The sequence below is a fragment of the Diaphorina citri genome, unplaced genomic scaffold (assembly GCF_000475195.1).
Source record: "Diaphorina citri unplaced genomic scaffold, Diaci psyllid genome assembly version 1.1 scaffold176, whole genome shotgun sequence".
In the NCBI taxonomy this organism is placed as follows: Eukaryota; Metazoa; Arthropoda; class Insecta; order Hemiptera; family Psyllidae; genus Diaphorina; species Diaphorina citri.
In genome coordinates, this window is record NW_007377613.1 from 48635 (window position 1) to 119092 (window position 70458).

Below are 70458 nucleotides of genomic sequence, written 5' to 3' on the forward strand. Positions count from 1 at the left end.
CTGAACACTTTCAGTAGGGTAAAATAACCTACCCTATATGTAGATTCATATTAAAGAAAGAAAACGACGATTATCGTGCTACCAAAGTCGTGACATTGGATTCTGGGAGACCCGGTACACTTTAGGTCAAACTGTGAGAATTGAAACGTTTTTATTTCACTCCCTCCTCCTCCTCGCCTCTCTAGATATTCTCAACTCATTATGTCGTTCGTTAACGACTCAGGATCCGTTAGTGTTATTGTTAACGATCAGAATGGTCATTATTGTGACCGGGTAAACTTGAATCTTGATCCCATTGTGACATGTTTTTTACTTTCCTTGTCTTATAGGAAGGAAAGCAATGTATTCGGGTCAAATTTTCCATGGTCAGTTTTTAGTGCCAAAATACGTTTTGGGGTCCTCAGAGCCTTAATCCCGAGGTTCAGCCATTTTAGACCGCTTTTGGTGGTTTTGAGCTTTACTGACTGAACGGTTAGCGATATTGCATAAGTTACAATAGAAGAACACCCAAATAAGCATGATCATTTAATGGGATAAGGAAAGTCGTGTGATGTTCACACAAGATTTTTTGTTAATGACACGCCCGAAGGTAGATTCAGAGTTTTGGGTTCTGAACTTTGTGAATTCGAGCGTCCTGATTATGAATACCGACTTCAATAATGATGAAAGTGTAAATGTATATGCTCAAAAATAAGGAAAGTAAAAAGGTGTTAATTTGATCGTGACTATATAGGATCTCTTGGTTGTTTTGCTAAAGGAGAAATCCGAGCAATCTCTTCAAGAAAGATTCTTGCCAGGTCAGAAATACACCAGGTTCTATTCTCAACTCATTATGTCGTTCGTTAACGACTCAGGATCCGTTAGTGTTATTGTTAACGATCAGAATGGTCATTATTGTGACCGGGTAAACTTGAATCTTGATCCCCTTGTGACATGTTTTTTACTTTCCTTGTCCTATAGGAAGGAAAGTAATGTATTCGGGTCAAATTTTCCATGGTCAGTTTTTAGTGCCAAAATACGTTTTGGGGCCCTCAGAGCCTTAATCCAAAGGTTCAGCCATTTTAGACCGCTTTTTGGTGGTTTTGAGCTTTACTGACTGAACGGTTAGCGATATTGCATAAGTTACAATAGAAGAACACCCAAAATAAGCATGATCATTTAATAGGATAAGGAAAGTTGTGTGATGTTCACACTAGATTTTTTGTTAATGACACGCCCGAAGGTAGATTCAGAGTTTTGGGTTCTGAACTTTGTGAATTCGAGCGTCCTCATTATGAATACCGGTTCTTGGTGTATGATTTACTATATCGCCCCGGGCCTAGCGTATGCTGATTTATGATTTTTATAATGAATTATCTTGCACGTCTATGCACCAAAGCTCGTTTTAGAAATCATCCAACTTGGTCCAAGTAACCAATATCTAGTCTCATTTATGGCTTTGATAGTGCATACCTAATAATCCTCGGGATATATCTCCACGATATAATATACAAATGCAGTTTAGGTAATGGGATTTTTTTGGATAATCTGAATCCTTCATTACCATAAAAATTATAATAAAAATAAATAAATTGAAAAGTAGATATATAGGTAATGAAATTGATGTTCTCATTATTTTGGACTAATAAAAGAGATTAGATTATTTTTTGGGTCGGTATTCTTGGATTCAGATGGTGGACCAACTTTTTTCTCCGTTTTCACGGATCCCATGGATTCATCCATAGGCTTCGTAGATTCGTAAAGCTCAACACAACTTTTGGGGCTGCTAGCCGGTTGCCGGTTAGCCCCTACACTAAGCCTTAGAGTGGGGTTTTTTTTGTGTTCGGATTTAAACTGTTTCGACGATTAGTCCTAAACTCGCACGGTTTATCCATCTCAAGTGACACATTACTAGTCGGGACCATAGTCAGATTTTTAAAACTCGGTTCAAGTTTAACTCTTGGAAATTTTGAAATCAACCAATAGAATTTGTTTAATCTAAGAGTTAAACCGAATTCAAACTGTGATTATGCCTCGACTATAAACCACTATCACACACAAATCATAATCCGGTGCATTCCTTAGCTTTATCACTTGAGAGAAGGCTTGTGAGATTCAGAAGGTGGTATCGCTTTTCATCTCAGCATCGGTAACACCTACACTCGAATAGGTTCCACAAGTTTACAATATTTCCAACTAAAGATACCAGTTCTTAGAGAAAAAAAGTACAAGTAAGTACACGGGTACTTAGATAACCTATGCCGATAAGTACATATTTATTTTAATTTCTGTCAGTAGATATCTCACCTTTCTCACTAATCTGGTTTTAAGTTTGTTATTATTTCAAAATGATCCCGAATGGAACAAATCAATGGAATCACCCACAAGTGAAACAGTGGATACACCTGAACGATTTTCAACTCGGTAGCTCGCTTGATTTCAACGGTGTCATGGTGCAGGCGTTATAGATCAGAAGATAACATCACGTAGTTAATTTATTTACATTCCGAGTTCTGTTGATCCAGCATGATTCAAGTGTGAACAAGTTTTTTTGTTTTCGAGATGAGAAATTCAAGCCGTGATGTTTGCATGAGAAAACGGAAGTGGCATCTCACCATGTAGAGAGGATACGAGAGAAACAGATAGGTACACTAAAAAGAAAAATAGACGTGTTAGAGCTCACTTCGCTCGAACACCCAGATCACCCAGTATTCGGGGTTATGCGTTAATCTTGTGAAGTGTAAATTTCGGTTTGGTTCTTAATTCTCAGGTCAGCATCAGGAGGAATCTGGAGTCAGAAGTCTGAGATCCAAAGGTCTGGGAGGGCAGAGATTTATGAAAAACGGTGGAATGAGTGATTCTAATGCGTAATTTCAAATGAACAGGGATTTTTTTTCTTTTTTTTTACATTTTGATTGAGGAGACTGTAATACCAGAGATTTTTTCGTCCCAAAATCGAAAAGGATAGGAAAAAGCCAGCTGTTCCGAGAACGAACCTTATCTGTTTAGGATAAAGTCCGCCCCGGGCGGAAATCAAACTCCGGGCGGAAAAATGCCGTCACTTGTCACTATTCTATTTAATTGAACGCTACTAAAGTCCTCTTGAAAATGTCTTGGAATTTGGATTTCTCGCTGTCGAATGGGAATTGAACCCAGGATCTCCAGATTGTAAGCCACTGACACCCGTTCGTTTACGGAAATTGTTGATAGGCAAGATATCGACCCGAAATCCGAATATTACTCAAATGGCAAAGTATATCCGCACGGCTTGAATGAAGATTTTAATAGGAAGAAGATAATTGCCCAAACTGCCCGAGGCAATAATTTTTATCCGAATCCATGATATGACCAGGTGTTCCGGTAAACTTCGTGACTTCGTGTTGAAGGCAGCATCTTCTGAACTTGTTTACTTGCTGAATTATTGTGATATTCGAAGAGGTTTTTTAATGGTAGGTTAAGATACCTAATAGGAGTAGGCATCTCCTTTTTTCACCAAGAGGAAACAGCGAATTAGATGATTTATTTTGACAAACTACCTATACCTAATTACCTACCTTAACATAGGTACTTTGAAGTTTCTTTTTTACGTAGGTCTATGTGCCTTATTGTGGCCTCATTCTGCCTTCAAAATCGCCTGATCATCTTTTTATTCAATTACTCGTATTATTTTTTCTCTTTGACAAACTACCTATACCTACCTCTATATATGTAGGTACTTTGAAGTTTCTTTTTTACGTAGGTCTATGTGCCTTATTGTGGCCTCACGCCTCATTCTGCCTTCAAAATCGCCTGATCATCTTTTTATTCAAATACTCGTATTATTTTTTCTCTTCTTCTTTTTACTTTTTCTGTTCCCTTTTTCGGGATTTGAACCCGATTTTAGTGTGTTTGGAGAGAAGAATACAAAATTAACACAAAGGAATTATTATTAAAGTTCATTTTCCAAAATTGAAATATTTTGAATCGTTTTCAAGTTATATTTGCTTCAGATTTCATTATAACATTTTCATGGGCATAGAAACACTATAAAATTCATATAAAAAATTTAATAACAAAACAAAATCTCTGTACAAAAAGAAAAAGATAGATTTCTGATTGAAACAAAATAATTACAAGTTGAGGGTACAATAATGACTGTACAAAATGGATTTTGTTAGGAGTTTTGTGAGAGTGGATTTTGTAGAACCCAAAGATCTTGTGGAGTGGAAGACACTTTTGAAGCAAATGCACAGTGACTTTTGCCTTGCTCAGATAATTAAATGAATACCTACTTTAAAGTAGACATCTTGGATCTGATTGCTCAAGTGCCGAAAAAGTCCGCTATGGAAATACATTGAACAATGAAAGTACAAGAGTAGAGAGAACCAATCAATAAAATTTATTTATTGAAGGATTGCTCAAGTTATGGGCTGTCAAAACAACAGCATAAATTTCTAACAAAATGGTGTACATTCTAGAATAAATAGTTAGAACCCTAATCATCGTCATCCTCCTTCGACTTTTTCTTCACTTTCCCCTCAAGCTGTATGGTTTTGGTGACATCTTCCACACAAGATTCAATGCTTGGTTCTGATTGGTCACGACTATAGTCATGTCCTGCTATTCTGGACAAGGTCATGATGTATGAGCATGCTATCCTCAATACGGATAGCTTTGACAGTTTCTGATTGGTGGAATAGGCGGGTACGGTTTTTCGCAAAGTCTCAAACGCCGCACTTATCGTATGAACCCGCGTCCTCTCCCTAGCATTCGCTTCAATACGTCTTTCCCTTGTCATATTCTTGTAGTTCCTATTGTAGTTCTGACTAGAGGATTTACTTTTATAACTATCATTTAGCAAATTGGTTTCATCTGAATCATTCGTACAGCTAGAGGCCGTACTGTCATTACTTACACAAGCATTTAACATTTTCAGATCATCTAGTCGTTCGTGCCTTTTGGGTACTCGACTTAGAGGTTCTCCTAATTTGTTACTAGTTGATTTCTCACTGAAAGTTTTATTGTTAAACGATTTCCCGTTGGAAAGAGAATTTCTAGTTGTGTCTTTTGGTTTTGTCTTGGTTACTAAAGTATCACTGTGTTCTTGTTTCATGAATCCATTGGACCGCACCTCATCTCGCCTCAGAATACTGTCGGCTTTCTTCAAGGGTGGTTTCATCTGAATCATTTGTACAGCTAGAGGCCGTACTGTCATTACTTACACAAGCATTTAAAATTTTCAGATCATCTAATCGTTCGTGCCTTTTGGGTACTCGACTTAGAGGTTCTCCTAATTTGTTACTAGTTGATTTCTCACTGAAAGTTTTATTGCTAAACAATCATTTTCAGATCATCTAATCGTTCGTGCCTTTTCGGTACTCGACTTAGAGGTTCTCCTAATTTGTTACTAGTTGATTTCTCACTGAAAGTTTTATTGCTAAACAATTTCCCGTTGGAAAGAGAATTTCTAGTTGTGTCTTTTGGTTTTGTCTTAGTTACTAAAGTATCACTGTGTTCTTGTTTCATGAATCCATTGGACCGCACCTCATCTCGCCTCAGAATACTGTCGGCTTTCTTCAAGTGAATTTCTAGTTGTGTCTTTTGGTTTTGTCCTAGTTACTAAAGTATCACTGTGTTCTTGTTTCATAAATCCATTGGACCGCACCTCATCTCGCCTCAGAATACTGTCGGCTTTCTTCAAGTCAATAGATGATGGGGGTTCTAACTTAATTCTAACATCGTCTTCTAACTTAATACTATTGCTCAGTGCGTTCAGTTTACTATCTACAAAAGGTTTGGTATACATTAGAGGTGTGGGAATTAACAAGTTGGATGGAATCAATGGTATTGTATCTACAGCAGGATCCTTATGTACTATGAGTGGTTTGAATGGGGCTGGTTGTATACTGGATCGTCCCAGCAGATGATTGTTTATACTGATGGGGTTTCTAATTTGATGTATAGGATGAGACAGTAACGGATTTGTTCTGAGCATGGAAAAGGGATAGGTACTATTGATGAAATTGAAATTGGTATCAACTTTAGGTTTAATGTCCTCAGGAATACTATTGGTTGGTTTGCTTTTGAAGGGGAACACTTTTTTCCTAAAGTCCAAAGGCAGAGAAGTACCTACAGCTAAAGAATCAAACCGATACGAAGATATCAAGGGAGCCAGAACTTTGTGGGCTTTTCAAGAAATTTAAATGTTGATTTTATTAGTAGGCATTTTTGTTAGAAATTAATTATAATTTAGCGTTTTCTATTCTAGTCTAAACCTACAACATTCTCTTCTAGTCTCTATTCCCCCTACAATGCAACAACCACTCTCTACACAAAAACCTGAGCCTCCTCTCCGTCACTGAAAACCCGAACTCAAGTTAACACGTATGAAAATCAATTGGCCAGGCTTCTTCTGACTTCTAAATATCAACGTACCATCTCCGCATATAAACAAAGTGACGTACAATGCAACAACCACTCTCTACACAAAAACCTCAGCCACCTCCCCGTCACTAAAAACCCGAACTCAAGTTAACACGTATGAAAATCAATTGGCCAGGCTTCTTCTGACTTCTAAATATCAACGTACCGTCTCCGCATATAAACAAAGTGACGGAAGTCATCCATGTACTAACACCTTACCTATGTACCTACTTCATATACCTCTATGTAACCTGGTGGAATCTCCATAGTCATTCTCAACATCATTATTTCAAATGTCAATAGTCAATATGTTGAGGAAATGGTCCATGACTGCTACTGTTGATATAGTGTGAGTTTGATATGTATAGTCTTGTCGGCACTCTTTGCTCTTGTGGCAATAATTGAACAAATAAAGTCGAACCATAACATTAATTGAATGGTAGGGACATTCAGACGTAGAAGTTTTCAATATTTAGTCCTATTTCTCAAAGGATAGATCAATTTCAAAACTTCTAAAACATTTGTTTGTCCTTTCCTTCCAATAAATACGACAATATGACAGTTATCTTTGATGTTATAGCTGTACTATGCTAGAAATTTCCCAAAAGGAAAACAATAGGACGCGTAGGAAGAGGAAACGGTGATACCTCTACCGTCAAAGCATTTCCGCCTACATGCAGATTTTCAGACTTTCTTTGAAGTCACTCATCCAGTCGCAAAGAAACTCTCTCAAGTCAAAATTGATCTTAAAAATAGTACCCTAATTGTTTTCAACACAAAGCGGTGCAATATTGAACTGTCAAGCTAATGGGACTTTGCATCCTACTTCTAAGATTCAAAGAAAATCACCATACCATATATCTACATAGGAAAGGCACTGTTATGCACTAATTAAACGCCGTCTTCATGCATCACAAAAGAAAGCATCAAACAATAGAGTTCATAGTGTGGGAGGATTTGGAACTTCACTCTGAACTTGTGAAGTTGTTCAATTGATCGGAAAATTTCAATCGCTTCCGATTTTTCAAGTCAAGAGATGATGGGGGTTCTAACTTAATTCTAACATCGTCTTCTAACTTAATACTATTGCTCAGTGCGTTCAGTTTACTATCTACAAAAGGTACAGTGGCGCAGTTTGAAGCACATTTTAGGAAAGGAGCTGATTAGATGCATATGCATCCTCCTTAGGGAGAAGATTGAAGACTAATACCAATCTCGAGTGGAAGGTAGTCGTCATTTGATGGGGTGCTGGTAGTGTACAAACAATTTTCCATGCTCTCACCGGGTCTATACCTGATGTGTACCAAAGGGATTCAACTAGAACTACCTACTAGAAGTCATTTGACGAGTGAGATAACGTAAATTCAAAACTCAAACAACGAGAGGATTTCTTACTTTTAGTTTTACGAAGTTCTGTGTGGGGTGGTACGTAATTACGTATTGCCTCAGGGATCAACGGTACCTTCACAGATTATCTTCCACTCAAGACTAGTTAAGCATTATTCTCCTCCTAAAGGAAAAGGCATCTTTTTAAAACAGCCAGCACCCTATATGTCGCCACTGGATATCAGTTGATACAGTTTGAAGCACATCTTAGGAAAGGAGCTGATTAGATGCATATGCATCCTCCTTAGGAAGAAGATTGAAGAGTAATACCAATCTCGAGTGGAAGGTAGTCGTCATTTGATGGAGTGCTGGTAGTGTACAAACAATTTCACATGCTCTCACCGGGTCTATACCTGATGTGTACCTACTAGAACTACTAGAAGTCATTTGACGAGTGAGATAACGTAAATTCAAAGCTCAAACAACGAGAGGATTTCTTACTTTTAGTTTTACGGAGTTCTGTGTTGGGTGGTACGTAATTACGTATTGCCTCAGGGATCAACGGTACCTTCACAGATTACCTTCCACTCAAGACATAGTTAAGCATTATTCTCCTCCTAAAGGAAAAGGCATCTTTTTAAAACAGCCAGCACCCTATATGTCGCCACTGGATATCAGTTGATATTGAATATATTGTACTCTTGTTATTACATGGGACAGTGAGACTTGGAGTTGTGATTCATCGAATTTAATGAAGAGCACATGCACGATGCATGGTGCATAAGTCCTGTGTGATGTCATAGCAAGTAATGATGATGGGGTCAAAATCAGTGCATTCCCCGTTATGTTAGAGATTGTTGAACTTGTGAAAAATCCATGTGCTGATACTGCTAGAGGAACTGAATTACATTTAAATTGATTATACCTAGTAGACACTTAAGTAGAATATTTTGTCATATTATTTTACAAAATTTAATAGGTACCTACTTGGGTAAAACTTGTAGATCAGTGAACTACAAAAGTTACTACGAAAGGTCCTCACAGAACCCCTAAAGACTCGATCGGGCCAGAAGGAATATTTTGTCATATTATTTTACAAAATTAAATACTTGGGTAAAACTTGTACATCAGTGAACTACAACAGTTACTACGAAAGGTCCTCACAGAACCCCTAAAGACTCGATCGGGCCAGAAACCTTTATTAAAGTCTTAAACGTGATTGCCGAATTTCATCAAAATTGTAAAGCTATTGTTCGAAGTTTCGAACTTGGAAATTGAACTATTGAACTTTCACCTCTTATAGACATACCTATGCTATGGAACAACGTAAAACAACAAGAAAAGTATATTTGATCAAATAACAACTGATCCATTGTTCAACATCCATCGATCAATACCTCCGCCCGTGATTCATCGGTAATTTGGTTCAGTTTACAAGTTTGAATGATATAATTCGCCCTCGTAGAAGCAATCAACACCATGTATCAACATAATCAACATACCTTGAAACGTGAATTCCATCAAAATTGTAAAGCTATTGTTCGAAGTTTCGAACTTGGAAATTGAACTATTGAACTTTCACCTCTTATAGACATATGGTATGGAACAACGTAAAACAACAAGAAAAGTATGCTTGATCAAATAACAACTGATCCATTGTTCAACATCCATCGATCAATACCTCCGCCCGTGATTCATTGATAATTTGGTTCAGTTTACAAGTTTGAATGATATAATTCGCCCTCGTAGAAGCAATCAACACCATGTATCAACATAATCAACATACCTTTCCTTTGAATGGTGAGTCTGTAATCAAGAATCTTGGAACCTCTATGAATCTCAAGCTCGTCAGAAGTATCAAGTTATTTCATGATGATATGTTTGATCATCACGATGCTATGAATGAGAATTCACATCTCGGATTGTTTATTCAGAATGGTAACACGTCTAATCTGCCTGAGAGAATCTTGGAACCTCTATGAATCTCAAGCTCGTCAGAAGTATCAAGTTATTTCATAATGATATGTTTGATCATCACGATGCTATGAATGAGAATTCACATCTCGGATTGTTTATTCAGAATGGTAACACGTCTAATCTGCCTGAGCTTAAACATCATCTAAGGCGCCATAGATCCGGATTATAATATCTGATTTGAACTTGGACGTGATCCTAATGATTGGTGTTATGATTTTGAATCAGATCTTGGTTTTCATTCAAAAACAATTGTTTTGATTTGTAAGATTGGAGGCGATCATCTAAGGCGCCATAGATCCGGATTATAATATCTGATTTGAACTTGAACGTGATCCTAATGATTGGTGTTATGATTTTGAATCAGATCTTGGTTTTCATTCAAAAACAATTGTTTTGATTTGTAAGATTGGAGGCCTCGGAGTTCCGTAAAAGTTTCTGTTCCTGATTCTCATGAAAAGGTAACTTGGTGTAATGTAGTCGCTTGGCGTGGGGTGTAATGTTATCTCACTTTTATTATGTTTCAAATGTTGCTATTTTGGCATTGTAATATTTGTAATGCTTTAAAAAGTTATAGACAATATGTGCCGAACTTATACGTTATTCCCAACTTACATACAGAACCTGCAATTTTGGAAAACGGGATCTGAGCATTTTGCATTCCAGCTTAGTCCCACAATCAAATCGGAATTATCATACAATAACAAATAGGCAGGTACAAGGTACATGCCAATTTGACCAAATCATGCATCACGTTATGTGTGAGTTTGCCGCCTTCATTCCAGCAGGCTGACAGCTGCCGGTTGCTCCTAAATCCCCAAGACACTTGTTCCTATATCACCCTGGAGGCATTATCCTTTTACACCCAACAGGTTCAAACCGTTTAAAATGCAGAACTTTAACTTGTGCCTAATTGATTAGGTTGGAAAAAATGTGAGAGCAGCAGATGCAAGCATAAATTTGGGAATGAAATTCCCAGCTGATGCTATCAGTCAGTATCAGTGAAGCTCAGCCGAAACCCAAATACATAAATATTCGACTAACCGATTAGATATACGGGGTGATGGTTGAGCTTATAACTTCTTCCGTCTCGTCGATTGTTTGCATTTGGAAGCAATGCTCTGAAATTAATGGAAGTTGCATTGCCTCTTTGAATTGTCAATCTCAATTTCTGAAAATTAGAGAACCTTGAACTCTTTGTCAAGAGTTCAAATTATTTATGACAAAGTTCACATATGTGACCAAAATCTGGTTTTTCCGTCACCTCTAGTTTTCCGTTGAGATTAGAATCAACAAGGTACATTATTGTCTAGAAACTGGAAAGCTATTCGGTGAAGTAGACAGTAAACATTCTCGCCACGATGGGTAGTTTCAACACCACAGAAACTTCTTTGGTCCATCCAGTACGACATGATAAATTCTACACAGACAGGTATAGGTACATTATTGTCTAGAAACTGGAAAGCTATTCGATGAAGTAGACAGTAGGCATTCTCGCCACGATGGGTAGTTTCAACACCACAGAAACTTCTTTGGTCCATCCAGTACGACATGATAAATTCTACACAGACAGGTATCACCAGTATTAGCATATTATCAGTGGGTATCATTTTTTATACAGATGATTTTAGCTGCTGGCACAGACAGCTGATCCTGCAACGCGTTAAATAAGTTCATAATACATAGACATTATCCACAGGTTCATACGAACATACAATTTAAATGAACATATAATTTCGGCTATTATTCGGCTCACCTCTAATTAGTGATTCGGACCCTGCAGTTATAGCAGACTGGTGGGCAAGTCACTGACTGCCCAATTTTGCCACACGAGCTGGGCACGATCAACAAATTTGTCGGTAAATAGGGTTTGTCACAAAATTCTCATTAGAAAGTTTGGATTATCCATGCTGTGAAATGATCAATGCTTTTTGCTGTAAACTGACTACTGTCGAATCGTCAAATAGCACAAGTATCGCCTGTATTTCTGCAAAATCATCTCAGTAAATTATTTACCAACACCACGTCTGACGTTCTGAGGAAACACCATCGTCATGAAAGATTTAGATGTCGAACATATCTTCAGTGCCTAGGCAGAAATCTAAATCTAAAAATCTGGTGTGAACATCACACGACTTTCTATTACATTTGAGTACCGAACCCGCAACTTCTCAACTGTAAGTCAGAGAGTGCTAAATTGCTAAAAGTAACAGACGGACCATAGCTTAGGTACATATTTATTTTAATTTCTGTCAGTAGATATCTCACCTTTCTCACTAATCTGGTTTTAAGTTTGTTATTATTTCAAAATGATCCCCCCAAGAACTGAAAATTGAATTGAAAAACTGTCATTCTGAGCTGGAAGTAGTATAGCCGTATCAGAACCAGTTTTCATAGATACCACACGAATAACTTAAGTCATTGTTGTCGAGATTTAAATTCAGTACCTACCCGTGGATGTATGGATTTTGAAATTGACGTGGGAGAAGGGGGGGTCTCAGTATTTTAATGAAGTTGTTCAGCTTTCAAAGTTTGTTCAATAATTATGCAGTCGGTGAATTTTAAATTCTGATCACATCAGTTATTCCCTTCCCTGTACTCTCTCTTCCCTACCCTGCCTTGGTTTTCTGATCTTATCCCCTTTTGAAGTTATGTACTCATCTCTCAATCTTGTGTTGTTACTGTGGTGGTGCGGTGGTTGTGGTGGTGGTGTGTTACTGTACTGGTGATCCATGAGGGAGTGAGTATTCTGAAATGGCGTTGGTATTGCTTTGCATCTGACTGCGGGATGGGCATGCTATAATTTCCTATTTCATTTGCGGAATTTCATTTCCTATCACAAGAGACTTGTGGGTAAAAATAACGGAGGTAGAAGGAAACATATTTCAGGGGGTTACCTTACAACCCGGAAATATTGGGGGGATTTCATGATGAGCCCTATTGTTGAGAGTTCTAATTGTGGCTCCTATTCAATGGGGGAAATAAAAACGAAATCCGTTTGGATTATCAATTCAATTTATCTGAGGGGCTGATAGGAATGACAGGTGCTTTGGAATGAAATATGATGCTCCCCCCCCCATTCCCTATGCCACCTAAACCTCAAGTAAGCCCTTGTGTGTGTGTGTCCGATTGTATGATTTGGGAAATAATTTCATAATTTTGTAATGAATAAGTTTGCTTAGATTTTCAAAGTTTGGCGCTTCGGAAATATGTACCTCTATCGGATATGAATCATTTTTGGCGCAAGTTTTAGCTATTTCACGTGTCTGCCAATGGAACACCTCACTTTATAAAATAGAATGAATGGGACTTGACCTTATGTGAGATGCGAGCGTCATAATTTTCGCGGAATTTTATTGTTATGTACAATTAGTCGTGAGGTAATGTTGTAAATTTAACCTAGCCGTGAGGTATGTTTTCCATAGGTCCAAAGCACAAGTTATATCAGGGGTTAACAAGAGGTTATCATGTGGCAAGAATATAACAGTACGGGGCCTTCGAAAAGTTTAGAATTTTAAATAAAGCACGCCGGCCTAGTTAGCTTGGAGAGAAGTGCATCTGGCTCGTAAGCGGTAGGTCGCGGGTTCGATTGCCGTCCGGGCCGGATTTTACTCTAAACAGGTAAGGTTTGGTCTCGGAACGGCTGGATTTCTCCTATCCTATATGTTTCTTCTCTCTTCGCATTCAGGGTGATAGGACCTTAGCAGTTACAGTTCCCTCTGTCAAACCTCTAAAATAAAGCACATTAAGATACAAATTTCCACGTCACCGCTGACAACAGTTAAATTTACTGTGAAAATCGCTCGGATGTTAAACAGAAAGGCACTTTTCACTTAACTGGCCCGCCCCCTCAACGATTATGTGTTGTTGTATAAATCTCCTTCTTTTGAAAGCTCAAGTGATATCTAAGTGTATCAGTAACAGCGGTACCACGGTACGGGGGTTCAAACCCGGACACCTGCTCAATAAATAAATGAGTTATTAATTTTATAGCAGTGTTATTATTTTTTTGGAAATAGTATTTAACTAACAGTAGGTACGTCGTGCATTGGAACCATTAAATTAACCCCTAACGAAATACCCTGAACTTGCTGTGTTTCATTGTGTATCTCAAATCCCCGACCTTTGCACTGTAGCGCCTCTGCTGAAAGCTGAAGCTATTGACGGTCTTGCTCTAACTCTACTCAACTTGCACCTCTGCCGTCATAACTTGAAACTAGATGTAGATACGTCTCTTCTTCTGTGTAGACTTGTGGAGGTTGTGCGTACGACGTATTCCATTGTGTTTCTCAAATCCCCGACCTTTGCACTGTAGCGCCTCTGCTGAAAGCTGAAGCTATTGACGGTCTTGCTCTAACTCTGCTCAACTTGCACCTCTGCCGTCATAACTTGAAACTAGATGTGGATACGTCTCTTCTTCTGTGTAGACTTGTGGAGGTTGTTCGTACGAGGTATTTGACAATATTTGTAGGTATGAATCATTGTGCTGAAGCTAGCTGAGAACAAGCCATGGCTGAGGAATAATCGAATCTTCGGACGTGGAATGATTGTAAAATATGTCGAGAATCGTGAGGTAATTATGTGGAAAAATATTGGTGCTTTTGAGTGTTTCTTTTTGTGCGAATAAAATGAAAGAAATTTTGCTTGACCTATAACACAAACTTGTTTGTAAAATATGTCGAGAATCGTGAGGTAATCATGTGGAAAAATATTGGTGCTTTTGAGTGTTTCTTTTTGTGCGAATAAAATGAAAGAAATTTTGCTTGACCTATAACACAAACTTGTTGACTTTTATTGATATAAATTTGCACCTTCCAGACTACTAGTTATTGATACATTCAAAGAAAGGGAAAAAAATCTCCAGGAGGGGAATGGTCGTGACTTCACGGTCAATTATGACAAACAGTGGTTTTTATTTCCATTGTACAAAACCGAACGACTTCTTGACCACTGGTTGAAAATGTAAACAAAATGAGAACTTCATGCCTACCGGTGTTTCTCTGTAATCTGTACCCGTACCGTCTGTGAGACCGTGCAATCCGGGGATTATTAAGACATTGGGTCACGTCTCTAGACTGCTCTAGAGTTTTGTTCTGAAATTAAGTAAATGTGACTAAAATAACTCATTCGAAATATTTTTGAAGAGGTTTGACATAGGGAACTGTAACAACTTTGGTCTTATCTTCCCGAAAGCGAAAAGAGGATAGGACAGGACAGGATTGGAGAAAGTCAACCTTTCCAAGTTTATTCGAAAGATGAAATTAAAGGTGGCGTTCCGATCCTAGCTGCCGGGCAGCGCGACCCGGCAGCGCTGCCGAGCTGTGCGGCCGCTGCCTAAGTATGAATATTTGAATGTTACTTAATTCCTGGAAATGAACTGTGTCTCCAGTTCTCGGACGCAATTGTAGTCGGACCAAACGAAATAGCAAAACTTGCTGATCGGAAAATAGTTCAGAAATCTTATTGAACGATCGGATCCGGTGTCACATTTCGTCGCTTTGAAGTCTTGACATTCGCGCTTCTCCCGCCTCCCGGCACGTTTGATTTCTGTGAATCTTGTTAATTATGCAGAATTGAGAAGCACAGTGGTTGTTTACATTACACTTTTACATTTTAAAGAATTTATTACAAGATATCTATCTACATATTTATTATCATGGGACATTTCATTAGCATGAACCGAGCCAAGTCAACTGATGCCTCCTCTTTTCTACTACCGCCAATTTAGACAATGTCTTGCTTCCGAAGTTCTTTGTTTGAATACTTTTTTTACGAATTTGCATCAGAGACAATTTTTCCTCTCCCAACAAGACAGTCCTGGCAATTTTGTCTCTCAAATGTTTGTTCTCTCTTCAAGGTCACAGAAAAGTGAACGCTCTGATACATTTGTATACAGGGTGGACACTTGGAATGATAAATGTTTGACTTGTGACATTTTTCACTTGCCAAGATATACAGTATCATTCATACCTAGGTAGTTTCCGTGTCCGTGAGAGAGACATTGGTACTTACCTACTTACCTACGGTGTTGGAAGGATTGCGGGGTTTGAAACCTAAAACCCCTTGGTTGTCCAGAATCAATATCTGGACTCCTTCCATATTACATGTGATGTGAATTTACTATAATTTATGGATAATTTTGAAAGTGAAAATATTGTCCTTATGTGTAAATTGTTGTTATTAATGACCTAGATATTAGGATGATACTGATACTCTGTGTACCTGACACAGTATCAGTTTTTGCTCTGGTCATTCCTTAACTTCAATAATGATAATAATAATAATATGGCCCCAGAGGCACCCAATTTTGGGCAAGGGCATTTATTTACAGTAAACTGCAAAAGATACAAAATTTGTTTTGGTCGGTCAGCTAATATAAAGTAATAATTAATAATAATTGTTCTAATAGCTAAAATCGATAAATTGAAATAAGTAAATGAATTGGATAATTGAAATTACAATTAAATTGAGTTCTACAATTATTTTCTAAGTAGGTATGTAAACAAATTAAAGTTGTCCTTTACGATAGTAAGTAGGTACCTAATATTTAAACCTTATACCCAAGTTCTGAGTTAGTAATTCTCTTCCGAAGCGCCAAAGGTGATGAATTTTCGATGCCTACTCGTACAACTTTGAAAATCTAAGCAAACTTATTCATTAGAAAATTATGAGATTATTTCCCAACTCATACAATCGGACACACACACACACACACAAGGGCTTACTTGAGGTTTAGGTGGCATAGGGAATGGGGGGGGAGCATCATATTTCATTCCAAAGCACCTGTCATTCCTATCAGCCCCTCAGATAAATTGAATTGATAATCCAAACGGATTTCGTTTTTACTTCCCCCATTGAATATATAGGAGCCACAATTAGAACTCTCAACAATAGGGCTCATCATGAAATCCCCCCAATATTTCCGGGTTGTAGGTAACCCCCTGAAATATGTTTCCTTCTACCTGCGTTATTTTTACCCACAAGTCTCTTGCGATAGGAAATGAAATTCCACAAATGCGCTACGAAACTTGATCAGACTCGTAATTTCACATCTTTTGCATTTTATTCTGTCTTAGCCATAGGCCATAGGTGTTAGCAGAGTTATGTACCTTCGTTTACACTAGAAAACATTCCCTCGATAAAATGTGATAAAATACCGGGTGTCTCAGCAAACTCTTGACGATCCACCCTCTCGATATGCTTGATTTATCCCGATTTTATTGGAGACTTTAATAAAGGATAGACCCTTAAGTAAAAGTTCTCTGTTTTTTACAAATGCTCATCTACCCTTAGATATGTGTAAAGCCTCTTGGATGGGTAAACTCTCGAATTTTTCACTACTTAAACGTTCTTTCTTTTTAAGTTTTTTCACAAATCATCTTTCTTTGGGTATGGTATAGCCTCTAGCTGAATCTTTCCATAAATCATCATCTTTGCTATAGTAAGTAGTAAATATCAGCTTCTTGGATGAATAAACTCTCAAATTCTTCACGGATGACCCTTGGTACTCAACGTATCCAGATTCCAGAATCGTTTATTCAGCATTCAATAAATACACATTCACAAGTCGTAAAATATAATTATACAACACAAGAGTACATAGCTACATAGTACATGCTGATGGTAATAATAATAATGATGATACCATCCTGTCGTTATTATACAGAGCTCAGGAATCCTGACCAGCGTAATTACCTATATCGAGAAAATCTAGATCTAACAATACAACTTGTTTAGTTTGCTACAATGGTAGAGTTGTTCCGAGGAGCATGGATACCACCCACAAGCAGGGGAACCAGCAGAGGTACAACTATCACAACTCAGAAGAACTGAACAATAGACACATTATTTTGGAATAATTTTGAAGATAAATACCTGAGTACTTGGGTAGTACTGAGTACTGAGAACAGGCAGACTTATTTACTAAGACTTCGAGGCTAACTAAGATTAAGATGACAAAGAGTTCAAGTTATTGTCAATTACAAAATTACAGGACGAATGACGAGCAATTGTCCCCTAACGACGGAAAAAGCTGATAAGATCAGATTTGTATCTATTACTTTAGAGGGAAAATACTTGGTTATCTAAATAAACATCAGCTGTTTTTGTAAGCTGTCTGTTCTTTGTTATAACATGCCCATCCCGCAGTCAGATGCAAAGCAATGCCAACGCCATTTATCAGAATACTCACTCCCTCATGGATCACCACTACAGTAACACACCACCACCACCCACCACAGTAACAACACAAGATTGAGAGATGAGTACATAACCAATGTCTTTAATAATTTACGGGTTCCACGGTCTTACAGACGATACGGGTACAGATTACAGAGAAACACCGGTAGGCATGAAGTTCTCATTTTGTTTACATTTTTAACCAGTGGTCAAGAAGTCGTTCGGTTTTGTACAATGGAAATAAAAAACCACTGTTTGTCATAATTGACCGTGAAGTCATGACCATTCCCCTCCTGGGAGATTATTCATCTACAGTCTGCAATGTTGCATGAATCATGAACTTATACTTCTCGAGAATCGTGCTTCATTGCTGTAAACTTCAGACCAGTCTTTCTATCTTCGGATTGCACAATAATGAGGTCTATCTGACTTGCTTGAACGTATTTCATGTTCTGAAATGATCTCTGTAACCAGCTCGGCAAGTAGGCCTAGTATTGAGAGCGACTACAGTTTACTGTTATCAAACTAAAACACATCAGGACGTTGGACAAAATAAAGTCGATTGGAAGAAGTGTTGTTCTCAAATCTCATCAATACCCTTTGACATGCGAAACACAATCCACCTTTTGGTTGGATCGGTAGACAGTCAGATAATGTGTGTATTTCATGTTCTGAAATGGTCTCTGTAACCAGCTCGGTAAGTAGGCCTAGTATTGAGAGCGACTACAGTTTACTGTTATCAAACTAAGTAAAACACATCAGGACGTTGGACAAAATAAAGTCGATTGGAAGAAGGCATTTTTCATCGTGAAAAAACGGTGTTGTTCTCAAATCTCATCAATACCCTTTGACATGCGAAACACAATCCACCTTTTAGTTGGATCGGTAGACAATCAGATAATGTGTCCAACTACCCCATCATCATGATATAACATTTCCTACTGGAGACAGCAGACAGCATTCAGTGACCGCAGACTGATGGGGTTTCACGACTGTATTAGTCACCAAACCACAAAGGAGTCACACGAAAACACACAAGACATACATAGAAAATTCACCTCGGCGAAATATTACCTCGTCGAGGAAAACTGAAATACAAGGGATATGATATCACGGGAGTTTATATATGCAGGTACATCTAGTGTGATATCACAGGGACTTGTGGTTTTCACGAAATGTCACGCTGAGGGGGTGAAATTTCATCAACAATGGGATGAAGGGTGCAGAGGCAATATATCATATTCAGTGACCGCAGACTCGCAGACTGATGGGATTTCACGACTGTATTAGTCACCAAACCACAAAGGAGTCACACGAAAACACACAAGACATGCATAGAAAATTCACCTCGGCGAAATATTACCTCGTCCAGGGAAACTGAAATACAAGAGATATGATATCACGGGAGTTTATATGCAGGCACCTTTAGTACGATATGACAGGGACTTGTGGTTTTCACGAAATGTCACGCTGAGGGGGTGAAATTTCATCAACAATGGGATGAAGGGTGCAGAGGCAATATATCACATTACGAAGACTGAAAATCAAATTAAACTTGAACGAGTGTTGTGCAGGGAAAACAAACAAAAACACGTCCTTCATAAATAAAAACGAATTTCAGTTGAATTCAGAACAACTCCATTGTCGCCTATGATCTAAAAAAACAATGTCAGGGACGTAGATTTTTTTCTCTCGAATAAATTTGGATTTAATGGAACAAAAATCTGGATGTTAAGCACACACTAGCACTATCATACCTGGAAGATTTTAGGCAAAACTTGTAAGCACAACAGAAGATACCCCGCAAGGTATTTTTAGAGAATATTTGAAGATTCAAGTAAGTACCTACCTACTTAGGTAGGTACTTCCAGTTGAGAAAGGAAAACTGAATTGACACCTTTGAATAGTTTTTATTAGGCACCTACTATTTGCAGTACCTAACTCAGGGTTGTCCAACCTTAGGGCACCCGAGGGCCGCAAGAGACCAAGGTAGAGAGTTGGCGGGCCGCAAAAATCCGGGTTGTTAGGTAATCCCCTGAAATATGTTTCCTTCTACCTCCGTTATTTTTACCCACAAGTCTCTTGCGATAGGAAATGAAATTCCGCAAATGAAATAGGAAATTATAGCATGCCCATCCCGCAGTCAGATGCAAAGCAATACCAACGCCATTTCAGAATACTCACTCCCTCATGGATCACCAGTACAGTAACACACCACCACCACAACCACCGCACCACCACAGTAACAACACAAGATTGAGAGATGAGTACATAACTTCAAAAGGGGATAAGATCAGAAAACCAAGGCAGGGTAGGGAAGAGAGAGTACAGGGAAGGGAATAACTGATGTGATCAGAATTTAAAATTCACCGACTGCATAATTATTGAACAAACTTTGAAAGCTGAACAACTTCATTAAAATACTGAGACCCCCCCTTCTCCCACGTCAATTTCAAAATCCATACATCCACGGGTAGGTACTGAATTTAAATCTCGACAACAATGGTAACCCCCTGAAATATGTTTCCTTCTACCTGCGTTATTTTTACCCACAAGTCTCTTGCGATAGGAAATGAAATTCCACAAATGCGCTACGAAACTTGATCAGACTCGTAATTTCACATCTTTTGCATTTTATTCTGTCTTAGCCATAGGCCATAGGTGTTAGCAGAGTTATGTACCTTCGTTTACACTAGAAAACATTCCCTCGATAAAATGTGATAAAATACCGGGTGTCTCAGCAAACTCTTGACGATCCACCCTCTCGATATGCTTGATTTATCCCGATTTTATTGGAGACTTTAATAAAGGATAGACCCTTAAGTAAAAGTTCTCTGTTTTTTACAAATGCTCATCTACCCTTAGATATGTGTAAAGCCTCTTGGATGGGTAAACTCTCGAATTTTTCACTACTTAAACGTTCTTTCTTTTTAAGTTTTTTCACAAATCATCTTTCTTTGGGTATGGTATAGCCTCTAGCTGAATCTTTCCATAAATCATCATCTTTGCTATAGTAAGTAGTAAATATCAGCTTCTTGGATGAATAAACTCTCAAATTCTTCACGGATGACCCTTGGTACTCAACGTATCCAGATTCCAGAATCGTTTATTCAGCATTCAATAAATACACATTCACAAGTCGTAAAATATAATTATACAACACAAGAGTACATAGCTACATAGTACATGCTGATGGTAATAATAATAATGATGATACCATCCTGTCGTTATTATACAGAGCTCAGGAATCCTGACCAGCGTAATTACCTATATCGAGAATCTACCTACTTACCGAGCTGGTTACAGAGACCATTTCAGAACATGAAATACGTTCAAGCAAGTCAGATTCAAGTCATCATTATTGTGCAATCCGAAGATAGAAAGACTGGTCTGAAGTTTACAGCAATGAAGCACGATTCTCGAGAAGTATAAGTTCATGATTCTCTCAAACATTTCTCCTTGTTCCACACAATATTCTCCTCCGGGGAGGTTTCCTTGGGCGGTGGTATATCTTCCTGGAACGGCGTTCTGTCCTCAAACATTTCTCCTTGTTCCACACAATATTCTCCTCCGGGGAGGTTTCCTTGGGTGGTGGTATATCTTCCTGGAACGGCGTTCTGTTGACTAGAGACACTGGGTTTGTGAGAGGTTTGTATATGAAAGACTTGTAGTCAATGGACTGTTTGGTGTTGGTTTTCTTATCCTTGGAGCTCTTGACTTTGTTTCGTTCTAAACAGTTCAGAGGACATTCAGGACAGGGCTTGAGAGAGATCAGGTTCTGACATACCTGGAGCTTCTTACATATTTCCATACAATAGTCCTCCACAGCATCGAGTCTCGTAGCCACCTCTATGGTTCCCTTATAGACACGTTTCTTATATTTGACTTTGAGTTCCTCCCGTGTTCGACCCTCAGGGGGTTTAGTACTAGGCGCTTCTAGTTCTCTCAGTATTCTCATCTGTACATAGGCCAGGTTAGCGATTCTCTTGACAACATCCAGGAGTACCAAACGTACAGGACCTGGTCCTATAACCTTGGGAAGAGCCGCTAGCTTACTCTTGCTAAGGAATGGACCTGTGAAGCATTTGTGATTCAAATAGATTGTTGTTTTCTCACAACCAATACATGGGGGCCTTTAGGAAGAGCCGCTAGCTTACTCTTGCTAAGGAATGGACCTGTGAAGCATTTGTGATTCAAATAGATCGTTGTTTTCTCACAACCAATACATGAGGGCAGGGGTACGCTAGCGTTAGGTGTGGCAGGTTCTACTTTGGCTTCTACAAGACAGGGTGTATCAGTAGGGGGAACTATAGGGTGACCTGTACTCTTGGACCAGCCAAGAGGGAACACCTCACAGTCCATCAGATCGACCCAGAACTTGGTCTGATCACCCGGTATGTCTAGTTTTACATGAAGAAGATCCTGGATCACAGACAAGACTTGGGAAGAGCTGCTAGCTTACTCTTGCTAAGGAATGGACCTGTGAAGCATTTGTGATTCAAATAGATTGTTGTTTTCTCACAACCAATACATGGGGGCCTGGGTACACTAGCGCTAGGTGAGGCAGGTTCTACTTTGGCTTCTACAAGACAGGGTGTATCAGTAGGAGGGGCAATAGGGTGTCCTGTACTCTTGGACCAGCCAAGAGGGAACACTTCACAGTCCATCAGATCGACCCAGAACTTGGTCTGATCACCCGGTATGTCTAGTTTTACATGAAGAAGATCCTGGATCACAGACAAGATAGTACCAACACACATCTGACATCTGTTGTGCGGGTTGACTACTTCAAGTTTCATTCCAGGCGTGACAGGAATGTTGGGATTTCGTTTGAGTATCTTTTCAAATCGGGCTAGCTTGTTGGAATCTTCGTCAATGGGAGATTCTTCTTTATGCACTTCAAGGCCGTGTGACTTTGCCCACTCTATAAAAAAATGGAATAGAAATAAATTTTCTGCTCAGAGTTTGAAACCCCGTATTGAATAAGTAATTAAGTCGTTACTTATTCCACCCCAAAGTGCTAATTCACGGGTTGGGGCGGTTGGGCCTCATACTTTTTTTAAGGTGTTTGACAGAGGGAACTTTAACTACTAAGGTCTTATCATCCCGAAATCGAAGACAGGATAGGAGAAAGCCAGTCGTTCCAAGAAAGAACATTGTCCGTTCAGGATAAAATCCACTCCGGGCGGGAATCGAACCCGCGACATAGCGCTTACTGAAATCACTACACCATTGCAGTAGTCCATATTTTCTTTGAGACTTTCTATACATACCTCCTATAAAAAAATGGAATAGAAATAAATTTTCTGCTCAGAGTTAGAAACCCCGTATTGAATAAGTAATTAAGTCGTTACTTATTCCATCCCAAAGTGCTAATTCACGGGTTGGGGCGGTTGGGCCTCATACTTTTTTTAAGGTGTTTGACAGAGGGAACTTTATCTACTAAGGTCTTATCATCCCGAAATCGAAGACAGGATAGGAGAAAGCCAGCCGTTCCAGGAAAGAACATTGTCCGTTCAGGATAAAATCCACTCCGGGTGGGAATCGAACCCGCGACATAGCGCTTACTGAAATCACTACACCATTGCAGTAGTCCATATTTTCTTTGAGACTTTCTATACATACCTATGTCCTTTGTCTTACCATGCGGAAAAATGTAGGGGTGATCCAAGGTAGCGAGGAATTTCGAGTCGCTGTTATCAATTTGGACCAGGAAATAATATGGATCGAATATTTGGACTACTGTAGCAGACGCTATGGCCGAGTGAAGTTTGGGGTCTACAGCCTCCAGCTTGGTGCCAACAGTTAGTTCGTGCTTCAACTGAGGTGGTTCATACTGAAATAAGGGCATTATTGTCATTTTTCATTTTATTAGCGGTAATAAAGGTCGAGAAAAATTTATCAGGACATGAGTTACACAATAGGTCTGCCTGGAAGAGACTGACGAGAAACGCGAAGAAAAATTCAGAGTCCTTGAATATTATCATTCCAAATGATGATTCCCTATAAATACTCGAGATTCTCGAGAATGCTTTACTGAATCAGCCTAGTTGGATCGGAAGGTAGCGCCTGCCTTGTAAGCGCTAGGTCACGAGTTCTATTCTCTCCCGGTGCGAACCTTATCCTAATCTTAAATAGAAAAGGTTCATATTCTCTCCCGGCGCGAACCTTATCCTAATCTTAAACAGAAAAGGTTCATTCTCGGAACGGCTGGCTTTCTCCTAAACTATCTTCTCATTTTCTGGACTATAAGACCTTCGTTGTTACAAGTCCCCCTATCAAGCATCTTTCTTTTTTTCAGGTTCAATTTGACATGGAAAATATAGATCTGAAATATCTAGATACAAAGGGCGACCGTCTTCCTTTGTTTTCAAAACATACATTTTTTAATTGTTTTATTTGTATTCATTAGAGTACAAATAAAATAAATAATGTATGTTTTGACTTACCTTGTAATTCCTTATTTTTGATATCTTGCACTCCATCTCAAAGTTGAACGTATTCATTTCAAATAGCGCGGCCCAAGCCTCACTACTGTGGGTATCGTTGTCAAGATGAGAGGGCTTTGCTATGCTCCACGGTGCTCCTGAGCAATAAAATAGACGATATTAACTTGGTTGCTTTGTAAGCGCTAGGCTGTGAGTTCGATTCCCGCCCGGGGCGGATTTTATCCTGAACGGATAATGATAGTTCCCGGAAAAGCTGCCTTTCGATTTCGGGATGATAAAACCTTAGCAATTACAGTTCCTTCTATCAAACCTCTTGAGAAAAAAAGACTTGGTTCATTGAACTCTGAACCTTGGGAAAAAGACAGAAGTTGGGCACAAGTATACACCCATCAATAACCAATTTTATCACCGCCACTCTAGCAAGATTTCGACCTGATGAGCACGAACTATCAGGTAGACCTGACAAGCGGACCTGATCAGGTGTACCTGTCAGGTCTACCTGATAGTGAGTGGCTAGTTTCTCACCCTGTGATTTTGTCCATCCATACGGGTGTATGCGACGCGATGTGTAGAAAAGCCAGAAGGAGGGTTCTTCAGGATTGGGCGTGTCATATCTCAGCTGAAGACGACCCCCATAATTCTCCAGGATATTGCCAACCCATACCCGGTATGGACAGAATTCATCCTCGATCTCCAACTTCATTCCAGGGACGAATTGTTCGTACTGGGGAAAAAAGTGATTAAGTTGGAAGAAGAATACAGATTAAATTAGAAAAAGAAAAAAGAATACAGATTAGGTTTTTGTATAAGCTTAACCCATCCTCTAAGGCTATTTGACCCAACACCTAAGTTTAGAATGGGCTTTTTGTGTATGCTAGTATCCAGAGTTAGTAAAGCCTGCAGATAACCAGCCGGACTTTATCCAACTTAGTTTGGACTACCTTGGAGGGTAGCGCGCCTCCTTTGTAAGCTGAACGTCGCGGGTTCGATTCCCGCTCAGGGCGGACTTTATAAGATTCGTTCTCGGAACAACTGACTTTCTCCTATGCTGTCCTTCTTCTTTCTTTTATTTCGGGACAATAAGGCCTCAGGACAATAACACCTCAGGAGTTACACTTCCCTCTAGAGCAGCTTGAGTTTTGTTTCACAAAGGTTTAGCCAACACCTGAAAGGAGCCTAAGACGCGTTTCGTTCTTATTGGAACTCATCAGTTAGACATAGCTCTCAGGAGCTGGCCAAGAATTTGGAAGCGGTGTTATTAATACTTCAGAAATGGAAATTGTGGAGAAACGAGAACCTGCGTTTTCTATGTAAGATTTTATTTAGTGTTGAGTGTTGTAGTGAGTGCCACAAAGGGCTGCCCACTTCAAATTAAAAAACTTTGCACTTTGTATTCCCTATTCCACAGTATCTCTTTTGAAATATTACTCAAAAACTGGGAATGCTGTTTTGGCTTTAATTTTCTTATCTCACCACTTTTATAGGCTGACATTTTTGGATAGGAACTTGGCCTTTTTTTTCACACTGCAAAAAAATTAACAAAACTTTTGCAAAGTATAAAGCTTTTCATAGAAAACAGGCTAGTCCAGAGTGAGGCACCCACCTCAAACATTGCATACTCCTGTACAGTATTGACATGGCCTTGTTTCACCTCTGCCAGGGTCTACCTGATAGTGAGTGGCTAGTTTCTCACCCTGTGATTTTGTCCATCCATACGGGTGTATGCGACGCGATGTGTAGAAAAGCCAGAAGGAGGGTTCTTCAGGATTGGGCGTGTCATATCTCAGCTGAAGACGACCCCCATAATTCTCCAGGATATTGCCAACCCATACCCGGTATGGACAGAATTCATCCTCGATCTCCAACTTCATTCCAGGGACGAATTGTTCGTACTGGGGAAAAAAGTGTTTGGAAGAATAATACAGATTAAATTAGAAAAAGAATACAGATTAGGTTTTTGTATAAGCTTAACCCATCCTCTAAGGCTATTTGACCCAACACCTAAGTTTAGAATGGGCTTTTTGTGTATGCTAGTATCCAGAGTTAGTAAAGCCTGCAGATAACCAGCCGGACTTTATCCAACTTAGTTTGGACTACCTTGGAGGGTAGCGCGCCTCCTTTGTAAGCTGAACGTCGCGGGTTCGATTCCCGCTCAGGGCGGACTTTATAAGATTCGTTCTCGGAACAACTGACTTTCTCCTATGCTGTCCTTCTTCTTTCTTTTATTTCGGGACAATAAGGCCTCAGGACAATAACACCTCAGGAGTTACACTTCCCTCTAGAGCAGCTTGAGTTTTGTTTCACAAAGGTTTAGCCAACACCTGAAAGGAGCCTAAGACGCGTTTCGTTCTTATTGGAACTCATCAGTTAGACATAGCTCTCAGGAGCTGGCCAAGAATTTGGAAGCGGTGTTATTAATACTTCAGAAATGGAAATTGTGGAGAAACGAGAACCTGCGTTTTCTATGTAAGATTTTATTTAGTGTTGAGTGTTGTAGTGAGTGCCGTTTTTGTATAAGGCAGGTATAGGTTTTTGTATAAGCTTAACCCATCCTCTAAGGCTATTTGCCCCAACACCTAAGTTTAGAATGGTCTTTTTGTGTATGCTAGTATCCAGAGTTAGTAAAGCCTGCAGATAACCAGCCGGACTTTATCCAACTTAGTTTGGACTACCTTGGAGGACTAAGGGGCTCTAGATCAAATCCAAAACGTGCTCTCTGATACATAGGTACTGGTACTGTAGATTCCCGTCAGTGTAAACTCATTGTTACTGTCCCTGCTTTCAGTCTGCCTTTTAAACTTATTCTATGGTATAGCGGCAAGCTGGATATCTCCTGTTCAGAATTTGTTAAAATCAGAACAAAGCCCTGTTGGCCCGCTATCGGATAGTCAAATCTCCTGGATTGGACCCGCTCAGGGCGGACTTTATAAGATTCGTTCTCGGAACGGCTGGCTTTCTCCTATCCTGCCCTTCTTCTTTCTTCTATTTCGGGACAATAAGGCCTCAGGACAATAACACCTCAGGAGTTACACTTCCCTCTAGAGCAGCTTGAGTTCTGTTTCACAAAGGTTTAGCCAACACCTGAGAGCAGCCTAAGACGCGTTTCGTTCTTATTGTAACTCATCAGTTAGACATAGCTCTCAGGTGCTGGCCAAGAATTTGGAAGTGGTGTTATTTATACTTCAGAAATGGAAATTGTGGAGAAACGAGAACCTGCGTTTTCTATGTAAGATTTTATTTAGTGTTGAGTGTTGTAGTGAGTGCCACAAAGGGCTGCCCACTTCAAATTAAAAAACTTTGCACTTTGTATTCCCTATTCCACAGTATCTCTTTTGAAATATTACTCAAAAACTGGGAATGCTGTTTTTGAGTGCCACAAGGGCTGCCCACTTCAAATTAAAAAAACTTTGCACTTTGTATTCCCTATTCCACAGTATCTCTTTTGAAATATTACTCAAAAACTGGGAATGCTGTTTTGGCTTTAATTTTCTTATCTCACCACTTTTATAGGCTGACATTTTTGGATAGGAACTTGGCCTTTTTTTCACATTGCAAAATATTTAACAAAACTTTTGCAAAGTATAAAATACAGACAGCAAAGCTTTTCATACAAAACAGGCTAGTCCAGAGTGAGGCACCCACCTCAAACATTGCATACTCCTGTACAGTATTGACATGGCCTTGTTTCACCTCTGCCAGTAATGCCTTCTTGTCCACATGTGATAAATAGGAGGGAGGCGTGAGAGATAGATTACACCGTTCACACCAGCCCAGTGGGTGAGGTTTGAAACTGTTGATCATCTGCCACTTGTCATGTGTTGGATTGGAGTCACCAAGGAATTGGAGCCTGTGGAATATGGAAAATTTTTCCTTTACTTTTTTGAAGGTAAGTACTGCTAAGAAAGCATATGGATATGGTTATTTTTATGGACATTCCCAGCTCTAGAAATTTTTGGACTGAGAAGATAGCATCTTTCAAGTTGAATAACTACCAATATTCTGATTACAACAACCATGTCATCTAGTATTACCTTTTCAAATTAACAATGTTATACAAATGTTCGTAAAATCGGTAACAAAAAGTCCTGTGGGGCATTACTTTCCTTGATTTTTTTCCTTTCTTTGAATGTATCAATAACTAGTAGTCTGGAAGGTGCAAATTTATATCAATAAAAGTCAACAAGTTTGTGTTATAGGTCAAGCTGTTATACAATCAGAAACAAAAGTATAGAGGTTTAAAGAGATCTTTCTTGTTAAGTGACACTTTAAGAAATAAGACATTGAAAATGTTATATCAGAGGGCTTTGCTTACCTCACAACTGGCCCCAGACTCATGACAACTGTAGCTATCCAATATTTTGACTTGTTATCTTCGATGTAGGGCATTTCAATTTTCATTCCAGCCTGCAGTATGAGATTTGCTTTCCTGTATACCTGAGAAAAACAGAGAACAAAGATATATAGAGTCACTGAAAACTATAGCTCATCAAGGAACAAAGGTTGATCCACAAGCCCTAGTGATATTTTTTTTTTTTTTTTTTGTAGAAGTCTTTTATATAAGATTGTTATCTATTTTCATCCTCTCTTTTATCATTTCTAGTTCCTACCCCTACATATTTTACAAGTTTTGTGCTTAAAAAAGAGTGAGTAAATGCTTGAAATTATAAGTAAGTAAAACTCATATTTTCATCAGTAAATAGTTTCTTCAAATTAAATTGATCCCAAGGACAAGGAAAACCTAGACCCTTCATAAATGGAGTGTGCCTGAAGGCATGTACTGTGTTCCAATACTTGACCCCGCCAAACCCTTCATGGCTAGAAGGAAATACCTAAGTCTGCTTACATGAGGGAGACATGCCTCAGGTAATACTTCCAGGTTTTTCTGCTTCAGGAGAGAATCCCAGTCAAACTCTGAATCTGAAATAAATTGTTCAAATTGCATATTAGTAAATTAATGTCCTTGTATAAGTTATTGTAGAAACCTAATAAAAACCAAGGTTCAGTGTGTGAGGCTGTAGGAAGGACTTTTAGATTATGAAGTACCTATTTCTTTACTGTGCCCTCTCTGATTTCACATGTAAGTAGATCCAATAATAGAGCTTCGATTCAACGAATTTTCATTGAAAGTTTCTTGGGCCACATTAAACAGTAGGTTACGGGGGTACCGATTTGGCCTTTATCTTGGGGTAAAACGCGATCCTTACACCCCATTTTTTGTCATTGTCGAAGGATCCTTCTTTGACTACTTCTACATAAATCTGATCACGACAGTTGCCAGTGCACTACTCTTCGTATTACTCCTCTTCATACCAGAATCCCCAGTCCATTTACTTCGGATTGGTCAAGAAGAAAAATCCAAGGAAATATTAAAATGGCTGAGATGTACGGAGGACGACTTTGTTCTGAATAGAGAGCTGGAGGCATTGAAAGACAGCTTTCTCAACACTTCTCAATCCACTAAGAAACTTTCTGTAAATGAAGTACTTACCAGTCCATACTATCTGAAAGTGTTGATTATTTCACTCGTCATACAAACAGGGATCACTATGAGTGGTATTGGAGTGATAATAGGATACTCGCATGACGTTGTGGAACGTATGCTTTCTGATCCCAATGCAGGGCAGTACGCAATGTTACTACCTTTGTTTCAAAATTTCGGTTCTATATTGATCATATTTGTGTGTCAAATGTTCAATAGGAAAGTGTGTCTTGTAACAGCTCATATTTTGTGTTGCTTAACCCTCATGATTGTGGGATTGCTGCTTGTTGCTCAATCTCTGTATGAAATACAAGTGCCTAGGTACATTTTCATGACATTAATTTGTTGCTACACGTTTGTACAAGGCTTTGGAATATCTTCTATCGTGTACATTACCTTGCCTGAATTATTTTCTGTTGAGTGCAGGAATTCTTTCACGTCTCTTCTTATGTTTGTGCATTTCTTTTTTCACTTTATGAATCATCCATTTCTAATGAGTCCGCCTTATCCACGTCCATAATGTAATCTTATGTTTATCCGCAAAAGATAATAATCAGCACGAAGGAAAAATTAAAAGAAAAAAAATAAAAAGATCCAGAAAAAAGTTCAAATCTTGAACCCGCAACCCGAAGACAACTTTTTTCAAATTTTCGAACAAAAGCGACCTGTGCTTAAAGCGCTATCTGCGGAGAAATTCGGAACTAAAAAGTTAAAGTAGGGGAAGTGAAGTATGAGAAGCCAGCAACAGAAATCGTTCTACGTTCACTCTTCAGGGGTTAATAAACTTGCATTAATTGATTATCGCATGGCAAGATAAAATTAACCCTTTGAGGAACTAAACACTTGAAACGTATTTGCTGTACGTACCTATAGGTATTTCAGGCGTTGTCGATCAACAACAGCATGGAGACGATAGCTTATGTTCCCTGACCAATAGAGGTTTTTAAACAGTTTAATACTGAACCAGGTTGGATAAAGAAGAGGACGAAATTTTGTATGATTCCAAACCTAACCTAACCTAACCCAACCTAACCTAACCTAACCTAACCTCGCATGGCAAGATAAAATTAACCCTTTGAGGAACTAAACACTTGAAACGTATTTGCTGTACGTACCTATAGGTATTTCAGGCGTTGTCGATCAACAACAGCATGGAGACGATAGCTTATGTTCCCTGACCAATAGAGGTTTTTAAACAGTTTAATACTGAACCAGGTTGCCAACCCAACAAAACATAACCCAACCCAACCTAACTTAACCCAACCCAACCTAACTTAACCCAACCCAACCTAACTTAACCCAACCCAACAACCCAACCCAAACCACCTAACCCAACTTAACCCAACCTAACCTAACCCAACCCAACCCAACCTAACCTAACCCAACCCAACCCAACCCAACCTAACTTAACCCAACCCAACAAATGAAGTAATTACCAGTCCATACTATCTGAAAGTGTTGATCATTTCACTCGTCATACAAACAGGGATCACTATGAGTGGTGTTGGAGTGATAATAGGATACTCGCATGACGTTGTGGAACGTATGCTTTCTGATCCCAATGCAGGACAGTACGCAATGTTACTACCTTTGTTTCAAAATTTCGGTTCTATATTGATCATATTTGTGTGTCAAATGTTCAATAGGAAAGTGTGTCCGGGCCAAATTTTATCCTAAACAGATAAAGTGCGTTCTCGGAACGACTAGTTTTCTCCTCTCTTCGATTTTGGGACAATAAGATCGGGACTTATTTTGTTAGATTATTATTATTCGTCTTCTTTTTCTTCGCCTTTTCCCGTGTACAGACGGGGTCGGCGTTTTTCGTCAGCCTCTCAATCAGCCCTAACTAGGGTGGTTGCTTTGGGCTGACATTTGGTTTTGGCCACAAATTTTACGAGTGGATGCCCTTCACACTCAACCTTTGCCATGTCTTTAGGAAGGGAAATCCAGGCTGGTATAAGTACTCCTTGTTTACAGTCCCTCAGCCAGACTAAGCTGGAAGGTGGAGGTGAAAGTGGAGATGGAGGTAAAAGTGAAGGCAAAAGTGGAGGTGGAAGTGAAAGTGGAGACGAAAATGGAGGTGGAGGTGAAAGTGGAGGTGAAAAGAGAGGTGGAGGCGAAAAGAGAGGTGTAGGCAAATTGGAGGTGGACGTGAAAGTAAAGGTGGAGGTGAAAATGGAGGGGGAGGCGAAAATGGAGGTTGAGGCAAAAGTAGGGGTGAGAGTCCATCCACCAACAAACTACCTTGTTACTCAGGTTACCCTCACACAGTTTGAGTGCATGTGTGGACAATCACCATGGTTGGTCACCCATCCAAATTCCAACCATACATAACATTGCTTAACTTTTGTGGTAGAACAAGAACTAGTTTATGGAGTCCATCCACCAACAAACTACCTTGTTACTCAGGTTACCCTCACACAGTTTGAGTGCATGTGTGGACATTGGACAATCACCATGGTTGGTCACCCATCCAAATTCCAACCATACATAACATTGCTTAACTTTTGTGGTAGAACAAGAACTAGTTTATTTGACAAGTTATCAGCTGCTTTTTGTTTGTTGAACATTTTTTAATTTTAACAAAACAAAGTATGTATTAGTGAAAAACATTTGAACAAAGCAAAGTATGTATTAGTGAAGTTAAAAGAAAAAAAAAGTAGCCTAAGATGCTGTGGTATAAAAAGTTAATTTTAGCACTCAGCCACTCATCTTGCATGATGCACTTACCCTAAAACAGGATCATAACAATAGAGTTCTAGGTGCAAGTTTGTAGCCAGAAAAAGTCTTGAGTAGTTGAATTTTCTGAGCCAGAAATCATTTGCATTCATTATTTTATTTCACTCTTTTTCAGATGCCACTATCTATGTTGGAGGCTTGGATGATAAGGTGTCGGAAACACTGATGTGGGAGTTATTTGTAGCCTAAGATGCTGTGGTATAGCCACTCATCTTGCATGATGCACTTACCCTAAAACAGGATCATAACAGCCAGCCTAGTTAGCTTAGTTGGTAGTGCTTCTGCCTTGTAAGCGCTAGGCCGCGGGTTCGATTCCTGCCCGGGGCGGATTTTATCCTGATGGGATAACGTTCGTTCTCGGAACGGCTGGCTTTCTCCTATCCTGTCTTGAGTAGTTGAATTTTCTGAGCCAGAAATCATTAGCATTCATATTTTATTTCACTCTTTTTCAGATGCCACTATCTATGTTGGAGGCTTGGATGATAAGGTGTCAGAAACACTGATGTGGGAGTTATTTGTTCAGTCTGGGCCTGTGGGTAAGCTACCTAATATCTCTCTATCTTATGGTGTTATCAGTCTTGAAGCACAGTACTGAAGATTATTTTTCCCAGGTATAAAACATATTATGTATTGATGAATTTCCTAACGTCTTTATCTAAACTGCAAAACATACCTACTTTTAATTCTATCAATTATTGTTGTTACTAATACATGGCTTGGAGTTATTTGTTCAGTCTGGGCCTGTGGGTAAGCTACCTAATATCTCTCTATCTTATGGTGTTATCAGTATTGAAGCACAGTACTGAAGATTATTTTTCCCAGGTATAAAACATATTATGTGTTGATGAATTTCCTAACGTCTTTATCTAAACTGCAAAACATACCTACTTTTAATTCTATCAATTATTGTTGTTACTAATACATGGCTTGTCATTATTACAGTGAATGTTCACATGCCCAAGGATAGAGTAACTCAGACACATCAGGGTTATGGATTCATCGAGTTCATGGGAGAGGAAGATGCTGATTATGCCATCAAGATTATGAACATGATCAAGCTGTATGGCAAACCGATCAGAGTTAATAAGGTGAGAGATTAAAGAAATACTGAAATGAGCAAAACTCCATTCTTCTTCTTCTTCTTCTTCTTCTTCTTCTTCTTCTTCTTCTTCTTCCTTCTTTCTTTCTTCTTTCTTCTTCTTCTTCTTCTTCTTCTTCTTCTTCTTCTTCTTCTTCTTCTTCTTCTTCTTCTTCTTCTTCTTCTTCTTCTTCTTCTATTCTACCCTATCCCAATTTTATTTAGGGTTGGCATTTCCATCTCATATTCTACTCCTCCATTTCCATCTAACCTATACTTTGTCTCTCCATCTCATTTTTGGGGTAAAAGGAGAAGGGATTCTCCTTTTACCCCCTATATCTAAACCCTCTACTCTCTTTCCTACATACTCTTTGTCTCTTCTCTCTACATGTCCAAACCACCTAATTGAGCAAAACACCATTCATTAACGATTATTTACCTAGAAACTTTTTGTAATGTTTGAATTTTTATTCTTGCAGGCATCATCCCATCAGAAGAATTTGGATGTGGGTGCAAACATTTTCATTGGTAATCTGGATCCTGAAGTGGACGAGAAACTTCTCTATGACACATTCTCTGCATTTGGTGTCATTCTACAAACACCCAAGGTATAGTATTAGCCTACTGCTTTGTTAAAGGGTCTCTTTATGGTAGTAGTCTACTGCAGGGTGAAAGGGATTCTTTAATCCCAATCAAGCAGTATAAATAAGCACTATTATCAGTACCTATTCACTCAATAAAATAAAATAATAATAATAATAATAAAAAAAAATCTGGTGTGAACATCACACAAATTTCCTTATCCTATTAAATTATGCTTATATCTTAGATATGATTTTGGCGGCTTCTCTTATAACTTTTGCAATATCTCTAACCGTTTTAGTCAGTAGAGCTAAAAATCGCCAAAATGAGGTCAAAATACAGCTAACCGTTACTCCAATGGTAATGAAAAGTACTTTTTTTTGGGGGGGTTTTAGGTATGACTTTGGGGGGGGGGGGGGTTTTTTAGAAACTTTTTCTATAGTGATTATAATGATTAACTATATACTGACTATATGAGTATATTTGACCATGTAGTCTAATAATCTGTAGGCATACAACGGTATTTTACGACCACTTACTTTGAGTACATTCACACCATTAGGTAGCTCCTCTCTATAGTGATTATAATGATTAACTATATACTGACTATATGGGTATATTTGACCATGTAGTCTAATAATCTGTAGGCATACAACGGTATTTTACGACCACTTACTTTGAGTACATTCACACCATTAGGTATACTTACATTACTTACCCATCATGTTAATACAGGGTATTTCACTAGCAATCGACAATTATTATTAATATTTTTGAACGGTAACATCGGAATTTTAGAGTAGATATTTATGTAGGTACCTAGTAGGTAAAACGTTACAATAATTTCTTAAGATTTATAAGCTAGCTTGTACGTATCTAACGGCAATCGCGTACGTACAACGTACATACAGAAGATGCTGATTATGCCATCAAGATTATGAACATGATCAAGCTGTATGGCAAACCGATCAGAGTCAATAAGGTGAGGGATTAAAGAAATACTGAAATGAGCAAAACTCCATTCATCATCTTCTTCTTCTTTTATTCTACCCTATCCCAATTTTATTTAGGGTTGGCATTTCCATCTCATATTCTACTCCTCCATTTCCATCTAACCTATACTTTGTCTCGGAAGATGCTGATTATGCCATCAAGATTATGAACATGATCAAGCTGTATGGCAAACCGATCAGAGTTAATAAGGTGAGAGATTAAAGAAATACTGAAATGAGCAAAACTCCATTCTTCTTCTTCTTCTTCTTCTTCTTCTTCTTCTTCTTCTTCTTCTTCCTTCTTTCTTTCTTCTTTCTTCTTCTTCTTCTTCTTCTTCTTCTTCTTCTTCTTCTTCTTCTTCTTCTTCTTCTTCTTCTTCTTCTTCTTTCTTCTTGAGGTGCCGTCTCCGTTCCGGAGGTTGGCAAACATCATGGTTATTCTACACGTTATCCATAACGTATAGAAGTATTAGATATTCTACCCTATCCCAATTTTATTTAGGGTTGGCATTTCCATCTCATATTCTACTCCTCCATTTCCATCTAACCTATACTTTGTCTCTCCATCTCATTTTTGGGGTAAAAGGAGAAGGGATTCTCCTTTTACCCCCTATATCTAAACCCTCTACTCTCTTTCCTACATACTCTTTGTCTCTTCTCTCTACATGTCCAAACCACCTAATTGAGCAAAACACCATTCATTAACGATTATTTACCTAGAAACTTTTTGTAATGTTTGAATTTTTATTCTTGCAGGCATCATCCCATCAGAAGAATTTGGATGTGGGTGCAAACATTTTCATTTGGACTAGGCTCTAGGGACCTCAAAACGCGTTTTGGCACTAAAAACTGACCATCGAAAATTTGACCCGATTACAATATTTTCCTTCCTATAGGTAGAGTCTACGCAGTGAACTCTCATTTCGATTGGAAATATTTCAGCAAGGAAATGAGGTGTGATAAAATAGGTCAACTTATGTAGAAGGCCACCTTAGCTAAGCTTGAAGGGTAGAACTCCTGCCTTCTAAACGCCAGGTCGCGGGTTCAATGTCCCCGTCTTGAACAGATAGGGTCCGTTCTCGGAATAGCTGGCTTTCTGCTATCCTCTTCTCTCATCGATTTCGGGACGATAAAACATCACTTGTTCCCTTTATTGGAAAAAAATCTAATAACAAACTCATCTTTCTTTCTTCTCCCCTTTACACATCTTTGTAAACTATCCCAATTGCTAAGGATATTTAAGATCAAATAAATAAATCTTTTCTCTCACTCTCTCACAGCAAAACCAGCCAGGCAAGTCTGGTCAGCCTCCACTGCCTCCTCAACAACAGAACATGCCCCCGCCCCCAGGCCCCCCGGGGATGATGGGGCCCCCTCCTGGTATGATGCCCCCACACATGATGGGTGGGCCTCATATGATGCCCCCACCCTGGCAGCAGAACTATGGCCCTCCACCACCCCACTTTGGGGGGAATTATGGGAACAACATGCAAGGTGAGTGGTGGTGTTGAAACAATAAATATCTTAGAGAGCGTCTGTCCTGTAAGCGTTAGGTCGCGGGTTCGATTCCCACCGGGCCGAATTTTATCCTAAACAGATAAAGTGCGTTCTCGGAACGACTGGTTTTCTCCTCTCCTGTCCTCCTCTCTTCGATTTTGGAACAATAAGATCGGGACCTATTTTGTTAGATTATTATTATCCGTCTTCTTTTTCTTCGGGGTCAGCGTTTTTCGTCAGCCTCTCAATCAGCCCTAACTAGGGTGATTGCTTTGAGCTGACATTTGGTTTTGGCCACAAATTTTACGAGTGGATGCCCTTCGCACTCAACCTTTGCCATGTCTTTAGGAAGGGAAATCCAGGCTGGTATAAGTACTCCTTGTTTACAGTCCCTCAGCCAGACTAAGCTGGTCTACTCCCTGTTTAGCATCCCCCAGCCAGACATTTTTTTCTTCTATTAATGATAATTATTTATTTTTTCAGGTGGCCCACCACCCGGCTGGCGACCACCCCCGCCAGGTAGAGGGGGTCCAAACTACCCGTTCCCTCCTATGCCACCACCTCCCCCTAACTATAACAATAGAGGCAACTATAACGAGAGAGACAGAGGGGACTACGATAGAGATTATGAGGGAGAGGAGTATGATGAACAAGAGTATGACGAGGATGGAGACAGCTATGATCGGTATGATCATTAAACCAAGGATGGAGTTTGTTAAACCAAGGATCAAGTTCGTTAAACCAAGGATCAAGTTCGTTAAACCAAGGATCCAGTTCGTTAAACCAAGGATCCAGTTCGTTAAATCAAGGATCAAGTTCGTTAAACCAATGAAAATTCGAAGAAAAGGAACCAATATGATTGTAAAACCAGTCAGAATTCGACGAGAAAGAAAGGTATTTATGTCCGGATTGACACTGTTAATCCAAAGTTTAAACCGAAAGGATAGCCAATCAGCAGTCAGGATTCAACCGGAGCTGACCTCAAAATCTGAAATGCTGAATTCTGATTGTTAATTCCATGGTTTGAGCTTTGGATTAAGTTGAATCTTAAATGTACGGTTCCTAGAATAATTATGTGTGCAATTTGTGTTACAACTTTTGTGGGTATCCTTCTTCCTCCTAGCCTTTTACTATTCAAGTAGGGTCGGCGTTTCTTGTCAGTCTCTTCCAGGCAAACCCTATTGTGTACCTCGTGTCCTGATAAATTCTTCTCTCTCAAGTCTCGGTTCACACAATCTTTCCACCTTTTTCTCGGTCTCCCTCGCCCTTTTCTGTACATAGAGAGAAAAACGGTTTATGTACGTTCGAAGTCACAAAATGTCCAGTGGATGAAAAATTCATGATTTGTTTCTAATGTTTGAGTTAGATAATATTGACTAAATTTTTGTGTGAATAAAAAGACTGTAGTGATGCAGTCATGTCAAATATTTTTATAAATATTAATTATTTTCTTTATTTCCGTTGTAAGCGCTAGGCCGCGGGTTCGTTCCAGTTCGTTAAACCAAGGATTCAGTTCGTTAAATCAAGGACCAAGTTCGTTAAACCCATGAGAACTCGAAGAAAAGGAACCAATATGATTGTAAAACCAGTCAGAATTCGGCGAGAAAGAAAGGTATTTATGCCCGGATTCACACTGTTAATCCAAAGTTTAAACCGAAAGGATAGCCAATCAGCAGTCAGGAATAGTCAGGATTCACCCGGAACTGATCTCAAAATCTGAAATGCTGAATTCTAATTGTTAATTCCATGGTTTGAGCTTTGGATTAAGTTGAATCTTAAATGTATGGTTCCTAGAATAATTATGTGTGCAATTTGTGTTACAACTTTTGTGGGTATCCTTCTTCCTCTCAGCCTTTTACTATTCAAGTAGGGTCGGCGTTCCTTGTCAGTCTCTTCCAGGCAACCCTATTGTGTACCTCGTGTCCTGATAAATTCTTCTCTCTCAAGTCTTGGTTCACACAATCTTTCCACCTTTTTCTCGGTCTCCCTCGCCCTTTTCTGTACATACCTAGAGAGAAAAACGGTATATGTACGTTCGAAGTCACAAAATGTCCAGTGGATGAAAAATTCACGATTTGTTTCTAATGTTTGGGTTAGATAATATTGACTAGATTCTTGTGTGAATAAAAACACTGTAGTGATGCAGTCATGTCAAATATTTTTATAAATATTAATTATTTTCTTTATTTCTTAAAATTTAAGCCAGCCTAGTTAACTTGGTTGGTAGCGCGTCTCCGTTGTAAGCGCTAGGCCGCGGGTTCGATTTCCGCCCGGGGCAGATTTTATCCTGAACGGATAATATTCGTTCGCGGAACGGCTAATGTTTTTTCCGGCCCTAATAATAAGTGATGACGAAATTTCCATTTTTGAATAGGCGTGATGCGAAAGCGGTTCTAAGGTACAATATTTTCCTTTTAAAATCTTAAAAATAACAATAAAAAGTAAAAAAAAAGGACACAATTTCTAAATAAAATAATGTTTGATAGGTTTCCGTTTTAACGTTTGTTTGGCAACGGTTACACACCGTTTCCTATCGAGTGCCACTTGTCTCTCCCATTTGGTGACCAAGGCAAAGTCCAAATGAGTTACAGTTTGGAGGGTGGTGATAACTTTGGACTTGTATTGGGGGTTGATAGCTTCCAGAGGGTTACCGCTTAGAGTTAGATGAGTAAGCTTCTGGAGGGGTCTGAAATAATGGTACAAATATTCAATGATGAAAGTAAATACTTGACAGAAATGTTAAAATAAACTTGAACTTACCGAAAACATGAGGTAAGTACGAATTTCCATTATGTACGAGTACTTAGATGAAAGTACTCGTATGAGTATCTTATCTACAAGAGGCATTTTTTTTTTTTTTTTTTTTTTTTTTTTTTTTTTTTTTTTTTTTTAGATGAGTCAGCTTCTGGAGGGGTCTGAAATAATGGTACAAATATTCAATGATGAAAGTAAATACTCGACAGAAGTGTTAAAATACTCTGCACGAGATTAACGAAACTTGAACTTACCGAAAACATGAGGTAAGCACGAATTTCCATTATGTACGAGTACTTAGACGAAAGTATTCGTATGAGTATCTACAAGAGGCATTTTCTTTCTTCTTTTTTTTTTACAAAAACTCTCATCTGGTTAAGTACAAAAATTACAAATGCTCATCGGAAACAAAAGGTAAGCTTTTTTTTACAAGAAATTAGAGCTAAAAGAATATGGTAAAATCCAAACATCTACCAAAACAAAAGACAAACACGAATTTCCATTTTTTTTATTTTTTTTTTTTATTTTTTTTCAAGAGAGTACATATCACCTTCCTACAAGAGGCAAAATATTTACAAAACTCACAAATGCTTATGAAAATAAGGTAAGTACGACTTTGCCTTACTTACAAGAGAGTATTCAGTATATCAGAAAGTGATTGGAGTTTGTTGCCATGAAGATACAGAATGGTAAGGGAGGCTGAAGGAGAGAGAGTTCCGTTTAGGCGTTGTAACTGGTTGAAAGATAAGTCCAACCATGTAAGGTTAGATGGACTGGCCAGGATCTAAAACACAAAGGAGAGTGTTTCATTGTTATAAAAATGGTCAATTTCTGATTGCATAAAAAATGTAAAAATCTCAAATTACTTTGGTAACCTCTCTAGGCATTGAAAAGAAGCCTATATCTAAACCCTCTACTCTCTTTCCTACATACTCATTGTCTCTTCTCTCTACATGTCCAAACCACCTAATTGAGCAAAACACCATTCATTAACGATTATTTAACTAGAAACTTTTTGTAATGTTTGAATTTTTATTCTTGCAGGCATCATCCCATCAGAAGAATTTGGATGTGGGTGCAAACATTTTCATTGGTAATCTGGATCCTGAAGTGGATGAGAAACTTCTCTATGACACATTCTCTGCATTTGGTGTCATTCTACAAACACCCAAGGTATAGTATTAGTAGGGATTGCAATGCGGGATCCCGCAATCCCGCGGGATCCCGCACCTTTTTCCAATCCCGCAATCCCGCATTTTTTAGCTGCTGGATTTGCGGGATTTGCGGGATTTTTCGGAATTAATGGATCCATGAATTAAGATAAAAATACCACAAAGAAAAGGTTTAAAATAGGTCGAATAACCCTTTTTTTATGAACTCTACAGGCACCTTGATTTTTCTGACTACAGGTAGTCTGGTTTCAAGTAGTGTTTCTTTTGTTCTCCTGACTTGAAAGGATGATATTGGTCTTGCAAATCTTGTATTTCTATCCATTCCTCCTACATCCGTTGAAGCAGAAAGAGCTTTTTCAGCCGCTCCTACTGCTTTGTTAAAGGGTCTCTTTATGATGGTAGTCTACTGCAGGGTGAAAGGGATTCTTTAGTCCCAATCAAGCAGTATAAATAAGCACTATTATCAGTACCTATTCACTCAATAAAATAAATAATAATAATAAAAAAATCTGGTGTGAACATCACACGACTTTCCTTAACCTATTAAATTATGCTTAGCTAGGTATCTTAGATATGATTTTGGCGGCTTCTCTTATAACTTTTGCAATATCTCTTACCGTTTAGTCAGTAGAGCTAAAAATCGCCAAAAAGCGGTCGAAAACGACCAAAATGAGGTCAAAATACAGTTAACCGTTACTCCGATGGTAATGAAAAGTACTTTTTTGGGGGGTTTTAGGTATGACTTTGGGGGGGGGGGGTTTTATAGTAACTTGTTATAAAAATGGTCAATTTCTGATTGCATAAAAAATGTAAAAATCTCAAATTACTTTGGTAACCTCTCTAGGCATTGAAAAGAATAGTTTTGGGACTTGGGATATTTTAAATTTACAAGTGTCCTTCAATTCCACCTATTTGGAGAGTTTCAGTTTCCTTAACTTTAAAAGTCGCTTCGTTAAATACCAAATTTTCGTTTTTTATCTGTACATATTTGTTTTACTAAATCTAAAAGCACGATCCTTGATCATGATCATGAGGGTGTCCATATTTACCTACATCGTTTGTGTTATACATAGCTATAGGGTCTGAACATCGGAAAAATTTTCTACTGCCTCCTGTGTAAATGCTTCTACCCCAGTCAATTCAGTCAGGAGATTGTTTCTTATTTACCTCCTGTATGAACACTTCTACTCCAGTCAATCCAGTCAGAAGATTGTTACTCAATTTGATCGTTTTCGCCTCATATTTAGAACTCTCCTTGTTCTGTCTAGCAGCATTGTAACATTATTTACCTACATCGTTTCCGTTATACATAGTTATAGGGTCTGAACATCGGAAAAGTTCTCTATTGCCTCCTGTGTAAATGCTTCTACCCCAGTCAATTCAGTCAGGAGATTGTTTCTTATTTACCTCCTGTATGAACACTTCTACTCCAGTCAATCCAGTCAGAAGATTGTTACTCAATTTGATCGTTTTCGCCTCATATTTAGAACTCTCCTTGTTCTGTCTAGCAGCATTGTAACATTTGCGAGGCTTGATTTGAGCGGCTGACTTCAGATCGGTAATATTACGGTACGATAGATCAACAATAGAGGTGGATTCATTGGGGATAATCTGGAAAATCGTTAACTCGGAAAATGAGAATCGCAAAAAGGGATCGATTTTGTGAGAAATACTTCAGTTTTGAGGCACTTTTAGGGCGGCTGAGTTCAGATCGGTAATATTACGGTACGATAGATCAACAATAGAGGTGGATTCATTGGGGATGATCTGGAAAATCGTTAACTCGGAAAATGAGAATCGCAAAAAGGGATCGATTTTGTGAGAAATACTTCAGTTTTGAGGCACTTTTAGGGATTGATGTGTACGGAACAATTTGAGAAATCCTGAATCACTTTTACTGGATTAATTGACATGAAACTTGGTACTGTCATCTATTTTGGATGAAAATAGGATGCTGCCTTTTGTAAAATTTGTTTCTTTGAATTTTAACAATAAAGAGTTTATTTAGGTATTGTTATTATTATTTGCCGAATTCTTCTAATAAAAGTGTGTGAGTACGATTGATGTGTACGGAACAATTTGAGAAATCCTGAAGCACTTTTACTGGATTAATTGACTTGAAACTTGGTACTGTCATCTATTTTGGATGAAAATAGGATACTGCTTTTTGTTAAACTTGTTTCTTTGAATTTTAACAATAAAGAGTTTATTTAGGTATTGTTATTATTATTTGCCGAATTCTTCTAATAAAAGTGTGTGAGTACCTGTTTTCAATTACTGAAAATTTAATAGTTTTTTTAGCCTTTAAAGGCAGGATTCTCGCTTATAGTGAGCTCTTCCATCTAACTAACCGGTGGAATAATGGAATATATTAGTTACCTGTCTGCTTTGTTGATTTCCTCCTGATTTTCTCGAGCTGCTCTTGATAGGTTTTCTTGGCATTTTCCAACGCTCGTTCTGCAGGCGTGTAGACTGTCATTGATCGTAAATCGAAAATTTGACCCGGTTACAATACTTTCCTTCCTATAGGATAAGGAAAGTAAAAATTGTAAATATGTACCTACTTTTACTCTTCTATCTCATCTTACAGATCATGAGGGATCCTGACACTGGTAACTCAAAAGGTTTTGCCTTCATCAACTACGCCAGTTTTGAGGCATCTGACGCCTCCATTGATGCCATGCATGGGCAATACCTATGTAATCGTCCTATCTCGGTATCCTATGCATTCAAGAAGGACAGCAAGGGAGACCGGCATGGTTCTGCAGCCGAGAGGTTGCTAGCTGCTCAGAATCCTCTGTCCCAAGCTGATAGACCTCATCAGCTGTTTGCAGACGCACCTCCCCCTGCTCCTCTCCCTCCTCCTCCTCCCCCTATCAATATAATGGGACTCCCCCCACCTCCTCCTTCTGGGCTGAGAGCGTCTGCCCTGTAAGCGTTAGGTCGCGGGTTCGATTCCCACCGGGCCGAATTTTATCCTAAACAGATAAAGTGCGTTCTCGGAACGACTGGTTTTCCTGTGTCTACCTACCTTCATTCTCCTTCGGTATAACACCTCAGCCTCTGCGTATCTGGCATTGATGAAATCCAAATCTTTTTTCAGTTTAACGTCCAGACGATGTTGCTTCTCAGCATATTTCTCATACCTTTGAAAATTAAAATTGAAGTGGGGAAAAATTGTAGTGTGCTCCTGATCTCAATAAAAAATTCGATCCCATAAGTCCCGATTATTTCCAGGTTCCTAGTCCCTTGTGTGGTCCAAAAAATATCCACTTAAAGATGAAGTTTTGTCGTGTTCAATACCATTTTTTTGAGGTACCCTAAGTAAAACAAGAGTATAAAACATCTTATCTTTACGTAAATTCCACCATCCGAAACCCAACCGTTTCGAAGTCTTCTGATAAAACAAACAAACAGTCTTCACAATTCAAACCCTCATTTTCCCACACCTATCGACAGGAAAAGGAGACAGGAAAGTACCCTAAGTAAAACAAGTATAAAACATCTTATCTTCACGTAAATTCCACCATCCGAAACCCAACCGTATCGAAGTCTTCTGATAAAACAAACAAACAGTCTTCACAATTCAAACCCTCATTTTCCCACACCTATCGACAGGAAAAGGAGACAGGAACTTCTTAACTTACGAAGTTCTCAGCCGGTGGTCAAAGTTCTTATCTTGTTCCCAGTGCGATTGTAGAAAACTTCCTCCGTGTTCCAAGTCAGTGCTTTCTGAGTGCCCATACATTGGGTTGTGTTAAAATACTGATAGTTGATAGTGCTTTCCTATGGAGACCAGCAGTGTTGTGCTGTTTCCATGACAGCCATGTCGATGGATGCCTTAACACTTAACAGTCTTAACACGAAAGAAATGCCTTTGATGTGGTATGTATATTTATTTATTTAATGTACCTTATTTATACTGTTGGCTTAGAGTCTTAACACGAAAGAAATGCCTTTGATGTGGTATGTATATTTATTTATTTAATGTACCTTATTTATACTGTTGGCTTAGACTTAACAGTCTTAAAATGCCTTTGATGTGGTATGTATATTTATTTATTTAATGTACCTTATTTATACTGTTGGCTTAGACTAAAAGTTCCACAATGCCAACAGCATTATGGATATGAACTTTTGTAACCGTCTAATTGTTGGCATGTCGAGGAAACTTTTACGGGGGGATGAATTAAGTTTGGTAATAATAATAATCCAAGAAGTTTAAGGCCTTAATTTGAACTATTGAGGTTTAGGATGAGCTCTGTACGAAAAAGTGGGCTTCTTTGCTTCGTCGGACATGGGCTGTGTATTTGGTTCTTTCATGTTTAATTTATTCGTTTGTAAATGACGGTTGTGGATTACTAAATTTCTTAGAAGCATGACTATGGTAAAATTAGCCACCTTCCCCAGAGATCATTTTTCAGCCTTTACTCGCTTTCCCCCTGATAATGATAACTTCAAAATCTCCAAATCAACAATGACAGAAACGGTATATAATAATCATCTTTTAATTTTAATCGCAAACATCACTTTATGATCACATGGCAAATGTCTTTTGGTTCTCTATTTAACTCATCCTGTTCTGCCTGTTGAATCTGGTATCCTAAAATTCTAGTTCCTCTTGATAAAAGTTATGATCATGATAAGAGAAAACTGCAGAATGCATTGCAATCGTTTATCAGGCACAATTGACTTTCGAGCAAAAAACTTGATAATTTCACAGTTCCCAAGTTAAAGCACCAGCTGATAAAAAACAAAAATCGTTTATCAGGCACATTTGACTTTCGAGCAAAAAACTTGATAATTTCACAGTTCCCAAGTTAAAGCACCAGCTGATAAAAAACAACTTCCGAACACTTTTTGTACCACGATTCAGATATTAAAATGGCAATTAAAGCATTATTTTCTACGAAGGGGGGACACGTTTATTGCAGGCAGATATTGTGTTAATAGGTTTTGCGTACAAATAAAAACTACAAAATACCCTACCTACCTGGTACCACGTTCTGAATACGATAAAATTGTTAATGTGTTAGAAGAGCAATATGGAAAAAATAGGTCTTGCTTGAAATTTTTTCTAGTTGTCTGTGAGAGAGAACACGTTGAATTTAATCATGTAAGAACCCCCCAGTTTGAATGACTGAGTCCAAAAATCCTTGGTAAAATGGTGGACCATATACCTAAGAAAAATATGATCGAAGTGGTGGACTTTCTAATATTATGTCTACTCCTACAATTTTATTTGATTCCTGATTTATTTTTGTACATAAATATTATATTGGGCTGTTCAAATGTCATTTCAAAGGCTCAACGCACTCTTCACTGCTGAGTCCATCATTCAGTTCCATGTTCTTCAATGCATGCACAACATGGGTACGTTTTATCCAATCTTATCATTCCTATGAAAGAATGCCCTGTAACACGAGGTTTTACTGACCCTGAAGTAGGACACACATACACGTTGGTTATCTGGACAGAAAGTAAGTCAGAACACAATAGCTTATTTCCATGAGTTTTCCTCTTCTTGATAGGAGAAAACAGCGGTAACCCAACTTGAACTCTTTCTCATGGTTGCCAACATTGAATGTCTGGTAATGATAGGTATATCCATTGGCGAATTTCCTTGAAGATGATCTTGGTGTAAATTTTGCAAAAGTTGTTTTTTTTTACCAACTCAGAGATTAGATAGGTACACATGAAACGACTTGAAACACTAAAGGTGCGTCCCCACTGGTGTTGAATGTTGCCTGTAGTGTGGATGTGTTGATCAACATGTTGAGCAACAATGTTGCCTGTAGTGTGGACGTGTTGATCAACATGTTAATCCACAAAATGTTGAGTAGAACGGAACCCGACCGAAGGCGGTAAAGATCAAAGGAAATTTTGTTGAATGGGAAACATTTTTCTAGTGTGGACGGTTCTACACAATGTCGTTCAACTTTTTACTCTATCATCACCATTCAGTACTAGAGCATCAGTGTTGATGTGCTAGGAAAAATAAGATAGGTGCTTTTTGTGTCAAAAACATTAAAAATTGTTATTTTTAAATATGTTTGAAAATGAGTTCTACGAGTATGTCAAAGGATCAGGTCATAGCATTCATTGACATGCTGAAGAATCGACCTTCTCTTTGGTCTCCGGATCATGAGAACTACAGACACAGGAATAAACGACACGATCTTTTGACAGAAATTGCAGTGTCCTTTGCAATGTGGAAAGCAAAAGTGGAGAACAAAATAATGTACGCTAATGTCAAGATTCACTCCAAAACTGTATGTTTGAATACTATTGGTCAACAAATCAACAAAATTGAAAGTAATAGTGGGGACGGTGCAGTGTTGATCAACACATTCAACACCAGTGGGGGCGTACCTTAAGAAGTATATCACAGCCATTTCTCGTTCTTCGTGTATCCAAATTCGTCTTGAAATCTGATGAATGTTGAATCGTGAGAATTCGGTCTTAACTCGAGCCGAACGAACAAACCAATGTGTCAAAAGCGGCAAGTTTATTCGAACAGCTCAAGTCAAGCTTTTCTCGTCTGCACGGTTCCTTTGAACGTTGAAAAGTTGACGTTTCCTTGGTACATATTTTGTTTGACAAGGAACATTTGGACTTTGAAAAATCAAGAGTCTCCTTTCTTTGACGTTGACATTTCCTTGGGACTTCGGAAAGGAACCTTTTCATGGAAATTGAGATATCAAGAGTATTTCGTTGGGACAATGAAAAGTTAGGACAATAGGCGAGCGACTCCTTTGGTCAACAAGAAGAGGATTAGGAATGTTGAAAGATGAAAAGTCCTTTTACCTCAGTAGTCAGTAAGGATTCGCTCTTGTAGGTAATGATGATGATTGAATAACTCCTTTGTTTTTTCTTTGTGTATCCAAGATATACAGAACAATACAATAAAAATTGAATTGAATTGAATGATGATGATGAACTATAACTTGTCCATGGTGCTCACGAGTGAGACTGAAAAGTAAAGGAAAATTTGGACTTCGAAAAATCAAGAGTCTCCTTCCTTTGACGTTGTCGTTTCCTTGGGACTTCGAAAAGGAACCTTTTCATGGAAATTGAGAAATCAAGAGTATTTCGTTGGGACAATGAAAAGTTAGGACAACAAGCGAGCGACTCCTTTGGTCAACAAGAAGAGGGTTAGGAATGTTGAAAGATGCAAAGTCCTTTTACCTCAGTAGTCAGTAAGGATTCGCTCTTGTAGGTAATGATGATGATAATGATTATTGAATAACTCCTTTGTTTTTTCTTCGTGTATCCAAGTATACAGATATACGTGTATCCAAGATATACAGAAGAATACAATAAAAATTGAATTGAATTGAATTGAATGATGATGATGATGATGAACTACAACTTGTCCATGGTGCTCACGAGTGAGACTGAAAAGTCCCTTTTCTCCCGGCAGCCAAATGGGTCATACCCTCGTGTGTAATCAGCTAGAATAAAATTTTTATGTCCAAATTGCCCCGTCGAGACTGAAAAGTCCCTCAGTCGACCCCAATCTTGCAGTTGATGAAGTGTTCTGTATTCCGACAGTCTCTTGTATCCGGACTTGGCCTTGCAGACTTACATTTAATAGACATGAATGGAGGTAGGATTTTGGTAGTAGGTACATTAGGTGCATTTATGTATTATGTAGGTATGTATCTGATCAATTTACTGATCTTCTTCCAAAGTCGAGCCCTGAACAGCGGAACTTTGGCCCTGAATAACGGCCAAACTGTATACATGATCCTTATGATCCAACAATTAAAAAGATTAGTATTTCCTTGTACGTACCCTAATAACATTGAGATATGAATTTTATTTTATAAGAAATAAATAACTAATAATAAGTTACGGTAGATAGGGAGGACATTTGGGAGGCAAGAGGAGGATTTCTACTCAAAAAGCAACAAAAAGGGAAAATCGATAGCATTTTCTCCTCCTTTTTGTTCCCCTTTTTTGAAAGTTACGAGAAGCGCACTCTACAAATTATCAAGGTGGCCATACCAAAGACGGACTTTTTTCCTGAAAAAGCTTAAGATTTTAAAATGTGTGCTTCCAATAACCTTTTTTGTGCTATCCTTTGGTAACAATTGATCATCAATCAGTGGATTTTTGACTTAGATAAATACAGTTCGTTTGACATAGATAAATGCAGTCCTTTTAAATTATTCATCTGAAAGTTTGGAGTGGACACATTCAAGAGCATTGTCTTATTTTTACGCGAGTGAGGTTTGTTTGTAAACAAATTTTCAATGGAAAGTACTTTTCGGTAACCAAAAGAAAAAGTTGATTGATTTCCACAATTTTTTTAAATGAATCTATTTTATAATGGAGTTCTAAGTTCGACTGTTTTTTGTGTTAATTCAACAGTGATATTTTCGTTCCTTTCTTATTTTTTTCGTAAGACAATGTAAGTTAAACGATACAAGAATGATGATTGAACGTGAGATTCGTCAGAGAGCTTATAAAAAGAGTGTGTATCATGTTTGACCAAATGAAGCCAGACCATTGTAACGGTAAATACTTTACTTGAAGATACATCATACGAGTATGACCAAACTAAAATCTCATTCGAAAGAAAAATATGTATGCATGAGTTATGAGAGGCTCATGTGTTTTTCGAAAATCCAGTCTGATTGTACATAATTACAATAGGAACTTCACTTACTGCTGAATAGGTGTGATAGTGTGAGCAACAAAAGGTACAAGGAAGTTAAAATTGGCGAGCAATTACTTCAAAAAGCTATAAAAATTGAAAATTCACAAACCAAAGAAAGGTATCTACTATCTACTTTTCAAAATTCAGATGACAAAATAGAACTGCCCCAAAAGATGGGTTAAGCGTCTACGAATAGGTAACCAGGGGCTTACTCGTGGCCTTTGTCCGGGGTGTACCAGACGAGAAATTGGCCTGAAGTGCGCTTGGGCTTAATGAGGCTGGTAGTTTCAAACATCAATGGCCGATCTTACCACTGACAGGTAACACTTTTTTTCTTTGATATCACCCATTTGATGTACACAGGCCAGTATTTCTTTAACTCTGGATTCACTGTAAACTCGCTGTTGTAAGATGGGGCATAGATCGTAAATCCTTTGTTTCTTTTGTCTCCAGGTAACCCCGAGAACACCTGCACCAGTTTCGAGGATCTGAGCTCGGCCACTTCCACCTCCAATGGCTATCGCACTTCCCGGTCCTCCTCCACGTCCAAACTGCCCCCTCCCCTCCCTCCCCCACCTCTCCCTCCTCGCTACAGTAGACCAGGTCCTGTGGAGCCCCCACCCCGAGACTTCCAGGCTGTTCCCCCTCCACTACCACCCCGAGGTAATGTGGAGGACCCTAAACACCCCGCGAGGAGAAGACGCAAGACGAATGTCATTTGAATGAGTGGCACTCTCCACTTGGGGAGATATAATGAGACTTTGTAAAGTTTGTATGTACTTTCCTTTGCCCTACAGAACCGAACCGAATTTAAACCACGATTGGTTTTGGGGAGGAGAAAGAGAGGGAGACCAAAACGGAGGTGGAGAGATAAAGTCGAGGAAGACTTGAGAAAAAAGGGATGGAGAAGGGAGGAGACATTAGATAGGAGGGTGCGGAGGGGTAGGATAAAGGAGGGTAACGCCGACCCCAAATAAGGTTCGGAAAAGGTGCAGGAAAAGAAGAAGAAGAAGACGAAGAAGATTGGTTTTGGGTCGAGTGGATAGGAACACATCACATGCCTTCAGGCACACTCCGTTTGTCAAAAGTAGGTATAGATCGAAATCAAGGGTTGTAATGAAAGTTTTTGATTTGCCTAGCTTTAAGTAATTTTTATGCTTCCAACGATTGTCTTTTTAAATTCAATCGAAAAGAGTTACTGGTAGGTAGAAAACTACTTTGGAGTTTAATGAGTAGCTCCTTAGTCAAACACGGATAAAGAAGAACAGATAGGTATAATGTAGGTAGTACCTAAAAATAGTTAATAGTTGGGTTACTAAATTCAAGTAGGTACCTACCTGTAAAATTTATTTTCTAAAAGATCTAAAAATACGGAAAAGTTGACCTAAACGTGTACTAAAAGTACCTATGATATATTTTACCTATATATACTATCTAATAATGTTCTGTTTTAATTATCAATTTCGTACCCTAGGATCTTTCTTTTAATTTTTCCGTATACCTAGGTAGATAGGTACTTTATATTTCTCTCTATGTCTCTTTAGTTATGTCTTTTGTCGTATTTACCAAATAGTTTTTCATAGTCTTGTATTTACCAATGTAAACTTTGTGTTGCCAAATAAATTATACTGGGAAATATTTATGTTCTAACCAAGCTACCAAGCAACGTGGATGTGTTGAGTGTAATTTTCCATCAAGCTACCTACAAGTAGATATAGGCGTAGATAGGTACCCTACCCTCAGGTATCTACTTCAGATGAACTGTTAACAACGGAGGTGGAATTAATAATCTTGGAAGTGCCTGGTAATATTTGAGTATGCAATGTGCCAAACACAAAATGTTCCATCGTTTTCTGTCTTGGTGCAAAACGCATCCCGTTTTGGTTAGTTCTGTATGCTTGCCTGTAAGTGCTAGGTCGTGAGTTCGATTCCTGCCTGGGGAGAATTTCATTCTCCTGTCTGTCTTCCTTTCTGCGCTTTTGGGACGATAAGACCTTAGCAGTAATAGTTCTCTCTGTCAAACCTCTTTAAAAAAATGTTTTTCCACAAACCAGCGCTGTTATCTATCATACAAAAAACTCGAAACTTGTATAAAGTTCAGGATAGTTCTGGAAGAAGCTCTACTTTTTTTTGGCGAGGCTCCAACAAAAAGTTCATGATGTAATACATTATTATACTATAGCCTCTATTGTTCAAGAGTTGGCCTTTACCCACTCATAGGTATCTACTTAAAAGAAGTAAACTGGAAATATTTGGTTTGATGTTGTTAACGTGTAGGTATGTCAACATTTTAATGTTCCTCCTCCAATCCAAGGAAAACAGCCACCTCCAGGGGGTTTGTCCAGAGTGCCGAGGTATCTAATGTGGTGGGTTTGGCTGAGCATTCAAAGGGACATAGGTATTTGGTTTATAATTTATTATGTTCTTATAATTACATACCTACCTCAGATAGGTGCCTAAAATAATCTATATCGGTAGATACCTAGTTTCTAGTTGATAAAAATTTGGCCCAAAAGTGGATTCATTATAAATTCACGTACATACACAGGTATAGGTACTTACACTTCTCTCCTCAAAAGCATCAGCTGTCGAGCTACCTAATCAGATTTCTGACGATGTTGGTACACAGGTATAGGTACTTACACTTCTCTCCTCAAAAGCATCAGCTGTCGAGCTACCTAATCAGATTTCTGACGATGTTGGATGTCGCGTGATCAAACCAAGCTCACAGATATCTACGCGGTATATTATTCAATTTGAGGTCACCTACCCTATTCATGTGTCCAATTACTCTGTACACTCAAGTTATAATTGTGACGTATACAAATAATAAGTATAGGAACAATTCTTATCTCTCGAAAGGATTAATTGGGTTGACCGAGTATGCACCTGATGATACCTGCTTATTTTCATCTCGTATAGGAACAATTCTTATCTCTCGAAAGGATTAATTGGGTTGACCGAGTATGCACCTGATGATACCTGCTTATTTTCATCTCACCTAACTCTAAATAACAGTAGCAGTCTAAGTTTTGTATTTATTTCCAATATCTTCATTTTAAAAAGCCCCTGAAAAGGAAAACAATGCAGAATGCATAATAAGGCTACAGCATCTATTCGTCAATTCACTGTTGGAATAACTAGTAAGTACTCGTACACATATACCTAACCTACTTCCAGGGAAAAGGTCCCTGAAAAATTTATACTTGAATAAAAATAACACAGATTTGGTCCTTTGGGACAGGAACTAAGGGGCTCTAGATCAAATCCAAAACGTGCTCTCTGATACATAGGTACTGTAGATTCCCGTCAGTGTAAACTCATTGTTACTGTCCCTGCTTTCAGTCTGCCTTTTAAACTTATTCTATGGTATAGCGGCAAGCTGGATATCTCCTGTTCAGAATTTGTTAAAATCAGAACAAAGCCCTGTTGGCCCGCTATCGGATAGTCAAATCTCCTGGATTGGATCTGTACCTGCACTAGGAGCAATTTTCGGTGAGTAGCCGGAGGTGGAGGATTCTTCTCGTACATTATGTAAATACGAGAGGTAATGATTTATAATATTTTAAAACGGGACAGCTGAAAATTATTCGCACAATGTGTGTAAATGACTCGAACATGACTAGATTCCCGTCAGTGTAAACTCATTGTTACTGTCCCTGCTTTCAGTCTGCCTTTTAAACTTATTCTATGGTATAGCGGCAAGCTGGATATCTCCTGTTCAGAATTTGTTAAAATCAGAACAAAGCCCTGTTGGCCCGCTATCGGATAGTCAAATCTCCTGGATTGGATCTGTACCTGCACTAGGAGCAATTTTCGGTGAGTAGCCGGAGGTGGAGGATTCTTCTCGTACATTATGTACCTAAATACGAGAGGTAATGATTTATAATATTTTAAAACGGGACAGCTGAAAATTATTCGCACAATGTGTGTAAATGACTCGAACATGACAATTAAGTATTCAAGACACAAGGCATTTTGAACCAGAGACAACCAGCATCCTACACACCCATACAGTACTGTATGGAGTCGTAGGCTAAGCCCGCAGTGACCTTATCTACGTGCATTTCATTAGATTGGGCATTTCGATTAACAATAAATTTTGAACCTTTTGTATTCCTGGATTGGATCTGTACCTGCACTAGGAGCAATTTTCGGTGAGTAGCCGGAGGTGGAGGATTCTTCTCGTACATTATGTACCTAAATACGAGAGGTAATGATTTATAATATTTTAAAACGGGACAGCTGAAAATTATTCGCACAATGTGTGTAAATGACTCGAACATGACAAGTATTCAAGACAAAAGGCATTTTGAACCAGAGACAACCAGCATCCTACACCCATACAGTACTGTATGGCGTTGTAGGCTAAGCCCGCAGTGACCTTATCTACGTGCATTTCATTAGATTGGGCATTTCGATTAACAATAAATTTTGAACCTTTTGTATTCTGTCGTTTTCAGGAGCTCTTTTCTGGAATGAGATCATAAATTATCTTGGACGAAAGAAAAGTGCTATCCTCACAGTATTGCCATTTTTTTCAAGCAACTTGATCTCTTGTTTATGTACCAGTTATTACCTATTATTATTTGCGAGATTTCTGAGTGGAATTGGAATAGTGGGTAAGTTTTTTACTTTCTATTACCTTTACGTATAGGGAACCTATACAAGGTAATGAGAAAGTATTGCAATCGGTCCAAATTTTCAAAATCGGATATGTACATACCTAAATATTGTTTTATAGGTAAGTCTATTATTATTTTATTTTACATAAATGTCTAAGATGTATGTAAAATTCTTATACATACCTAAATATTGTTGTGTAGGTAAGTCTATTATTATTTTATTTTACATAAATATCTAGATGTAGGTATGTAAAATTCTCAAATGCTAGAGTGTACAATCTCATGTTAAATATCATACACCTACACGCAGATTCCCTAGCTACCCGCTTCTCCTTTAATTAAACGGGATTTACTTATTTTTATTACAGGATGTATGATCAACAACTCCAATTATCTATCCGAGATCAGTGAAAATAAATACAAGGGTAATCTTGGTAGCCTGATCATTGTGTTCATTACTATTGGTGGCTTTTTTGTCATTGTCGAAGGATCCTTCTTTGACTACTTCTACATAAATCTGATCACGACAGTTGCCAGTGCACTACTCTTCGTATTACTCCTCTTCATACCAGAATCCCCAGTCCATTTACTTCGGATTGGTCAAGAAGAAAAATCCAAGGAAATATTAAAATGGCTGAGATGTACGGAGGACGACTTTGTTCTGAATAGAGAGCTGGAGGCATTGAAAGACAGCTTTCTCAACACTTCTCAATCCACTAAGAAACTTTCTGTAAATGAAGTACTTACCAGTCCATACTATCTGAAAGTGTTGATTATTTCACTCGTCATACAAACAGGGATCACTATGAGTGGTATTGGAGTGATAATAGGATACTCGCATGACGTTGTGGAACGTATGCTTTCTGATCCCAATGCAGGGCAGTACGCAATGTTACTACCTTTGTTTCAAAATTTCGGTTCTATATTGATCATATTTGTGTGTCAAATGTTCAATAGGAAAGTGTGTCTTGTAACAGCTCATATTTTGTGTTGCTTAACCCTCATGATTGTGGGATTGCTGCTTGTTGCTCAATCTCTGTATGAAATACAAGTGCCTAGGTACATTTTCATGACATTAATTTGTTGCTACACGTTTGTACAAGGCTTTGGAATATCTTCTATCGTGTATATTACCTTGCCTGAATTATTTTCTGTTGAGTGCAGGAATTCTTTCACGTCTCTTCTTATGTTTGTGCATTTCTTTTTTCACTTTATGACTACCAAATTTTATCCTTCGTATGTGGATCAAATCCATTTGTATGGTTGGGCTTTTATTTTTAGCAGTTACAGTGCCTTCACTTTATGACTACCAAATTTTATCCTTCGTATGTGGATCAAATCCATTTGTATGGTTGGGCTTTTATTTTTAGCAGTTACAGTGCCTTCATTGCAATATTTTCTATTGTATACTTGCCCGAAAGTAAAGGTAGAACCATTCAACAAATTTTCAACAAACTATGTAAAAACAACGATATTCATAATCACCTGACCCCAAAATCAAATATTAACAACATAAAAAATAAAGATACAACTGAGTTATAAAAATATCGAAAAACACGCTCATCTAGTTTTCATTATTAAAAAAATATTCAATATGGTATCAGTTTCCATTCCAGTTGCTTTTCAGGGGTTAATATTGTTCGTTCACCTCATTTTAGGAACCCCTGACAGTTCTGTACATTTTTGTTAATACAATGCTAGCTTCTCATACGTACAACAAAACTGAAGTACGAAATTTTGATTTTCGTATTTTCGATTTTTTTGTGAAATTTTCGGCGTTTTGGTTTTGGTTTGGACTTTTGGAGTTAGACGTTTAACGTTTCGCTGTTGAAACTTTCTGAGATTTTAAATTCTTACCAACCTTCCGATCCCCATGAAGGACTAAAATCTTTCTTTCCTCTAAAATACATCCCGTTAGGATCAACAATGGCGGCAGGTCCTATTGCCGAGAGGAATCAAGGTAAGCTGACACTGTTACCTTTTTAGATCCAAATTCCCCAAAAGCTGAAATAGATCCAACAATTCCAACACTGATTGCTGGATCAGAAACTATACGGGTTTCAAGAGTTCATGTCTCTTTTAACACATACACAACCGGCGATTTTGTCCATTTTCGGCTAGGACCTTTTCTGAAGAGGTTATAATATATAACCGAATTCTTCCCTCCTGCCTTTGGTCTACTGCCAATGGCCAACCTGGTCCAATGTATAGCATACAGATGATATAGACATGTTTGTAACACCCAAATTCTTCCCTCCTGCCTTTGGTCTACTGCCAATGGCCAACCTGGTCCAATGTATAGCATACAGATGATATAGACATGTTTGTAACACCTGAAGTACGAAATTTTGATTTTCGTATTTTCGATTTTTGTGAAATTTTCGGCGTTTTGGAGTTGGAGTTAGACGTTTAACGTTTCGCTGTTGAAACTTTCTGAGATTTTAAATTCTTATCAACCTTCCGATCCCCATGAAGGACTAAAATCTTTCTTTCCTCTAAAATACATCCCGCTAGGATCAACAATGGCGGCAGGTCCTATTGCCGAGAGGAATCAAGGTAAGCTGACACTGTTACCTTTTTAGATCCAAATTCCCCAAAACGGGACACGTTTATTGCAGGCAGATATTGTGTTAATGGGTTTCGCGTACAAATAAAAAATACAAAATACCCTACCTACCTGGTACCACGTTCTGAATACGATAAAATTGTTAATGTGTTAGAAGAGCAATATGGAAAAAATAGGTCTTGCTTGAAATTTTTTCTAGTTGTCTGTGAGAGAAAACACGTTGAATTTAATCATGTAAGAACCCCCCAGTTTGAATCACTGAGTCCAAAAATCCTTGGTAAAATGGTGGACCATATACCTAAGAAAAATATGATCGAAGTGGTGGACTTTCTAACATTATGTCTACTCCTACAATTTTATTTGATTCCTGATTTATTTTTGTACATAAATATTATATTGGGCTGTTCAAATGTCATTTCAAAGGCTCAACGCACTCTTCACTGCTGAGTCCATCATTCAGTTCCATGTTCTTCATTATGTCTACTCCTACAATTTTATTTGATTCCTGTTTTATTTTTGTACATAAATATTATATAGGGCTGTTCAAATGTCATTTCAAAGGCTCAATGCACTCTTCACTGCTGAGTCCATCATTCAGTCCAATGTTCTTCAATGCATGCACAACATGGGTACATTTTATCCAATCTTATCATTCCTATGAAAGAATGCCCTGTACCAAGGACCAAGTTCGTTAAACCCATGAGAACTCGAAGAAAAGGAACCAATATGATTGTAAAACCAGTCAGAATTCGACGAGAAAGAAAGGTATTTATGTCCGGATTCACACTGTTAATCCAAAGTTTAAACCGAAAGGATAGCCAATCAGCAGTCAGGATTCAACCGGAACTGATCTCAAAATCTGATATGCTGAATTCTGATTGTTAATTCCATGGTTTGAGCTTTGGATTAAGTTGAATCTTAAATGTACGGCTCCTAGAATAATTATGTGTGCAATTTGTGTTACAACTTTTGTGGGTATCCTTCTTCCTCCCAGCCTTTTACTATTCAAGTAGGGTTGGCGTTTCTTGTCAGTCTCTTCCAGGCAACCCTATTGTGTACCTCGTGTCCTGATAAATTCTTCTCTCTCAAGTCTTGGTTCACACAATCTTTCCTTGGTTGATAGTTTTATCTGGACAGAAAGTAAGTCAGAACACAATAGCTTATTTCCATGAGTTTTCCTCTTCTTGATAGGAGGAAACAATGTTCTTCAATGCATGCACAACATGGGTAGATTTTATCCAATCTTATCATTCCTATGAAAGAATGCCCTGTAACACGAGGTTTTACTGACCCTGAAGTAGGACACACATACACGTTGGTCAATCTTTCCACCTTTTTCTCGGTCTCCCTCGTCCTTTTCTGTATATAGAGAGAAAAACGGTGTATGTACGTTCGAAGTCGCAAAATGTCCAGTGGATGAAAAATTCATGATTTGTTTCTAATGTTTGGGTTAAATAATATTGACTAGATTTTTGTGTGAATAAAAACACTGTACTGATGCAGTCATGTCAAATATTTTTATAAATATTAATTATTTTCTTTATTTCCGTTGTAAGCGCTAGGCCGCGGGTTCGTATTGGCGAATTTCCTTGAAGATGATCTTGGTGTAAATTTTGCAAAAGTTCGTTTTTTTTACTAACTCAGAGATACGATAAATATCTTTGAAAATGAGTTTTACGAGTATGTCAAAGGATCAGGTCATAGCATTCATTGAGATGCTGAAGAATCGACCTTCTCTTTGGTCTCCGGACCATGAGAACTATAGACACAGGAATAAACGACACGATCTTTTGACAGAAATTGCAGTGTCCTTTGCAATGTAGAAATCAGAAGTGGAGAACAAAATCTGGACAGAAAGTAAGTCAGAACACAATAGCTTATTTCCATGAGTTTTCCTCTTCTTGATAGGAGAAAACAGCGGTAACCCAACTTGAACTCTTTCTCATGGTTGCCAACATTGAATGTCTGGTAATGATAGGTATATCCATTGGCGAATTTCCTTGAAGATGATCTTGGTGTAAATTTTGCAAAAGTTCGTTTTTTTTTTTACTAAGTCAGAGATTAGATAGGTACACATGAAACGACTTGAAACACTAAAGGTGCGTCCCCACTGGTGTTGAATGTGTTGATCAACATGTTGAGCAACAATGTTGCCTGTAGTGTGGACGTGTTGATCAACATGTTGATCCACAAAATGTTGAGTAGAACGGAACCCGACCGAAGGCGGTAAAGATCAAAGGAAATTTTCTTGAACGGGAAACATTTTTCTAGTGTTGACGGTTCTACAAAATGTCGTTCAACTTTTTACTCTACCATCACCATTCAGTACTAGAGCATCAGTGTTGATGTGCTAGGAAAAATAAGATAGGTGCTTTTTGTGTCAAAAACATTAAAAATTGTTATTTTTAAAAATGAGTTCTACGAGTATGTCAAAGGATCAGGTCATAGCATTCATTGACATGCTGAAGAATCGACCTTCTCTTTGGTCTCCGGATCATGAGAACTACAGACACAGGAATGAACGACACGATCTTTTGACAGAAATTGCAGTGTCCTTCGCAATGTGGAAATCAGAAGTGGAGAACAAAATAATGTACGTTAATGTCAAGATTCACTCCAAAACTGTATGTTTGAATACTATTGGTCAACTCAACAAATCCATGTTCTTCAATGCATGCACAACATGGGTACGTTTTATCCAATCTTATCATTCCTATGAAAGAATGCCCTGTAACACGAGGTTTTACTGACCCTGAAGTAGGACACACATACACGTTGGTTGATAGTTTTATCTGGACAGAAAGTAAGTCAGAACACAATAGCTTATTTCCATGAGTTTTCCTCTTCTTGATAGGAGAAAACAGCGGTAACCCAACTTGAACTCTTTCTCATGGTTGCCAACATTGAATGTCTGGTAATGATAGGTATATCCATTGGCGAATTTCCTTGAAGATGATCTTGGTGTAAATTTTGCAAAAGTTGTTTTTTTTTACCAACTCAGAGATTAGATAGGTACACATGAAACGACTTGAAACACTAAAGGTGCGTCCCCACTGGTGTTGAATGTTGCCTGTAGTGTGGATGTGTTGATCAACATGTTGAGCAACAATGTTGCCTGTAGTGTGGACGTGTTGATCAACATGTTAATCCACAAAATGTTGAGTAGAACGGAACCCGACCGAAGGCGGTAAAGATCAAAGGAAATTTTGTTGAATGGGAAACATTTTTCTAGTGTGGACGGTTCTACACAATGTCGTTCAACTTTTTACTCTATCATCACCATTCAGTACTAGAGCATCAGTGTTGATGTGCTAGGAAAAAAAGATAGGTGCTTTTTTGTGTCAAAAACATTGAAAATTGTTATTTTTAAATATTCTTGAAAATGAGTTCTACGAGTATGTCAAAGGATCAGGTCATAGCATTCATTGACATGCTGAAGAATCGACCTTCTCTTTGGTCTCCGGATCATGAGAACTACAGACACAGGAATAAACGACACGATCTTTTGACAGAAATTGCAGTGTCCTTTGCAATGTGGAAAGCAAAAGTGGAGAACAAAATAATGTACGCTAATGTCAAGATTCACTCCAAAACTGTATGTTTGAATACTATTGGTCAACAAATCAACAAAATTGAAAGTAATAGTGGGGACGGTGCAGTGTTGATCAACACATTCAACACCAGTGGGGGCGTACCTTAAGAAGTATATCACAGCCATTTCTCGTTCTTCGTGTATCCAAATTCGTCTTGAAATCTGATGAATGTTGAATCGTGAGAATTCGGTCTTAACTCGAGCCGAACGAACAAACCAATGTGTCAAAAGCGGCAAGTTTATTCGAACAGCTCAAGTCAAGCTTTTCTCGTCTGCACGGTTCCTTTGAACGTTGAAAAGTTGACGTTTCTTTGGTACATATTTTGTTTGACAAGGAACATTTGGACTTTGAAAAATCAAGAGTCTCCTTCCTTTGACGTTGTCGTTTCCTTGGGACTTCGGAAAGGAACCTTTTCATGGAAATTAAGAAATCAAGAGTATTTCGTTGGGACAATGAAAAGATAGGACAATAAGCGAGCTACTCGTTTAGTCAACAAGAAGAGGGGGTTAAGAATGTTGAAAGATGAAAAGTCCTTTTACCTCAGTAGTCAGTAAGGATTCGCTCTTGTACCTAGGTAATGATGATGATGATGATGATTGAATAACTCCTTTGTTTTTTCTTCGTGTATCCAAGTATACAGATATACGTGTATCCAAGATATTCAGAACAATACAATAAAAATTGAATTGAATTGAATGATGATGATGAACTATAACTTGTCCATGGTGCTCACGAGTGAGACTGAAAAGTTAATGAAACGCTAGATGAATCTTTTAAATTCTGATAAAGTAACCAACTTGCACGTATTTTTAAGCTGATATGATATACATTTTATCTATGTTTAACGGTTATGTATGAAACATCTGTTGGAACAAACTCATCTTGGTTTCCATGTTGTACAAAATACATGTTACTCGTTGTATCTATTAGGTACATTTCCATGTACAATTCTGTCCTGTATGTGTACCTACCTGTATCCTATATGACTAAGTAAACAGTCACCTACATACACATTGTACATAGATACATTTAATGTCTATAATATAATGTGTTGTATTTAAATACTTATGGCGACCAAATTTTCCAATGTAGCTGCAGACTTAACTGAAAAGTCCCTTTTCTCCCGGCAGCCAAATGGGTCATACCCTCGTGGGTAATCAGCTAGAATAAAATTGTTATGTCCAAATTGCCCCGTCGAGACTGAAAAGTCCCTTTATCCCCCTCAGTCGATCTCACTGTTCCGGTGAGACTGAAAAGTCCCTCAGTCGACCCCAATCTTGCAGTTGATGAAGTGTTCTGTATTCCGACAGTCTCTTGTATCCGGACTTGGCCTCCGAATTAGGAACGTTCGTATCTACTCTAGTACTCATTACATATGTGTACATTTAACCTGATACTGTCTCATACACAAGACACGTGCAGACGCATAAATAGGTACATAATAAATTAAAGTTTCTTTGTCGCTCTACCTGTCCCTGCTCTAAAATTGTTTCTACACGGTTTCATTGTTGTTAGATTGTTTCTCTAGAACGCTCGACTAAATGGGAAGTCGGTAAATCAGCACCACACGTGAGGGGCAATTAAGCACCCTATAGTTCCTATGCATAGCCCGTATGGTAATTATTTTTATACCCTAATAGTGTTGGAAGTGTGTACAATATTAAACGGGAAGTCGGTAAATCAGCACCACTCGTGGGGGGCAATTAAGCACCCTATAGTTCCTATGCATAGCCCGTATGGTAATTATTTTTATACCCTAATAGTGTTGGAAGTGTGTACAATATAGCTACACCGGTACACGGAATAAGTGGTGTATGGTGCATTAATTAACGGATAACAAACACGAACTAACAATTTTTGTATGGGATGATGATTCGGTACTTCTTCGTTCTTCATTAGGCTAGAAATCGGATCTTTTTGGCAAAGAAAACTTCAGACAATCTAATAATTACCTACTCAAAGTCCGTTTTGATCTTCCTCTAGAAATCGAATTGTGTATTTTCAAAAGAGGAAATACATCATACGAGTATGACCAAACTAAAATCTCATTCTAAAGAAAAATATATATGCATGAGTTATGAGAGGCTCATGTGTTTTTCGAAAATCCAGTCTGATTGTACATAATTATTATAGGAACTTCACTTACTGCTGAATAGGTGTGATAGTGTGAGCAACAAAAGGTACAAGGAAGTTAAAATTGGCGAGCAAGTTCTTTTACCTCCTAGGAAACAACAAATCTTTCTTGAGACCAAAGAAGCTATGGATAAACTGTCACCTTAAGTTATGGATATTGAGGATCTATGTGAAAAGATCAAAAGAAACTAACGTGAGCTCACACTGACACCGAGCCGACTGGAAAAGACGGACACGATAGGTAAAGGATTGTCCACCTACACATAGTCGACCCACATCCGGTCGAGTTTGTTTGGACACACCTTAACACCGACCCCGAATTCGCGGGAAATGGTGAATTAAAAAAAAAAAAAAAAAAAAAAAAAAAACCCCAAGGGGAGTTCTTTTACTTCAAAAAGCTATAAAAATTGAAAATTCACAAACCAAAGAAAGGTATCTACTATCTACTTTTCAAAATTCAGATGACAAAATAGATTTGGAAACTTTCGAGTCACAAGTGGTGGAAAGCTACCAAGCAATTACAGTGAGGTGAGAAGCCAGAAATGTGATTTGGAAGGAAAAAGAAGAACACACAGGGACAAAATCGACTTACCTGATGCAGCAACCAAACGACTAATGTGGAAAAATAATGTCACATATCCCACGTCAGAAGGAACCCCCCTCAGTAAAAACAAGGAGGGTGGGGGGGCTTGCTAGCACAAGTGTTCTGTATTTTATCAGGTGAGTCGAGCAATTAACCAAGCACCCGTTTCAATGTATTTCAGCATCTATACCGAGGATCCCTTTCGGTGATGGGTGCTAGCTTTGGTTGGTCCGGAAGGAAATTCCCCCAAAGAGACATGGACTGGACGTATGGAGTACGGTGTACCTACTAAAGATATCAGCAGGTGACGTGTCCCGGACAGAGTAGACAGCCGTACCGGACAGCCTTCAGTAGTTCCAAAGGTGCTCTTTACCACTCCAAACTCACGAACCATGAACAAACTGAAGATATTTGGCGAGTTTTTACAACCAAAATGAGTGTCCCGGTAACTGAACTCTTTAACTTTATTTGACGAAAACTCGTTTCTGCGCATGTGCAGAGTTTAATTCGTTAAAAAGTTCAATTAGCGTGCAGAGTTTAATTCGTTGAAAATTTCAATTAGCGGATTTAGCGGGACGCTAGTTTTGGTTGTAAAAACTCTCTATTGTCATTTGCTCATATGATGTACTTGTTTTGAACTTATTCTTGCTACTCTTTTCATTGACCATCACGGTACAACATGATTCTATATTTATCTTCTTACAGGGGCCTTGAGCACTGAAAGGACCTCAATTAGCGGGACACTAGTTTTGGTTGTAAAAACTCTCTATTGTCATTTGCTCATATGATGTACTTGTTTTGAACCTATTCTTGCTACTCTTTTCATTGACCATCACGGTACAACATGATTCTATATTTATCTTCTTACAGGGGCCTTGAGCACTGAAAGGACCATTTCTAGTAATGTTCCGTGTTCTTTATGACAATTTTACCATATTACATACAGGGTCACTCAATTGTGATGATTATATCTGTAGTTATTCCCACACAGGTTCATAGTTTATGATTTAAAAAGTAAGTGTATAACGGTGTGATATGCATTTGTCGACGCAGCGGGTTGATTTTTTGGACAATCCTTTTGAAAGATGGTTTACCTATTTAGCTTGTTCACAGGGATTGATAGACGATTGTATCCAGGGATACACATGGCGTTCGTAACCCATAAGCTGTATCTTCTGTTTATGATTTAAAAAGTAAGTGTATAGCGGTGTGATATGCATTTGTCGACGCAGCGGGTTGATTTTTTGGACAATCCTTTTGAAAGATCGTTTACCTATTTAGCTTGTTCACAGGGATTGATAGACGATTGTATCCAGGGATACACATGGCGTTCGTAACCCATAAGCTGTATCTTCCAACCAACGGACCATAGTCTTGTCTCCGGATGTAAAACTCTTTGTTTTTTTGTGATGGTATTTAAACCCGTTGATATTCAGGGTTATGAGTGAGTTTCTTCTTTAAATTTTAGATACATCATTCACCTTTCTTGAGATTGAGATTGAGATCCATCTTTTTGAAATGTACTCGGTCCATCATCCTGTGTAAGTCAAATAAAAAGATTTCAGTAACCGTCCCCATCAACGTGGTGTCAAGTCAGTATGAGTTCAAGTGTAAGGAGATGTACTTCTTAAGGAAGGTGGAAATCAATGACTATGAAAATACTGATGACATCAAAAACGCTTTCGAAATTGCTCCACGTGATCAACCGTCTATTATTATTGTGACCAAATGATCCTGTGTAAGTCAAATAAAAAGATTTCAGTAACCGTCCCCATCAACGTGGTGTCAAGTCAGTATGAGTTCAAATGTAAGGAGATGTACTTCTTAAGGAAGGTGGAGATCAATGACTATGAAAATACTGATGACATCAAAAACGCTTTCGAAATTGCTCCACGTGATCAACCGTCTATTATTATTGTGACCAAATCTCGGTCCATTAGAACTGTTAGAAAGATGAAAATCGAGGTGGTATGTGTTATAGAGAATTAACTTCCTTTTTACATCGCTCGTACCTCTTGTCGTCGAACTCAAGTCAAAGTCACCCAATATTGTATGAACACCGTTTTGTTTCAACTTTTTTTCCTATTGTATATTCTTCTCTCGCTAATGATATTTCTACTGTTCAAGGGGTAAAAATATCGTTACTTTTTTCTTGAGATTGAGATCCATCTTTTTGAAATGTACTCGGTCCATTAGAACTGTTACCGTCGTATGTATGAAATCTAAAGATAAACTTAAGTTTAACTTAAGACGAACAATGTTGCCAATTTCATGTCATTTCTTGAGATAACTGGCTAGATTTCATGAAATTTGGCAAGATTTTCATTTCAAGTTAAACTTAAGTTTATCTTTAGATTTTATACATACGACGGTTAGAAAGATGAAAATCGAGGTAGTATGTGTTATAGAGAATTAACTTCCTTTTTACATCGCTCGTACCTCTTGTCTCGTACCTCGAACTCAAGTCAAAGTCACCCAATATTCTATGAAAACCGTTTTGTTTCAACTTTTTTTCCTATTGTATATTCTTCTCTCGCTAATGATATTTCTACTGTTCAAGGGGTAAAAATATCGTTACTGATGTGAATAATATGTATAATTTATTAATGAGTAGACTCTCGGTTTACCTCTTATGCTCTAATTTATGGCTTTGTCTCGTGTTTGAGCTGTACGAGTTTTTGTCAATAAAGTAACGAATTTGTGTCCTCGGCTACAAAGACAATTGTCTGAGTTGTCTGGTAGCTAAGAGGCGTAGGTTTAACTCCGACGATGAATGGGATCTTCCTCATTTACCTTTTTTTTTGTAATGGATGAAATTTTCCCTCTCAAAAAAGCCATTGCTACCAGGTATACAGAGCCTACCTCCAATGTAACTCTTCACATGCAAGCAATGCCGTTTTTTTGTAACATCAGTCTTTTGGTGGTGATATATTGTCTGAGTTGTCTGGTAGCTAAGAGGCGTAGGTTTAACTACGACGGTGAATGGGATCTTCCTCATTTACCTTTTTTTTTGTAATGGATGAAATTTTCCCTCTCAAAAAAGCCATTGCCACCAGGTATACAGAGCCTACCTCCAATGTAACTCTTCACATGCAAGCAATGCCGTTTTTTTGTAACATCAGTCTTTTGGTGGTGATATTCATTAGATAGTTGTTATATTGAGGAATATAATTCGTTTAATGATGATCAAAACTGTCCGCGAGCCGGACTTCGAGAAATGTACGATTTGGCCGCTAAAAAAGCTCAAAAAGAGTTTGCAATTCTCAGGCCTTTAGAAGTCGCTCGAACTTGGCACAGAGATTCGATAAATTCTGTAGACCAAAATTATCCTTGGGTCCTGTTTCCAGAAGGTACGGTTCGGCCGTTATTCCGGATCAAAGTTCCGCCATGTAGGGCTATACAGGGAAAAAGCTCAAAAAGAACTAGCGCTTCTCACGACTTTATCATTAGCCAGAGGTCGCTCAAATTTTACAGACAGCTTCCATAATAAATTAAACTGCCCCATAATTCGGGTTTTCGAGTCTTTTTAATCCTATAATACCATAAAATCTACATTGAGATTCGTATGCTTCGTGTTCTGATCCGAAATGTGACAGTTTGTACCACCTGTGTCAAGAACATTGACACCTACCTGTAGCTCCAGGCAAGCTAAAACCCACGCGATTTCCGAAGCAAAGTGTGAGAATGTATCCAAATTTTCGGTCCATTCTGTAGCCCCTCTCTACATAGTTGGTACTGAAATAGCAGAGAAGTACCTAGATCTCATCAGCAATAATCAGCACCACGCATGCGCCCATCGCTCATCGCTTGAACAGTATTTTTTATTATGAATTATGATCATTCTGAAAACACTTGTATAACTTGGGGAAAATACCTGCCGAGGTCAACTTTTACGTTTAAGAGGAAAATTTTGCAGTAACAATTTGCTTAAAACGTCTAGCGTCTGTACTTGATTGCTTATGGATACCCTATCACTTGGTTGCGATGATGTTGCTTTCCCGTTTTCAAGCAAAGCCGTGTTACTTTAAAATGAGAAATAAGGACCTAGAGAGGAAAATTTTGCAGTAACAATTTGCTTAAAACGTCTAGCGTCTGTACTTAATTTTGCTTTTGGATACCCTATCACTTGGTTGCGATGATGTTGCTTTCCCGTTTTCAAGCAAAGCCGTGTTACTTTAAAATGAGAAATAAGGACCTAGCGAGAACCTATACCAAGACCAACTCTTCTGTCATCACCATCATCATTTTCGGCCATTATGAGAAGACAATGTCTACTTATTCTTCCACTGAGCTCCATTCGGTTCTTTATTAACCCATTTTTCCCATTAGGAGAAATTGGCACATCCACCAATTTTGCCTATTGACAATGGCTGATGTTAATGCTAGTGACTACTTACCTAGCCGAACATCATCCAAAGGGTTCATTCTCTTAAGGGTCATGATTAAATTTTTCATTTATAAGTAATATTACCAACGTGAACTTCTGAAATGCAGATTCTTTATGTTACTGATTAGTGGAGATGTCACTTTACCCATTTGAAAAAGTGACATCTCCACTAATGAGAACATGAATTGAGAATATTTCCTGGTATAATGACGATTAAATTTTTCATTTTTAAGTAATATTATCAACGTTAACTTCTGAAATTCAGATTCTTTATGTTACCGATTAGTGGAGATGTCACTTTACCCATTTGAAAAAGTGACATCTCCACTAATGAGAACATGAATTGAGAATATTTCCTGGTAAAATGAAACGCTAGATGAATCTTTTAAATTCTGATAAAGTAACCAACTTGTACGTATTTTTAAGCTGGTATGATATACATTTTATCTATGCTTAACGGTTATGTATGAAACATCTGTTGGAACAAACTCATCTTGGTTTCCATGTTGTACAAAATACATGTTACTCGTTGTATCTATTAGGTACAGTTCCATGTACAATTCTGTCCTGTATGTATACCTACCTGTATCCTATATGACTAAGTAAACAGTCACCTACATACACAATACATCACATTGTAGGTACAGGTACATAGATACATTTAATGTCTATAATATAATGTGTTGTATTTAAATACTTATGGCGACCAAATTTTCCAATGTAGCTGCAGACTTACATTTAATAGACATGAATGGAGGTAGGATTTTGGTAGTAGGTACATTAGGTGCATTTATGTATTATGTAGGTATGTATCTGATCAATTTACTGATCTTCTTCCAAAGTTGAGCCCTGAACAGCGGAACTTTGGCCCTGAATAACGGCCAAACTGTACATGATCCTTATGATTTCCTTGTACGTACCCTAATAACATTGAAATATGAATTTTATTTTATAAGAAATAAATAACTAATAATAAGTTACGGTAGATAGGGTTGAGATAGGGAGGACATTTGGGAGGCAAGAGGAGGATTTCTACTCAAAAAGTAACAAAAAGGGAAAATCGATAGCATTTTCTCCTCCTTTTTGTTCCCCTTTTTTGAAAGTTACGAGAAGCGCACTCTACAAATTATCAAGGTGGCCATACCAAAGACGGACTTTTTTCCTGAAAAAGCTTAAGCTTTTTGGGAGGCAAGAGGAGGATTTCTACTCAAAAAGCAACAAAAAGGGAAAATCGATAGCATTTTCTCCTCCTTTTTGTTCCCCTTTTTTTGAAAGTTACGAGAAGCGCACTCTACAAATTATCAAGGTGGCCATACCAAAGACGGACTTTTTTCCTGAAAAAGCTTAAGATTTTAAAATGTGTGCTTCCAATAACCTTTTTTGTGCTATCCTTTGGTAACAATTGATCATCAATCAGTGGATTTTTGTTGTTCGTTTGACTTAGATAAATACAGTCCTTTTAAATTATTCAATTTATGATAAAGTTACTTTTTTCTCTCTCCATAAAATTGCATCTGAAAGTTTGGAGTGGACACATTCAAGAGCATTGTCTTATTTTTACGCGAGTGAGGTTTGTTTGTAAACAAATTTTCAATGGAAAGTACTTTTCGGTAACCAAAAGAAAAAGTTGATTGATTTCCACAATTTTTTTAAATGAATCTATTTTATAATGGAGTTTTAAGTCCGACTGTTTCTTGTGTTAATTCAACAGTGTTATTTTCGTTCCTTTCTTATTTTTTTCGTAAGACAATGTAAGTTAAACGATACAAGAATGATGATTGAACGTGAGATTCGTCAGAGAGCTTATAAAAAGAGTGTGTATCATGTTTGACCAAATGAAGCCAGACCATTGTAACGGTAAATACTTTACTTGAAGACAATGTGTTTGAATAAGTCAATGAAATTACTATAAGTGTACCTATTACTTATCTCCTCATTGAGGTACAAATCCAAGTTAGCGCTGTATTTTCAACTCGGTTGCACAAGACAAAATAGTCATCATGTATATGTTTTCGAGTCAGCTGACGCTAGCTGATTTCAATGACAACTGTGATTACTATAAGTGTACCTATTACTTATCTCCTCACTGAGGTACAAATCCAAGTTAGCGCTGTAGTTTCAACTCGGTTGCACAAGACAAAATAGTCATCATGTATATGTTTTCGAGTCAGCTGACGCTAGCTGATTTCAATGACAACAGTTGGTACTGAAAGAGCAGAGAAGTACCTAGATCTCATCAGCAATAATCAGCACCACGCATGCGCCCATCGCTCTTCGCTTGAACAGTATTTTTTATTATGAATTATGATCATTCTGAAAACACTTGTATAACTTGGGGAAAATACCTGCCGAGGTCAACTTTTACGTTTAAGAGGAAAATTTTGCAGTAACAATTTGCTTAAAACGTCTAGCGTCTCTACTTAATTGCTTATGGATACCCTATCACTTGGTTGCGATGATGTTGCTTTCTCGTTTTCAAGCAAAGCCGTGTTACTTTAAAATGAGAAATAAGGACCTAGCGAGAACCTATACCAAGACCAACTCTTCTGTCATCACCATGATCAAAAGTGTCCGCGGGCCGGACTTCGAGAAATGTACGATTCGGCCGCTATTTAATGCCATATCTTTGAAAAAGCTCAAAAAGGGTTCGTAATGCTCAAGCCTTTGCCAAAAGTCTCGAACTTGTCACAGAGATTCGATAAATTATGTAGATCAAAAGTATTCTTAGGCCCTGTTTCCAGAATTTCCGGTTTGGCCGTTTTTCCAGACCAAAGTTCTGCTATATTTAAAACTATACAGAGAAAAAGTTCAAAATTAACTAGCGCTTTTCACGACTTTGCCTTTAGCTACAGGTCGCTCAAATTTTGCAGACAGCTTCCATAATTAAACTGCCCCATAATTCGGGTTTTCAAGTCTTTTTAATCCTATAATACCATAAAACCTACATTGTGATTCGTATGCTTCGTGTTGTGAGCCGAAATGTGACATTTTTTACCACCTGTGTCAAGAACATTGACACCTACCTGTAGCTTCAGGCAAGCTAAAACCCACGCGGTTTCCGAAGCAAAGTGTGAGAATGTATCCAAATTTTCGGTCCATTCTGTAGCCCCTCTCTACATTGTTGGTACTGAAATAGCAGAGACGTACCTAGATCTCATCAGCAATAATCAGCACCACGCATGCGCCCATCGCTCTTCGCTTGAACAGTATTTTTTATTATGAATTATGATCTTAGAAAAACTCAAATCTTTTCTTTTAAATGAAATTAGTGGAAAATCATTAAGAAAATGGGCAGACATCGTTCT

General features: G+C 38.2%; 9 protein-coding genes and 2 long non-coding RNA genes across 12 annotated transcripts in view; 8 read left to right on the plus strand and 3 right to left on the minus strand.

The window, feature by feature from the left end:
• Positions 1-3950: 3950 nt before the first annotated feature.
• LOC103505464 (neurogenic differentiation factor 1) lies at positions 3951-5173 on the minus strand. The gene has a single exon (XM_008469799.2). It carries the CDS (start codon positions 5171-5173, stop codon positions 4454-4456), a length of 720 nt encoding a protein of 239 aa, XP_008468021.1. The 3' UTR covers positions 3951-4453.
• An 8609-nt stretch (positions 5174-13782) lies between these two features.
• Positions 13783-14315, plus strand: LOC113465870. The gene is made up of 2 exons (XR_003390447.1): positions 13783-13939; positions 14119-14315. It is a non-coding gene; the product is annotated as an uncharacterized LOC113465870 (long non-coding RNA).
• A 3885-nt stretch (positions 14316-18200) lies between these two features.
• Positions 18201-29250, minus strand: LOC103505466 (scm-like with four MBT domains protein 1). Its single transcript, XM_026820793.1, has 12 exons — positions 29152-29250; positions 28621-28742; positions 27951-28155; positions 26002-26200; positions 25912-25970; positions 24834-25032; positions 24309-24445; positions 23503-23695; positions 22291-22783; positions 21385-21992; positions 18934-18947; positions 18201-18323 (listed from the first exon to the last, which is right to left on the minus strand). The coding sequence occupies exons 1-12, from the start codon at positions 29248-29250 to the stop codon at positions 18201-18203; spliced, it is 2451 nt and encodes an 816-aa protein (XP_026676594.1).
• A 92-nt stretch (positions 29251-29342) lies between these two features.
• Positions 29343-31464, plus strand: LOC113465872 (facilitated trehalose transporter Tret1-2 homolog). The gene is made up of 3 exons (XM_026820794.1): positions 29343-29347; positions 29461-29783; positions 31211-31464. Exons 1-3 carry the CDS (start codon positions 29343-29345, stop codon positions 31462-31464), a joined length of 582 nt encoding a protein of 193 aa, XP_026676595.1.
• A 1173-nt stretch (positions 31465-32637) lies between these two features.
• On the plus strand, positions 32638-43536 carry LOC103505467 (splicing factor 3B subunit 4). Its single transcript, XM_026820795.1, has 5 exons — positions 32638-32693; positions 33031-33062; positions 33469-33614; positions 34084-34212; positions 43192-43536. Coding segments are annotated over exons 1-5 (654 nt in total). The 5' UTR covers positions 32638-32691.
• Positions 35317-35972, plus strand: LOC113465878. The gene is made up of 2 exons (XR_003390450.1): positions 35317-35389; positions 35935-35972. It is a non-coding gene; the product is annotated as an uncharacterized LOC113465878 (long non-coding RNA).
• On the plus strand, positions 36462-57502 carry LOC103505454 (multiple organellar RNA editing factor 8, chloroplastic/mitochondrial). 2 transcript variants are annotated; one of them, XR_003390449.1, is made up of 3 exons: positions 36462-36672; positions 37159-37463; positions 57138-57502. XR_003390449.1 is itself a non-coding variant. In XM_008469783.3 (2 exons), the coding sequence occupies exons 1-2, from the start codon at positions 36513-36515 to the stop codon at positions 37371-37373; spliced, it is 375 nt and encodes a 124-aa protein (XP_008468005.1). In that variant the 5' UTR covers positions 36462-36512; the 3' UTR covers positions 37374-37848. The 2 variants fall into 2 exon arrangements, 1 of the variants encoding a protein (XP_008468005.1); XM_008469783.3 differs by lacking the exon at positions 57138-57502 and having other exon boundaries at positions 37159-37848.
• On the plus strand, positions 37370-38724 carry LOC103505453. Its single transcript, XM_008469782.2, has 2 exons — positions 37370-37464; positions 38162-38724. Exons 1-2 carry the CDS (start codon positions 37381-37383, stop codon positions 38393-38395), a joined length of 318 nt encoding a protein of 105 aa, XP_008468004.1. The 5' UTR covers positions 37370-37380; the 3' UTR covers positions 38396-38724.
• LOC113465877 (leucine-rich repeat-containing protein 51-like) lies at positions 38941-43082 on the minus strand. Its single transcript, XM_026820805.1, has 4 exons — positions 42981-43082; positions 42009-42212; positions 40059-40213; positions 38941-39361 (listed from the first exon to the last, which is right to left on the minus strand). Exons 1-4 carry the CDS (start codon positions 43041-43043, stop codon positions 39139-39141), a joined length of 645 nt encoding a protein of 214 aa, XP_026676606.1. The 5' UTR covers positions 43044-43082; the 3' UTR covers positions 38941-39138.
• Positions 52212-55197, plus strand: LOC113465873 (facilitated trehalose transporter Tret1-2 homolog). The gene is made up of 4 exons (XM_026820796.1): positions 52212-52409; positions 52612-52761; positions 53730-53888; positions 54260-55197. The coding sequence occupies exons 1-4, from the start codon at positions 52358-52360 to the stop codon at positions 55195-55197; spliced, it is 1299 nt and encodes a 432-aa protein (XP_026676597.1). The 5' UTR covers positions 52212-52357.
• A 12876-nt stretch (positions 57503-70378) lies between the features above and the next one.
• The window catches only part of LOC113465874 (protein son of sevenless-like), a 3562-nt gene continuing 3482 nt past the window's right edge, over positions 70379-70458 (plus strand). The window contains exon 1 of the mRNA XM_026820797.1: positions 70379-70458. This exon is cut by the window's right edge and continues 622 nt beyond it. Coding sequence (XP_026676598.1) covers positions 70379-70458 — 80 coding nt within the window.

Coding starts and splice junctions, on each gene's coding strand:
- LOC113465872 (XM_026820794.1), top strand. Junction 29,784..31,210: donor CACTAAGAAACTTTCTGTAA/ATGAAGTACTTA, acceptor CCAACCCAACAA/ATGAAGTAATTACCAGTCCA.
- LOC103505464 (XM_008469799.2), bottom strand. CDS start 5,173: ATGACAGTACGGCCTCTAGCTGTACAAATGATTCAGATGAAACCACCC.
- LOC103505454 (XM_008469783.3), top strand. CDS start 36,513: ATGCCCCCGCCCCCAGGCCCCCCGGGGATGATGGGGCCCCCTCCTGGT. Junction 36,673..37,158: donor TTATGGGAACAACATGCAAG/GTGAGTGGTGGT, acceptor TTATTTTTTCAG/GTGGCCCACCACCCGGCTGG.
- LOC103505467 (XM_026820795.1), top strand. Junction 33,063..33,468: donor TGTTCAGTCTGGGCCTGTGG/GTAAGCTACCTA, acceptor TCATTATTACAG/TGAATGTTCACATGCCCAAG. Junction 34,213..43,191: donor TCATTCTACAAACACCCAAG/GTATAGTATTAG, acceptor CTCATCTTACAG/ATCATGAGGGATCCTGACAC.
- LOC113465877 (XM_026820805.1), bottom strand. CDS start 43,043: ATGCCAAGAAAACCTATCAAGAGCAGCTCGAGAAAATCAGGAGGAAAT. Junction 42,213..42,980: donor GAAATCAACAAAGCAGACAG/GTAACTAATATA, acceptor ACGATTTTCCAG/ATTATCCCCAATGAATCCAC. Junction 40,214..42,008: donor TAGAAGTGTTCATACAGGAG/GTAAATAAGAAA, acceptor TTTGTGTTTTAG/ATCCTGGCCAGTCCATCTAA.
- LOC103505453 (XM_008469782.2), top strand. CDS start 37,381: ATGGAGTTTGTTAAACCAAGGATCAAGTTCGTTAAACCAAGGATCAAG. Junction 37,465..38,161: donor TCCAGTTCGTTAAACCAAGG/ATCCAGTTCGTT, acceptor GCCGCGGGTTCG/TTCCAGTTCGTTAAACCAAG.
- LOC113465873 (XM_026820796.1), top strand. CDS start 52,358: ATGCATAATAAGGCTACAGCATCTATTCGTCAATTCACTGTTGGAATA. Junction 52,410..52,611: donor ATTCACTGTTGGAATAACTA/GTAAGTACTCGT, acceptor CCCTGCTTTCAG/TCTGCCTTTTAAACTTATTC. Junction 53,889..54,259: donor GAGTGGAATTGGAATAGTGG/GTAAGTTTTTTA, acceptor TTTTTATTACAG/GATGTATGATCAACAACTCC.
- LOC103505466 (XM_026820793.1), bottom strand. CDS start 29,250: ATGCAATTTGAACAATTTATTTCAGATTCAGAGTTTGACTGGGATTCT. Junction 26,201..27,950: donor AGGAGTATGCAATGTTTGAG/GTGGGTGCCTCA, acceptor TTTTTTCCCCAG/TACGAACAATTCGTCCCTGG. Junction 24,446..24,833: donor TGGATGGACAAAATCACAGG/GTGAGAAACTAG, acceptor TTTATTGCTCAG/GAGCACCGTGGAGCATAGCA.